The 72,089-nt window shown below is 44.5% G+C and overlaps 4 protein-coding genes across 4 annotated transcripts; 2 read left to right on the forward strand and 2 right to left on the reverse strand.

Moving 5' to 3' along the window:
• Positions 1–25,151: 25,151 nt before the first annotated feature.
• Positions 25,152–31,131, reverse strand: LOC127332126 (SAC3 family protein C). Its single transcript, XM_051358379.2, has 8 exons — positions 30,863–31,131; positions 30,566–30,666; positions 29,221–29,442; positions 28,411–28,632; positions 28,217–28,302; positions 27,883–27,979; positions 25,627–25,719; positions 25,152–25,490 (listed from the first exon to the last, which is right to left on the reverse strand). Exons 1-8 carry the CDS (start codon positions 31,077–31,079, stop codon positions 25,335–25,337), a joined length of 1,194 nt encoding a protein of 397 aa, XP_051214339.1. The 5' UTR covers positions 31,080–31,131; the 3' UTR covers positions 25,152–25,334.
• Positions 31,132–31,598: 467 nt separating this feature from the next.
• On the forward strand, positions 31,599–33,844 carry LOC127332125 (probable E3 ubiquitin-protein ligase RHC1A). The gene is made up of 2 exons (XM_051358378.1): positions 31,599–31,715; positions 32,785–33,844. The coding sequence occupies exon 2, from the start codon at positions 32,821–32,823 to the stop codon at positions 33,685–33,687; it is 867 nt and encodes a 288-aa protein (XP_051214338.1). The 5' UTR covers positions 31,599–31,715; positions 32,785–32,820; the 3' UTR covers positions 33,688–33,844.
• A 7,333-nt stretch (positions 33,845–41,177) lies between these two features.
• Positions 41,178–41,968, forward strand: LOC127332124 (mediator of RNA polymerase II transcription subunit 32). Its single transcript, XM_051358377.2, has one exon. It carries the CDS (start codon positions 41,273–41,275, stop codon positions 41,771–41,773), a length of 501 nt encoding a protein of 166 aa, XP_051214337.1. The 5' UTR covers positions 41,178–41,272; the 3' UTR covers positions 41,774–41,968.
• A 3,247-nt stretch (positions 41,969–45,215) lies between these two features.
• LOC127332123 (nascent polypeptide-associated complex subunit alpha-like protein 1) lies at positions 45,216–47,387 on the reverse strand. Its single transcript, XM_051358376.2, has 4 exons — positions 47,219–47,387; positions 46,745–46,823; positions 45,772–45,896; positions 45,216–45,698 (listed from the first exon to the last, which is right to left on the reverse strand). The coding sequence occupies exons 1-4, from the start codon at positions 47,288–47,290 to the stop codon at positions 45,363–45,365; spliced, it is 612 nt and encodes a 203-aa protein (XP_051214336.1). The 5' UTR covers positions 47,291–47,387; the 3' UTR covers positions 45,216–45,362.
• Positions 47,388–72,089: the final 24,702 nt, after the last annotated feature.

Consider the following 72,089-nt stretch of genomic DNA (forward strand, 5'->3'; position numbering starts at 1 on the left):
GAATGAAGTACCCTTTTGATTCTATTATGAGAACAAATTATGATGTTGACACTTCGTCTCTTGATAATACTTGATACACACTTTCTGCGCCTAGCTGAAAGGCGTTAAAGAAAAGCGCTTATGGGAGACAACCCATGTTTTTACCTACAGTACTTTGTTTTTATTTTGTGTCTTGGAAGTTGTTTACTACTGTAGCAACCTCTCCTTATCTTAGTTTTGTGTTTTGTTGTGCCAAGTTAAGCCGTTGATAGAAAAGTAAGTACTAGATTTGGATTACTGCGCAGTTCCAGATTTCTTTGCTGTCACGAATCTGGGTCCACCTCCCTGTAGGTAGCTCAGAAAATTAAGCCAATTTACGTGCATGATCCTCAGATATGTACGCAACTTTCATTCAATTTGAGTATTTTCATCTGAGCAAGTCTGGTGCCATTTTAAAATTCGTCAATACGAACTGTTCTGTTTTGACAGATTCTGCCTTTTATTTCGCATTGTCTCTTTTGCTATGTTGGATGAATTTCTTTGATCCACCAATATCCAGTAGCATTATGAAATGTCCAGAAGTGTTAAGAATGATTGTGTCACCTCTGAATATGTTAATTTTTATTGTGCACTAACCCTCTAATGAGTTGTTTCAAGTTTGGTGTGGAGGAAGTTTTCAAGGATCAAGAGAGGAGTATGATGCAACATGATCAAGGAGAGTGAAAGCTCTAAGCTTGGGGATGCCCCGGTGGTTCACCCCTGCATATTCTAAGAAGACTCAAGCGTCTAAGCTTGGGGATGCCCAAGGCATCCCCTTCTTCATCGACAACATTATCAGGTTCCTCCCCTGAAACTATATTTTTATTCCATCACATCTTATGTGCTTTTTCTTGGAGCGTCGGTTTGTTTTTGTTTTTGTTTTGTTTGAATAAAATGGATCCTAGCATTCACTTTATGGGAGAGAGACACGCTCCGCTGTAGCATATGGACAAGTATGTCCTTGGTTTCTACTCATAGTATTCATGGCGAAGTTTCTCCTTCGTTAAACTGTTATATGGTTGGAATTGGAAAATGATACATGTAGTAATTGCTATTAATGTCTTGGGTAATGTGATACTTGGCAATTGTTGTGCTCATGATTAAGCTCTTGCATCATATGCTTTGCACCCATTAATGAAGAAATACATAGAGCATGCTAAAATTTGGTTTGCATATTTGGTTTCTCTAAGGTCTAGATAATTTCTAGTATTGAGTTTGAACAACAAGGAAGACGGTGTAGAGTCTTATAATGTTTTCAATATGTCTTTTATGTGAGTTTTGCTGCACCGGTTCATCCTTGTGTTTGTTTCAAATAAGCCTTGCTAGCCTAAACCTTGTATCGAGAGGGAATACTTCTCATGCATCCAAAATACTTGAGCCAACCACTATGCCATTTGTGTCCACCATACCTACCTATTACATGGTATTTTCCACCATTCCAAAGTAAATTGCTTGAGTGCTACCTTTAAAATTCCATCATTCACCTTTGCAATATATAGCTCATGGGACAAATAGCTTAAAAACTATTGTGGTATTGAATATGTAATTATGCACTTTATCTCTTATTAAGTTGCTTGTTGTGCGATAACCATGTTTATCGGGACGCCATCAACTTTTCATTGTTGAATTTCATGTGAGTTGCTATGCATGTTCATCTTGTCTGAAGTAAGGGCGATCTACACTGAGTTGAATGGTTTGAGCATGCATATTGTTAGAGAAGAACATTGGGCCGCTAACTAAAGCCATGATCCATGGTGGAAGTTTCAGTTTTGGACAAATATCCTCAAATCTCTAATGAGAAAAGAATTAATTGTTGTTGAATGCTTAAAGCATTAAAAGAGGAGTCCATTATCTGTTGTCTATGTTGTCCCGGTATGGATGTCTAAGTTGAGAATAATCAAAAGCGAGAAATCCAAATGCGAGCTTTCTCCTTAGACCTTTGTACAAAGTGCATAGAGGTACCCCTTTGTGATACTTGGTTAAAGCATATGTATTGCGGTGATAATCCAGGTAGTCCAAGCTAATTAGGACAAGGTGCGGGCACTATTAGTACACTATGCATGAGGCTTGCAACTTATAGGATATAATTTACATGATGCATATGCTTTATTACTACCGTTGACAAAATTGTTTCATGTTTTCAAAATCAAAGCTCTAGCACAAATATAGCAATCGATGCTTTTCCTCTATGGAGGACAATTCTTTTACTTTCAATGTTGAGTCAGTTCACCTATTTCTCTCCACCTCAAGAAGCAAACACTTGTGTGAACCGTGCATTGATTCCTACATACTTGCTTATTGCACTTATTATATTACTCTATGTTGACAATATCCATGAGATATACATGTTACAAGTTGAAAGCAACCGCTGAAACTTAATCTTCTTTTGTGTTGCTTCAATGCCTTTACTTTGAATTATTGCTTTATGAGTTAACTCTTATGCAAGACTTATTGATGCTTGTCTTGAAGTGCTATTCATGAAAAGTCTTTGCTTTATGATTCACTTGTTTACTCATGTCATATACATTGTTTTGATCGCTGCATTCACTACATATGCTTTACAAATAGTATGATCAAGATTATGATGGCATGTCACTCCGTAAATTATCTCGTGTTATCGCTTTTACCTGCTTCGGGACGAGCAGAACTAAGCTTGGGGATGCTGATACGTCTCCAACGTATCGATAATTTCTTATGTTCCATGCCACATTATTGATGTTATCTACATGTTTTATGCACACTTTATGTCATATTCGTGCATTTTCTGGAACTAACCTATTAACAAGATGCCGAAGTGCCGCTTGTCAAGTTTTTGCTGTTTTTGGTTTCGTAAATCCTAGTAAGGAAATATTCTCGGAATTGGACGAAATCAAAGCCTGTGGGCCTATTTTTCCACGAAGCTTCCGTAAGTCCGAAGACGAAACGAAGTGGGGCCACAGTGGTGCCCAAACCCTAGGCGGCGGCCCCCCCCTTGGCCGCGCCGACCTGTGGTGTGGGGCCCCGTGCCCTCCCCGACTTGCCCTTCCGCCTACTTAAAGCCTCCGTGACGAAACCCCCGCACCGAGAGCCACGATACGGAAAACCTTCCAGAGACGCCGCCAACGCCGATCCCATCTCGGGGATCCAGAGATCGCTCCGCACCCTCGCCGGAGAGGGGAATCATCTCCCGGAGGACTCTACGCCGCCATGGTCGCCTCCGGTGTGATGTGTGAGTAGTCTACCCCTGGACTATGGGTCCATAGCAGTAGCTAGATGGTTGTCTTCTCCCCATTGTGCTATCATTGTCGGATCTTGTGAGCTGCCTAACATGATCAAGATCATCTATCTGTAATTCTATATGTTGCGTTTGTTGGGATCCGATGAATAGAGAATACTTGTTATGTTGATTATCAAAGTTATATCTACGTGTTGTTTATGATCTTGCATGCTTTCCGTTACTAGTAGATGCTCTGCCAAGTAGATGCTTGTAACTCCAAGAGGGAGTACTTATGCTCGATAGTGGGTTCATGCCCGCATTGACACTGGGACAAAGGATGAAAGTTCTAAGGTTGTGTTGTGCTGTTGCCACTAGGGATAAAACATTGATGCTATGTCTAAGGATGTAGTTGTTGATTACATTACGCACCATACTTAATGCAATTGTCTGTTGCTTTGCAACTTAATACTGGAAGGGGTTCGGATGATAACCTGAAGGTGGACTTTTTAGGCATAGATGCAGTTGGATGGCGGTCTATGTACTGTGTCGTAATGCCCAATTAAATCTCACTATACTCATCATGATATGTATGTGCATTGTCATGCTCTCTTTATTTGTCAATTGCCCAACTGTAATTTGTTCACCCAACATGCTGTTTGTCTTATGGGAGAGACACCTCTAGTGAACTGTGGACCCCGGTCCAATTCTCTTTACTGAAATACAATCTACTGCAATACTTGTTTTACTGTTTTCTGCAAACAATCATCTTCCACACAATACGGGTAATCCTTTGTTACAGCAAGCCGGTGAGATTGACAACCTCACTGTTTCGTTGGGGCAAAGTACTTTGGTTGTGTTGTGCAGGTTCCACGTTGGCGCCGGAATCCCTGGTGTTGCGCCGCACTACATCCCGCCGCCATCAACCTTCAACGTGCTTCTTGGCTCCTCCTGGTTCGATAAACCTTGGTTTCTTTCTGAGGGAAAACTTGCTGCTGTGCGCATCATACCTTCCTCTTGGGGTTCCCAACGAACGTGTGAGTTACACGCCATCAGTCGTTTGCTTGGCCTTGAGGGGTGCACTTGTTGAACTTGACTTTTTCTCGGCTGCACTTCTAGCTGATGATTTGCTCGTGCCAGCAATGTCCTTCTCCTTAGCCTTTTCATCCTTCTTTTGGTCAATTACCTTCGCAAGAGTGCGTGTATAGTCATCCTTCTTCTCGTGTAACTCATACTACGATGGTGTGTTCAGAAAACTAGTAGCATATTCTATTTGCTTCTCTGTGTATGGCTCTGGCGCTGGAGGTTTTGGCTTATGAAAAAAATCATAATTGTATTTCTTAACAATGGCACCATTTTCCTCCTCAGTACGATCGTAAGGACGGGGGGGAGGAACCTTTGGTACTTTTGGGAGGGGCGACATCTTGCGGACAAGACTCTTGAAACGCTTCCGGCTGGGTGCATTCCGAGTCTTAGTGGGCAGAGGCGGCGGCGCTGGAGATGGAGATGGACTACCGATGTCGTGGTCGACGTCGTACCCACGGGGTGATGGTGGCGACATGTGATCAGTAGGAGGAGGTGATGGTGGCATGCGATCACCTGGAGGAGGTGATGGTGACCTGCTGGGACGACTGGTACTAGGGGCTACCCAGCCTGGCATCCTGATGTTCTTCTTTTCCCAGAGTATGATTTCTCCCAGCACCTCTCTGAGTGTAAGCCCCCCATCACCTCCAGGGATTTCAAGCTCCAATGTCTCCCACGACGGGACAACTGAATCCACCCCGACACGAGCATAGCCAGTTGGAATCGGATTGCCATGCCATGTTGCCGGCTCACCTTCAGGTCCAAATGCCGGTAAGACATAGCCGACCGCCACCTTAACAGACACCTTCCTGAACACCTCATGGAGATCACAAGGTGTTTTCTCCTTGATTCCATCCAAGGGGTCGCCAGGACCGGCATCTATCATCATCCGTGTAGGAGGGGCCTCCGAGTCGGCCACGCTGCTGTCTCGTCGCTGAGATATGCCAGCGGTATTATCTGGCGGGCGCTGTCCTTTTAGTTCATTTATCTCCCGCTGCTGCTGCTGAAGCTCCCGCTGCTGCTGGTCAAGTCGGCGTTGGAACTCGGCCATCCGGTCATTCTGCACCTCCAGCTGGCGTTGTTTAGCTCTCGCTCGGCTTCTATAAGTCTCCGCGTCGGCCGGAAACCCAAGCGACCACGGAACACTAGGGCCGAAGCCTCTTGTTCGTCCTCCCTTCTCAGGATTACCGAGGACAAGCGTCAGCAAGTCTTTCTCTCTATCGGGAGCAAACTTTAGTTTTCCCGCCTTTATATCTGTCGTCACTTCAATCCATTTTTTCCTGGGTACCCTAACCCTGCTGTCACTTTCAACAATGTTCCCTGTCTTCATGTCATACTCACAACCATGCGCGAGGAACCAATTTCGAGCCCTAATGTCCCATCCTTCTCGCGTGGTTTCTGGAGTGATCCCATTCAGCTCCATCTCAGCCTCTTGTGCATCCCACTTAGGCATGGCTACTCCGTAGCCCCCTCGCCCCGTATGATGGTGATATTTCTTTTCGCTTGCATTCTTCTTGTTTTTCTTGGACAGGCTCACAGCCTCCTCTGATTCTTTGTACTCCACAAATTCTTCCCAATGATGCTCCTGCTTCGCTAGATAGTTCTCGAATAATGGAGGCTTCTTGTCTTTCTTATAATTTTTCCATAACCGGTTCTTATACGCCCGGAAAAGTTCCCCCATCTTCTTAAGAGCCCATTTCTTCACTAGCGCCTCTCGCTTAGCATTCTCGTACTCCGATCCCAAATCCGGCAAAGTGAAATGTGCCATGAGGTCGCTGAAAAGTGTGTCTTTGTACCTATCGGCAACCTGATTTTCGGACACATTCTTGGTCTTGTTCCATTCTCTCGATAGTGATCGGAGACGATCTCTAACCACAACTCCGCACTGATTTTTAAATGTCACTCCGACATTCGCGGGTACCACCGGTTGGCCTTCCGGTGATATAGCTTCAATTGTGAAGTGGTCTTTTTTGCCCAACTTCTTTGCCGGGCCTCGTTTCTCTATCTTATCTTCGGAGGCCTTAGAGAATACATATAGAATTGCATTAATGCCTCTATACTAATGCCTCTATACATATGTACATATAGAATTCCATTAATACCTCGTCATGACCGGAGCCGTCGGCTTCTCCGTCACCGGAGCCGTCGGCTTCTCCATCACCGGAGCCGTCGGCTTCTCCATGACCGGAGCCGCGGGCTTCTCCATCACCGGAGTCGCGGGCTTCTCGGTCGGCTTCTGTACCATCGCGGATTATGTCCGCGAACATGTCTTCCTGTTCCAAGTCCCGTTCGAATGGATCCATTGTTTCTGCAAAAGAATTAAATCGATAAGTACATGTTCTAACCCTAACCCTAATCAAACACAAACCAAACCCTAACCCTAATCAAACACAAACCAAACCCTAACCCTAATCGGCGACACGTGTTTGCGAGAGGGAGAGGGTGTCGGCGACGCGTGTTTGCGAGAGGGAGAGGGTGTCAGCGACGCTTGTTTGCGAGAGGGAGAGGGTGTCGGCGACGCGTGTTTGCGAGAGGCTCGGATGTTCGCGAGAGGTAGAGGAGAGGGAGAGAGAGGGGAGTTGCGGCGTCGAGTGATCGCGAGAGGGAGAGGGAGCACGGGACGAGGGCGATTGCGCGAGAGGGAGAGGAGAGGGCCGGTGTCGGCATCGGGGGTGTTTGCGAGAGGTAGAGGAGAGGGAGAGAGAGGGGAGTTGCGGCGTCGAGTGATCGCGAGAGGGAGAGGGAGCACGGGACGAGGGCGATTGCGCGAGAGGGAGAGGAGAGGGCCGGTGTCGGCGTCGGGGGTGTTCGCGAGAGGGAGTCGTCCGCTAGGGCTATGTACTAATTAATTTTAAACTAACTATAACTAAATACACTAAATAACTAAGTAAATACATATACTAAAAAACTAAACTAAATACATATACTAACTAACTAACTATAAACTAACTACTAAATACATGAACTAAAAAACTGTATTAAATACATTAACTAAAAAACTAACTAACTAATTAACTATTAAACTAACTACTAATTACATAAAACAAATGAAATAAAAACTAAAAAATTAAAACTATAACTATACTAACTAAACCTAAAACTATACTAACTAAACCTAAAAACTATACTAACTAAAACTATACTAACCTAAAACAATTACAGAAACTATACTAACTATACTAACTATACTAATTAAACTATACTAACCATACTAATTACTAAACTATACTAATTAACTATACAAAAAAACTAAAAAAAAAACCGAGCTCGATCAGCTCGGCAGAGATGCAGCGGTGCCGGCGCGCTACCTGACCGAGGCGGCGGCCCGAGGCGCGGCGGTGCGTATAGGCGGCGGCGGCCGAGGCGGTGGCCCGAGGCAGCTTATGGCGCTGGAGTCGAGGCAGAGGGGAGGAGGCGGCGGCGAAGCCCGAGGCAGAGAGCGCACAAAGCGCCGGCGGCGGCGTGAGGAGCGCGCGAACGGCTGAGGGCGGCGCGGCGGCGGCGGCGCAATCCGGCAGCTCGGCGGCGCGCACCCAGGGTTTGGCCTCCCGGTCGCCGTGGGTTCTCCGCTTGGCCCGCGACGCGCGGGAGCTTTATATTAGGAGCCTTTTGTCGCGGGTGGTGGCTCAACCCGCGACAAAGGGGGGTCTTTTGTCGCGGGTTGTGCCACCGCCCGCGACACAACGTCCTTTTGGCCGATCCGGGGCCCTGCGCAACCAACCGCTCCCGCCGGTTGAATCCAACGGCCAGGAGCCGGTGGACACGGCTCAGCTTCCGTTCTTTTCTTTTTTCTTTTTTCTTTTTTCTTTTTTCTTATTTCAATAACTTTTAAATGGTAAATCAAATAGAAAAGTGTTATATATGAAAATTTGTCAGAAAAATACAATGAACATGAATATGACATCCATATAACTATTTGCATCTCACAATGAACATAGTCGTGTATGTTTCACCCCTAATGATATGCGGAGTGACACCGAGTAAGGTTTCACCTCGCCACGTGTCGCCGCCGCTTCCACGTGCCTCGCCCCGTCGCTGCCGGCGTGCGACGTTTGTAGCCGTGGCTTACACGTGCCTCGCCACGTGTCGCCGCCTCTTCCACGCGCCTCGCCCCGTCGCTGCCGGCGTGCGACGTGTGTAGCCGTGGCTTACACGTGCCTCGCCACGTGTCGCCGCCTCTTCCACGCGCCTCGCCCCGTCGCTGCCGGCGTGTGACGTGTGTAGCCGTATTAAGATACATGGCCAGATTCGAATTTTGGAGCCATTCAATCATAGTCGTGCCTAGCCCTATAATAGTCGCCACTGTAGTCATCATAGTCGCCGACGTCATCGTCGCTAGCATCGGGGTCGCGGTTGTCCAACCTCAGCGGGTGAGCACGCGTGGGCTTGGATTGAGGGTAGCGCAGGCGGGGGCCACGATAGGCCATGACGCTCTGGAGAGTCCGGCCGCGCCACCACATCCGACGGCCGGCCTCGTTGAAGTTCGAAGGAGGCGGGCCGTCCTCCTCGTACCTGGCAACCGCCCTCTCACGCCGATTGATGAAGAAGCTGTCCCAAGTCGGGCTGTAGTCGGGATGCCACTGGGGATTCCTCTGCTGCTCAGGAGTGAGCTCGAAATAGTAGTGGTTCGTGATGGCCATCTCGCGTGGCACACCAAGAGGGATAGGAGGGACCGGTACGCCTCCGACGCTCAGCAACCAGCCGGTCGGGACGCGGTAGCCGGGCGGGCAGGGGTAGTTCGAGGCGCAAAGTGCCTCCGCCTCCCGGGGTGTTAGACATACGATGGAAGCCATGGGAGAGAGTGATGAGGTTTGCAGATATGAGTTCAAGCCTACATATATATATAGTGGAAAAATGGCGGGAATGCGGGAAGAAAATAGGCGGGAATTAACGAAGTGGCGCGCGAAACTTTCATCCAGGGTGGAGGCTCAAACCGGGACAAAAGACTAGGGGAGGCTTATCTAGGAGGGCCTTTTGTCACGGTTGGTGGCTGCAACCGCGACTAAAGCTGTCGGCGGGATAAGGATGTGTCGGTAACCTTTTGTCACGGTTGGTGGCTGCAACCACGACTAAAGCTGTCGGCAGGATAAGGACGCGTGGGTGGACGCACTGCTCGATGAGATAAAGCATGTAGCGCACGACGCCCTGTCGAAGGAATAAGACAAAGTAGAAGCGGTGCCGTGCCTATAAAAGGAGCATCGATACGCCTTGCCAAGAAAATCAGCAAGCCAAGCACAGTTTCATTCCCATGGATGAAGGAAAGGGTTCTCATTATTACATAAATGTAGAGATTGTCTTGGGAACTATATATGAAGAATACATTATTACATCGCCATCTAGTGTTGTGATCTTCTACGCCGTAGCCATGGAGAATCTTCATCATTTAGCAAGATGCTTGGGTCAATTTTCACCGTGAAGGGCGGAATTTCTTTAAACTTATTATAATCTTCTGACATGTCTGTCTTGTCATCCACTCCCACGATGTTTCTTTTCCCCGAAAGAACTATGTGGCGCTTTGGCTCCTCGGTTGATGTATTCTTTTGTTGATTTCTTTTTCTTGATTTGCTAGACATGTCCTTCACGTAGAAAACTTGAGCCACCTCGCTTGCTAGGACAAAAGGCTCGTCCAGGTACGCAAGATTGCTGGGATCCACTGTTATCATACCGTACTTATCGTCAATATGTATAGCGTTGAGCTTCACCCATTTGCACCGAAACAAAGGGACCTTAAAAGTGGGACCATAGTCAAGTTCCCATATCTCCTCTATGTATCCATAATATGTGGTGGTCTGCCCATTCTCGTCTTTTGCATCGAAGCGGACACCGCTGTTTTGGTTGGTGCTCTTTTTATCTTGGTCGATCGTGTAAAATGTATTCCCATTTATCTCGTACCCTTGGAATGTACATATGTTTGAAGATGGTAACCTGGCCAACAAGTACAGCTGCTCTCACAACATATGGGTCATTAATGAGATGTCTTTGCAACCAACTGCTGAAGGTATTCATGTGTTGACGTGTAATCAAGGACTCGGGCTGGCCCGGGTTTATTTCTCGTAAAACATTCTTATGTTTCTCGATGTACGGAGCCACCAAGTTGGAATTGTATAGAACTGTGTAGTGTGCTTGATTGAAAGAAATCTTGTCCCTGCACACCGTTGCTTTCCTTCCTAGTGTGCCTTTTCCAGTCAGCCTCCCCTCATACCGAGATTCAGGAACACCAATCGTCTTAAGGTCAGGAAGAAAGTCAACACAAAACTCAATGCCCGCCGCATGTCCGTAGCCCTTTGAGATACTTCCTTCCGGCCTAGCTCGGTTATGAACATATTTCTTTAAGACTCCCATGAACCTCTCGAAGGGGAACATATTGTGTAGAAATACAGGACCGAGAATTCTAATCTCTTCAACTAGGTGAACGAGGAGGTGCGTCATAATATTGAAGAAGGATGGTGGGAACAACAACTCGAAGCTGACAAGACATTCGACCACATCTTCCTGTAATCCTGACAAAGTTTCTGGATCCATTACCTTCTGAGAAATTGCGTTGAGGAATGCACATATCTTCACAATGGATAGTCGAACATTTTCTGGTAGAAGTCCCCTCAATGCAACCGGAAGCAATTGTGTCATAAGCACGTGATAGTCATGGGACTTCAGGTTCTGGAATTTTTTTCTCCTTCATATTTACTATCCCCTTTATATTCGACGAGAAACCAGACGGAACCTTGATACTGAATAGGGCTTCAAAAAAGATCTCCTTCTCTTGTTTGGTAAGAGCGTAGCTGGCAGGCCCTACAAACTGCCCTGGATGATTGCCGTTTCGTCCTTTATGAAGTTCCTGGTCCTCCCGTGCTTCTGGTGTATCTTTTGTCTTTCCATACACGCCCAGAAAACCTAGAATATTCACACAAAGATTCTTGGTTAGGTGCATCACGTCGATTTTGCAGAGCGGACTTCCAGGACTTTCCAATATTCTAGCTCCCAAAAAATAGATTTCTTCTTCCACATGGGCGCGTGTCCGTCATCGTCTTTCGGAACAGGTCGACTGCCTGGACCCTTTCCAAAGATAACATTTAAATTCTTGACCATGTCAAATATATCAGCACCACTACGGGGACAGGCTTCGGACGGCGGTCTGCCTCGCCATCGAAATGCTTGCCTTTTTTCCTTAAGGGATGCTTGCGCGGAAGGAAACGACGATTGAACGGGTACACAACTTTTCTGCTTTTTCCCAAATATTTACTTTCAGTCTCATCTAAACAGTGTGTGCATGCATTGTATCCTTTGTTCGTCTGTCCTGAAATGTTACTGAGAGCAGGCCAATCATTGATGGTTACGAATAGCAACGCTCGTAGGTCAAATTCTTGCTCCGTGTGCTCATCCCACACACGTACACCTGGTTTGGCCCACAACTCCAAAAGTTCATCGACTAATGGCCTTAGGTACACATCAATGTCGTTGCCCGGTTGCTTTGGGCCTTGGATAAGCACTGGCATCATAATGAACTTCCGCTTCATGCACAACCAAGGAGGAAGGTTGTAGATACATAGAGTCACGGGCCAGTGCCGTGGATCGGCAGCTCTGCTCCCAAAAGGATTCATGCCATCTCGTACTTAGACCAAAGTATAAGTTCCTTGCCTCACCTGCAAAATCCGGGAACTCTCTCCCGATGTTTCTCCACTGCCGACCATCAGCGGGGTGCCTCAACATCGCGTCTTTCTTACGTTCTTCCATGTGCCATCGCAACAACTTGGCATGCTCTTTGTTTCTGAACAAACGTTTCAACCGTGGTATTATTGGAGCATACCACATCACCTTCGCAGGAACCCTCTTCCTGGGTGTCTCGCCCTCAACATCACCAGGGTCATCTTTTCTGATCTTATACCGCAATGCACCACATATCGGACCGCGGTAGAGGATACAGTCATTAATGCATGCATGTATCTTCTGCACATCTAATCCTAGAGGGCAGACAAGCTTCTTTGCTTCATATGTACTGACGGGCAATTCATTATTTCTTGGAAACATCTTCTTTAATATTATCATCAATTTCTCAAATCCCGAGTCAGTCACACCGACCTCTGCCTTCCATTTCAGCAATTCCAATATGCTACCCAGCTTTCTATGCCCATCTTCACAACCTGGGTACAACAATTTGTGGTGGTCCTCTAACATCTTGTCGAACTGCAACCTCTCCTTATCCGTGCCACAGTCTCTTCTTGCATCAGAAATGGCCCGACGAAGATCATCATCAACAGGATCATCTGATGCCTGTTCTTCACCTCCTTCTTCTTCATTGCCGTCCATTGCGGTATCATCGCATTCAGAGAACATAGATCGGTACTGCTCATCATTATCTTCTTCTTCATCACCGTCTTCCATTATAACCCCTTCTTCTTCGTGCTTGGTCCAAACATTATAGCTGGACATGAATCCAAACCGAAGCAGGTGGCTCTTAATGTCTCTTGAGCAAGAGTAATCCTTCTCGTTCTTACATTTTAGACATGGACAGCACATAAAACCTTGCTTCGACTTGTTGGCCTCGGCCACAAGCAGGAAAGAATTCATGCCCTCTCTGAAAGCGGGAGCACATCGGTTACCGTACATCCATAGATGACTCATCTGCATCATAAGTACAATTATATATGTATCAGATGCAATCACCTTGCTAAAATTAGTATTGTACGGACTATGCATATATATAGTCGAGAAAATAGTTGCTAACCTTTTAGGATCAAAAAGAGGAGAAATCTTATCAAATAAAACCAAGTGGCATCCCTCTCACAAGCATTCCATCAAACAGCTCTTGTGCACATGTAGAAAAAATGAGCTAGCATACACCTCCACCTTCACCACCAAGGAAAAAATGAGGTGGGGGGTGGCTGGCTGCTTCTATATATATAGGCATGGACATTTTGTCGCGGGCCGTATTACGACAAAAGCCTCTGCCGTATTCGGAGCGACGTGGCCACCCCATTTGTCGCGGGTGCAGGCGCGCCCGCGACAAATGGCTCTCACGGAAGCCCTATTTTCCACTAGTGAATTATGCGACGGATTGCGCCGTAGGTTCAGATTAACCACGCCAAGCTGCTGAACGGATCATTATAAGGAAAAGAAACAGGTTAAAGTCGATTGATCAAACCCAGTTTGGCTTGCCTGATACTTATTCATCTGCATTAGCAGGTAATTAATCTTAATATTCTACATGGATGGTTCTGCAGCTTAGTTTAGTAGCTACTTATACCTGTTTTAGGGGATAAGGTTGGTCAAGGTGAACATTACCTCGAGCGGCAATAGCAGGAGTGTTCAGCTGGGTTGACCAATATGTTCTTTGTTTAACTAACTTTGTACATATAAGTTTATAATAATATGTGTATGATGTACAGAAATGGGAGATGGGGCTGATTGTGCTCAAGCATCAGGTGACATGTCTATTTCAAGCGATGGCGATGACGATGGCATCGAGCAACAGAAGAAAATCAGCGTATCATTATCCATTATCAGATCATACAGTATATCACACTGTATAGCAAACAAGCTCTGTCGGGCCTGTACCATCAAATCCTGGACACAAGCACATTATTTTTCCTTGGACATGCCAACACAGGAGAAAGAGTAATGCACAACTGAACTCGTACTTTTTTCGAACAAAGTTCATATAATTTACATTAAACTCATTTCCTGGCAGGTAATATGTTGTTGAACTTATTAAAAGTTAATTCTTAGAAGAGCCATTCTCTGGCATGCGTCTGAGTTCAGAATGTTGTGAGCTTTGAAAACTATCCAAACAATCTCATTGTAAACCCTAGAGCCACAAATAAGAATAAGAACCAGGCAATTGAGAAATTGGAAGCCACACCATGAGCTAGCAGCAGTACAACACCACAAGGACAGAAACCAAATTGCAAGTACATCTGAACAATTTGTATTCATGTAAATATTGACCTGAAGCTTACAAAGTAGGATGGTACAAAGATAATACAATAGAAGTGCACAACTAAGCCGGGCAACACAACTTTTACCCTCATAAGAAATCATACAATCCAGCCTTGTTTCTAAGTTCTAACTCTACTATTGGCTGCAATTCAGCCCATCGTCCCCAGGACTATCCACTACAAAAATTTGTATGCTCCTGCAGGAAAGAACTCTGTAGCAATCCTCTAGCAATCAGCAGCAATCCTCTCGCCATCATCTCAGTCCAGACCACATTAGCCTCATCCATCCTCCCGTTTCATACCCACTAACTGAAATTGAAAGAGAGCTGCATTAAGAGAGAAGACAAATTCTTCAGCAAGATGCCACACTTGCACTGTTTGTTCTGAAAATTACAGTTTTAACACCAAACTCTGATGATATCTGTTGTACGGTACGGATCGTTGGCACCGCCTATATATATACATCTTGTAAGCTGCCGGCTAGGGTTTATCAGATTATAAGATAACCCACGGCGTTTGTAAACACTCCCCGATATAGTGAAGTTTTGCTGGCTGACGCTCGTGGTTTTTTCCCCTTCTGTGTTGGAAGGGGTTTTCCACGTTAAATCTTGTGTCTCCGCTGCATTTCCCTTTATTGTTCTTCATTATTTGCTTGTCACTTTTATAACAATATCCGTGTCTGCAAGAGAGCGGAATCGTCGCACTGCTTCCGACGAGGGCAAGCTCGCCGCCTACCACCAAGCGCTTGCCACTCAGTTGGAGGTCGTCGTCCATCTGCAAAGCAGGGGAGGTCGCCGCGCCGCCGCCAACGAGGGCTAGGTCGCTGCTTTCTCTGGTTATTAATTTTTTATGCGTATTACGGTTGAAGTCCATAAGAAATCAGAGGAGGCAAGACGAAATAAATGTTCCCCTTAAGTTCATGGTCTACACTGAGAGAGTAAATTACAAACCACCACCACAATTGCGCATGAATTTTGAAACCACATTACTTTTTCAAAATTTATGAAAAATTCACCAACGATGCGATAATTGTTTGCAATGTGCACTGATGCTCGAATTTAACCGTGTTAACGGCCATTGGGGGTCTAAGGAGATAGATGTTAGATAGACAGAAATATTGGTTTTTTTTTGTAATTTTTTGGTTCACCATAGCTGTCAGCTTGATGTTCTTTTCTTCTTTTGTTCTTTTCTCCCCCTGCCGCTGGTGGAGAAGAATAGTGGTGGTCTCCAAACGCACCGGCTAGACCCTGACGCGTGGAGATAGAGGTTGCGACATGTGCGCGATGTGCGGCGCCGGCGGCTACGCGCGATGAATGAGCACCTACTGCTCACGCTCACCAAGATGATCGCCGCGTCCTCAAATATACTCAAGGTCCACCTGATGATGATGCCGACGGTACAAAGCTCGCCTCGGTGCAAGGCTCCCCACGCCGACGATGACCGTGTCCCTCTGGCTTCCCATGGCGCAACTCCCTATAGCGTATCCGTGACTATGATGACGCCCATGGCACAACTAGGAGAGGCACCCCATGGGCCAAGGCCCGGGCAAGATGAGGAGTGAAGGGAGTCGCTGGCAGCGCAAGTGTCCCCATGCTCCCAAATATTTTAGTGGGTAAGTCGGTCTTGAGGGAAACCCATATCTAGGTCCGCCAAAACCCAAGTGTGGATTGTATGGCGTCGTATTACACCACGTCACCTGACAGCGGCACAACCAATTCTATGTCAATCTCGGTACCCTCACGGCCCCACCTCCGTTTCCAAGTCGACTAATGTTGGGGTTTTGTGTCTCGAGAGGACACATGTACCTCGGCAGAGCCATTAAGGTTATAGAATCATAGGGCGCTAAGTGCAACGCTTCTAGATTCCACCGAACCACGAAGGCGCTAACGGAGCGGCAAGCGAGCGCGGCAGAAAAGGACACCGGACTTACCTAGATTCGGGACCCTTGTGAGGAGGTAACACCCCTGCTCCTTCCTTTGGTTGTATTGCGCAACGTCCCACGAAGCACAAAGAGGGATCACACGGTTGGAGCTTGAAGAAGATGTAGCCAGATCTAGCCTGATCTAGGAGCGAGATGGGATCGAAAAGGGGATGATCGAATCCCCTCTACGGAGCAGCTAGCACTGGTCCTCTCCTCTCAACGTAAACTTGGGAGAGGGTTGCCACAGATGTGCGGAAGGAGAACTCCAGCTGTTCCCTACTATACTATTGGACTTGGTCCATACCCTAGAAATGGGTGTTGGTCTACCAGAGTGGTTGTGGACTGTTGATGCCACCCCCTGCAGCACTGCACCATCCACAACAATCTTTTTGGAAAGGAGCAACGGCCACACCTCTTTATGCAGGTGGTGTTAGGGCTTCCCTTATCTTCCAGAGCGAAGGGTATGATCACCTCTAGCCACGACATGCGTCATGGATCCCATCATCATCTTCGTCTTCTTCTTCACATGGTACGTCTTGCATTGTGGTCCTGCGCGGAGCCTCCTAATGGCCTTGCCGGACTCCTCGCGAGGGGCTTCTGTCTTCCCCTGGAAACGCCAAATGTTGACCTCCTCGCGAGGGGGTCCTCACGAGGGTCTCCTCCTCGTGAAGCGAAAGGCTTCGTAAAGGGGAGAGTTCTTCGTGGTTGTAAATGGGCCGTCACTTGGGCCCGGCAGCAGGTGGACCGTGGTACCCCCGGTGCCACTACACCGATAACTATGTTGCCGCTAATGAGGCCGGTAGTATCGCATGTCGCCGTTGCTCTGCCCGGTTGTTGCTTTTAGATCCCGAGCTCAGCAAGTAGACGGATCCGAGCAGTAGGCTCGATACACGGGATTGGGCCGCATACCGCACGTGTGCCTCCACCACCATGTCGTCTTCTTCCACCACCACCATCGTCTCCACTTGCACGATCTCCTTTGACCTAGAGGCGGTTCTATATCGGAGACGAGAGGATCTGATCCGTGTGGTGTGGCTAGGTCAATCCTTTCTACGGCTTCAGTCGTCCGTGATCGACCATACCCTCTGACCTTCCTCCTCTACGGGCTAGGCTAGATCCACCTCTTCCCGCGGTTTTGGGCCATTATTTTGCAACGGCTATCGTAGCGGACATATATCCTCGTGCTGGAGGAGCGGAAAATATCACCATGTATGTGGTACGGAGATGGATAACGACTGGAGAGTTCGGTAAAGGATGACACTGCGTCCGTGATGCATTTAGATGCCTAATTCCTACATCAAATGTCAATGGTATAATTTTTACGATTATTCATAGTTGTACATTGTCAAACTATAGTCTCTACTCTCACAAAAGGACCTGCATCGGGTCCGAACGCTGCCCAGATGTACCCCTGGCGCCCTAGCGGCTGATGCAAAAGTTTCAAGGAATTTTTTTTTTTTTTTTTGAAACGGGTGTGTATTACTCATATAACCAAATGTTTGTTACAAACGCCAACACAATCTACTTGAACCGATTCAGCCACACAAGGAGGAACTGCATTCTTTAACACACCCTCACTTCCCTCTCTTCTACCAAAGCTAGCTAGATTATGCGCTACACAATTGGCAGACCTGTTGATCTTACAAACATTTTGATCGATGAAGAAAGACATCAAGTTCTTTATGTCGCCAATGATCCCTGATATAGCAGATTTGCTGCTCCTCTCGTCCTTCAGTTCTTGGACCACCATAGCATTGTCACACTCCATGATGAGCGGGCTAGCAACATAATACTCCCTCCGATCCGAAAAAAGAGTCGAGCAGTTAGCACAGTTGCGTTTTACATTTACACCCTTCAAAGATCGTGAAACTGGCCCATCAGTTTGACTGGATCTTGCCAATTCCACCACAGCCATGCGCGGAGCATCCTTCCACGCACCGGCGCCGCGCTCCTCCGCCTCCAACTCGCATCCCCCTCCGTCGCCGTCACCTTGCTAAGCAGATCCGCGTGCACGCTCTCCAAGCGGCTGGTCCTCTTCCACCTCGGCCTCCATTAGCGCCGGCGCTGCCGCGCTCCGCTGCTCCGTCGCCAAGCAGGTCCTCTTCCACCTCGGCCTCCATTCGCGCCGGCGCTGCCGCGCTCCGCTGCTCCGTCGCTGTCCTCCCGCCTTTCTCCCCGGCCCGGATTTTTTAGAGTTGGCCGGACTGGTAGATCGAGCCACGCACGGTGGAGCTTCTCTGCTTTGCGGGTGGGGAAAAAATCGCAGACGGAATCGACTGTGGGCGTGCGGTTGCTGGTTTGGTAGGACACGGAGTGCGGGGCTTGGAAAAGGCAAATGCAAGGTTGTTTTCGTAAAATCACCCGCCGGACACTTTTTCCGGATCGGAGGGAGTACATGCTTGCTTTTAATCCTTCCAAGCAAGCAATAGCCTCAGCTATGACTGCCGATTTACAGTAGGGGATAACACCCCAGGCACTGAGGATGACCACACCCTCCTTATCACGGAGAACAGCTCCCCAAGCTCCCAGATTCTTCTCTTCAATAAAGCTTGCATCAACATTTAATTTTACCCAACCAGTTTCTGGTTTTCTCCATATTTCTTTGGCTTCTTTCTTTTGTTTGGTCTCACCATCATCAAGTAGTGCCACAGGTTTCTTTCCTTTAACATCTGGTTCATTGTTGTTTGAGGAAATCTGCAAAAAGGAGGCTAAATACGATTGGATAAAGTTAGCTGATTGTTCAATAGTATATTTACCATCTCTAAAAATTATGTTGTTCCGCAGATGCCAGATCCTCCACCACATAAAAAGGAGTTTTGAGCGCATCTCTGGATTACTATTGTTAAGTAAGATTAGGACCCAATCCTGTCCTGAATACCGAAACATGTTTTCATTTGGCAGCTCCCAAACTTCCTTGAGTTTTTTCCGCAAAGCTACTGCCTTTGTGCACACAATCATCGCGTGGTGAGCAGATTCGGGCTCCATACCACAAACGCTACAGGTGGGAAGGACATCCATGTTCCTCCTGTGCCGGTGCCTCTGGACCCCCAAAGAATTAGTTGCTAGTTTCCATCCAAACACTCTTATTTTGGGAGGGACATTAGTGTTCCAGATTAACTTCCATAATTTTCTGTCTCCATCAGGATAGCTACTATTTGATGTTTCACTTGTGGGGCTAGCAATTTTGTCATGTGACAATTTTCCTTTTAACAAATGGCCATCCACCGTATGACATAAATAAAATTCGACAAGTCATTATGCGCTCCCGCCACAGGATTAAAATTCTAACGTTCGCTCAATAAAATTTCCCCATAAGTGATGAAGTGACTTTCTTTGAAAGGAAAAATAGAGCAGCTCCCATCCGTCTACATATCTGCATCCAATGCGAAGCTGCAAAATAAACTGGTATTAGATACAACAGTTAAGCCTGTTGCTGACCCACGCTGGTGAGGGCATCACTTGCGCGAGCCTTTGCTAGCCATCAGATCGTCACAACGAGAATCTTGGTCCGTGCGATTTTGGACGCTGGAAGGAACTTTTGTTACCGCTGCGTCCATTCCTTTCAAGCTAACGCTGGGCCAGGCTTGTTTACTGCCCCACGGTACAGTGGTTACTTTCCATAAATGAACAGTGTCGTGAGAAATAAACAGTTTCCGTAGACTTGGTCAGCTCCTCTTCTTCCGCAAATATATCGTGTGCCCTTTCTCGGGACTTTTCTCACCCGATCCACGAACCCCGTTCTTCTAAGGACGGAGCGACGGTCGCCGGAGATGTTGCTGGCGGCGAACAACGCGGTGGCGACAACCGTGGTATGGTGGTGGATTAGGGAGCGTCGCGTTGACTGGGTCCGTCGAGCAATGGGTAAGGGAACCGGGATCCGCCGGATTCAGTTGGGGGAGGAGGAGATGGGGATAGCTCCATGTTCCCTTTCGTGCCCCGTCCACGAACCCCGTTCTTCCTCAAGGGCGGAGCGACGGCCGCCGGAGATATCGCTGGCGGCGGACGGCGCGGCGGCGTCAAACAATGAAACCCTAGCCCGCGCATGGAATGGCGGCGGATGAGGGAACACCGCGTTGACCGGGTTTGCCGAGCGATGGGGAAGGACACAATCCGCTAGATTCAGTTGGGGGAGGAGGAGACGGAGCCGATAGCGTGGTGCGCAATGGCGGTACTGCTCGGCACCGTTGTGGTGCTGGCGGCGCTATTCTGGTTGCGGTTGCCGCTGTTCGCCCGAAATTGCAGGCAAATCCTATGAGCATGAAGCAACACGAGGAGCACGTAGACCTGCATCACGGGCAAAGGTACGTGCGGATGCCGCCGGAGCCCAGGGAGCCGTCGGCGTAGTTCTGGCTGCCGGAGTTGGTGTGGGTGTTCTACGACCTGTCGCACACGGCACACCAAGATACTTGGCAGTCTCACGCCCCAACTCCATGACCTGACTCCCATGCTGCTTTCCTACACCGTCACGGTCAAGTACTAGCAGGTCTATGTGCTCCTTTTTCTCTCCCTGTTTTTCTGTTTGGGTGCAGGACACATGTTGCTTAACATAGTGTTTCATATTTAATTGGGGGCTTCTAATGTTTCTGATTGTAGTGGTGGTTCAACCGGTTTGAGCTTTGGATAGGATGGAGTTGTGGTAGAGTGTCCATTGGGTTGCAACTCTCCATAATTTGGCGGCCTGCATAGGTTTTCCAGTAATTCTTATGTTTTCATCGAGCCAATTGACATTTTTTTTATCCTAGAAGGTGTTTGATAGGACTTTGGTTTGAGTGGATTACCGGATTGCAGCTACTTACATGGTCTTTTCTTAAACATTCAAACTCAGAAATTTGATGTGGTTATATCTGTTTATAAATATTTAGAAAAAATGGTTGTTTGAGTGGAAAGTGTTTGACGGACTTGATGAATTGAGATTAGAGCACTCTTTGATGGCTGGCTGTGTTGAGTATTGAATTAACAGTCAATTTGTTTCCACTACAATTCTGGTTTGCTCACCGGGAATTGCTAGGCACATGGCTTAGGCGCTTAGCTATGACTTGAGCTAGATTGTGAACTGGTGATTAATATTCAAACGGATTTCGGCAAGTCCTAACGAGCATCTGGATTAAAGCGAGAAGAAAAAAAGTAAATATAATGTATATGTTGCAGTAAGTATTTCTTGCATAGTGAAACAAGAATTGTGATATTCTCTGAACTGACCACATCATGTGCTAAACATATTACCGAGGAGCATCCTCTTCAACTATGGCTCTACCTTTTAGAGTTGTCGGCCGCCACACACGCCCAGCTCTGGTAAGTTAGTATATGTTTGCTGCAATAATCATTCAGTATACTGCTGGTCATCCATAATGATAGAATTAGACTATTAGCTGAGCGAGGATACCCCCGATAATTTAGAAAGGGAGTTCAGAGCCTACAAAATGTGTGCTACTATCTACTTGGAATGTATCTGATACTCTATTTACTAGAAGCCTTTGATACCCTGGTACCTGGCTATGTTGCATTTTTTATTGTTCGGTTCAGCAATCACGATTCACCCTTTATTTCTTGCTATGTTGCATTTTTCAGTGTTCGGTTCAGCAAACATGTTTCACCCTTTGTTTTCTCTTTGTAGAGGCTTCCACCCTGTATTCCTATATCTGTAATACATTCTGCATGTTGAGTTTGCGAGTATGTATTGGATAGGTCCAAATTATCTTTTACTTCATTCGTACAAATGTTAAACTCATGTCAGTTTGTAGGCCACTGGTTATCTACTTGAGCATACGTTCAAATATGTAGATGTGCTTTCGTCGATTTTTTATCAGGTGTATTATACACAGATATTGTTTACCTTTCTAATATGATTACGTGGTATGTATGATTCAAGATGGAGGTGTAACAAAACAGAGTGTTGTCAATGCTTGTGCAACAATTGGCGTCATTCATGCAGTAGGGAGTGCTGCATTCAATATCAAGTTGGGTAATTATTGTGATTTTTGATTACCTTAAATGATGGGCTGCAGTCTGATCTCTATGGTAGAGAAGGAAAGTTGTCACTTAGCAGTAGGATGGCAAGCGGCGTCCCTCTTACATCCCGCAAAAGTAGTTTCAAGGCAACACATGATGAGCTGATATGACAGAATTAATGAAGGATTAGGAGGAAGTACTGTCCACAGCCTGCGCCGCTTGACAGCCTACTTAGCAATAGTTTAACAAACATGAAAACTGGAGAGCGTCGACTGGGTTTGCTTGCTGGGCAGTGCCGCTACTGGTCGGAGGCAGGTCTGGAGTGTGGCGGCCTGGGTGCCACCCTTGCTGGTATGATTATCTATTGGAGTGTCGCTGTTGTAAATGGCCAGGTCCCTGTCTTGACATGGTTATGTGTTGGTATCAGTTTGAGAGAAAATCTGTGAAATTTGATGATGATTTGTGGAGTATTGTTGTAGTCATTTTTATCTATCATACCGAGTTGAAGAAAAATCAGTGATACAGAATTATTAGAATTTTGAAAATATCCTCTTGCAAGCTGCAGTGTCAAATTTAAAGTTGGATGGATTAGGTAGTTTTAGCTGAATCCTTATTAGAAGGTTGCCACCAGATCATGTACCTCTCATGTTTCATGAACAAAGGTCCCAAAAGGTTTATTGTATTTTCTTCAATTCAGGTGTTGCTTGGTTAATAAGTATCATTATGTTCTTAGCAGATACTTTAGGATGATTTATCTGGCATATGAATATCCAGCTGCATACTGATTTCTTACTTCTCTTTTGAAGTTCAATTTTGCCTTCAATGAAATATCAGAGAATTTCTTTACAGCATACCAGATGCTATTCATTTATGGGTAATCATGCAACGGAACTTTTTGTCAGCCAGCGGAATCTATTCTCACTGTTGTATGTGCTAATTTTATTCTTCTTCTTCAGATGGTAATTTTGGAGAATTTTGAGCAAATTCTCCCACATCATTTGCAGGTTTTAATCGCACAGGTGGTGACATGATAATTGGCTTAGGTTTTCTATTTTCGCCACTAGCCTCTCAACTGTGCTTTACCTTTGTTCACTCAAATTGAAACTGGGCACTGAAAAGTACTTACAATATTTGTTCTTATGAAATTCAATTGGTTTTTTTTAATGTGCTTCAGGTATTATTAATGACACATTAATATTTGATGCTACCTGCTACGAAATTCTAACGTCTGTATGCTTATGAAGTATTGCTAGGAATATAAACTTGGCAAATTAGTGAAAATTAGATTGATTTCCTACAACTAGGGACCACTTTCATTGGTTTGTGTCAACAATTGTAGCAAATTAGTCAAAGCTCAAATCTTATTCCAGTTTGGCACTGGACTGATATATCTATTAGTATTTAGAAGGGGTTGTTTTTCAATTCAAAGAAACTAATATGGTCTCTGAGATTGGCTTAATTTTATGGTTATTTTTGTAGTGATTCCCTATGTCTACTAATACACCTCATGTATATTTCAGGTGCTTGAAAATACTTGAAAATTAATGTGAGCCAATGGAGTCGCCCCCTTGGCGACATCTTGATCTTCAACTGCGTCTGCGACTTGGCAATGATAGCGTCTACCGTCAACCGCCATGAATGCAATAAGACACCAGAGTGCATCGAGTAAGCTTTTGTGCCTTTGTTCTGTTTGTCAACAAAAAGGACCACTTCTGTTTCCTGAACCGCACCGCTGTTGTGCACTCCTACCTGATGCACGTTCGTCTGTTGTGAATTCAGTGAACTATGAATCTATTCCGTGTAATGGATGTTTCTGCCTACTTAACACCGCTTGCTATAGTTATAAGGGACCATATGCTTTTCAAAGTACCTCTTCCGAGGAGGCTGCGTTTCTCCGTGTCACCTTTAATCTCCAACAACATGCACAAAAACGCATGAATGCAGCTGCTGAACTGCCAAGTCCATACTACTCGCAGGCTACTGCCACTTACTACACTAGGAATTATAAGACCCACTCGAAATTTAAGATCAACTTTAATTATGAATTTAACATATTAAACACAAATAATATGTTACATAAATTATACCAATGGATTCATATTTGAAAAAAAAAATCAGCAGTATAACTTTATGATAAACAAATTTATGGTCAAAGTTGGGCTTAAATTTCGAGGAGGCCTTACAATCTATAATGGATGTAGTAGGTAACATGCCACATATCGGAACGAGTGGCCCACCCATGTCGTCTTCTTCACATCGCGCTCGATCTAGGGTTGAAAACGGAGTGGAAATGAATGAAAACATGCTTTATTGTTTCGGATTCGTGCAAGATAGGCAGAAACCCCGGAAACCTTGAAAACGAATATGGAAATGGAAATCACTAGAGATGAATATTGAATAGATAGGGGACGGTTACGTTACAGAAACGGTCAGACATGATGGCGATATTATACATTGGTATGTAGATCGAACGACAGACATAAATAAGTAGACAATAAGACAAGGAATATCACTTAACTTCAACACACGACAATTGAACATAAAATAGCACACACATAGTTTAACATTTTGAAAAAGCACCCTAAATTCACATAAATAGTTCCATGTAGGCACTAAGGCTCACAATTATTTAATGGAGTAATTAGGGTTAGTATTCAGTGAACTTAATACGTGGCCTGAGGTGGTTTCATGTGTAAATGTAGGCATGTCTAGAGAACAGGCCTTTCATATATTCCAAAACTTTCCGTATTTATTTTTCTAGAATTTCCTTGCCGTTTCAGTTGGAAATGGCTCCATGTTTCCTTTTATGAATTTTCCGTTTTTGTTTCTTTTTTGCAAAATACTGCTTCCTTTTTTGCTCTACATTTCTTTTTCTTTTCTTCGAAACAGGGAAAATTATACTGGGCAATCACAGCGTCCACTGATGCTAAAATGACATGTTAGCATTGCATTACAACCAAACAAGATGTTGACAATGCAATGCACCAGCTGTGTGGCAGCGTCAGGCAGGCGGCGCGGCGAAGCGCGCATATCCATCTAGTATAAATAATGCCTGTAGCGCTAGAGCTCTCAAGATGAGATTCATCATTCGGTGCCTCTCCTTTTTCTTGTATCAATGGATTTTCGTGTTGGATACATACAAACTTTTACACACAGCAGAAGTGCAGAAGAACAAGTGTTCAGCGCATTGTTCGTGTACACTTTAGTACATTGCTACATATACATAACACTGTTCTTTTCATCTTTCGATCTCCCTCGAGATGTGAAGGCCACTACTGTGAGATATGGCTGATGGTAGGCTGAAGCTTGTTTGTTTAGGAGCGAATGATTTAGTGTCCCCGCTTCCGCTAATTTCAAGCCCACATATGCTACAAAGATTCTCCAGCTCCAACTCCTAAAGAAATGGCAAAAAGCTTCAACGGTCAGTTCATACGTTTTAGTGTTTTACAGAATGTTAAGTCGCACGGTTTCAGGAAAAAAGATGTTCAGCTCCAGTAAAATTTAGATATTCTAGCTTCAAATAAGAGTACCTCAATCATTAGGATTTCTGACAGATGTGTCAAAGGATGGTGTTGAGGTTTGTATCCACTGTGATTGAAGTACATTAATGCTCTAGCACGGACCTTCAGCAGTAAAGCAGGAGAAACAGAAGTTGATGTCAGAACCAGGATTGTATAAATACTCCGGCTTGTAAACAAGTCAATATGCAGCACTCATTGCCCGCGAAATATGCAGCACTCATTTTGGCTTTATACAGAAGGAATACCATATAAATACAGACCAGTAAACAAAGGCAATATGGAGCACGTGCGTACATTTGCCTTTCCCTGGTTAGGAACATCTCATTACTGGAAAACATATCTATCATGTTCTAACATGAGCACCTATAAAAATCATGCAACGGTACGAAGTAGCTGTAAAAAAAAGTATACCCTGCACATTCTTTTACAGGTGCAAAAGTTTTAACATGACAGCCATGAAGTTTCTGAGAATTTTTGGAAATGCACAAGTTAAATCATAAACTCAAGTACCCACCCTTGCATGTTCATTTGCTTTTACCAATAACATAACACCAATTTTCAGGCATTTTTTTATTAGTAAAGATAAACTTCATATTTAAGTATTTCCAAAGGCTGAAGAGAAGGTGATGGATCACCGCCAGCAATTGCCTTCTTTACAGAAAAGATATAGACACTAAAACGACACCAATATCCGTATTTTTTAAAAAGTAACTATCTTTACTATTAAGGTGAAACTTGCAATGTCCCACTTCTTGTGATGTCACACTTCCATCTATTTACCTATCAAATGCCACCACCAACGGCCAAGTCACACACCCCCTCTTCTCGCGTAACTCCAGAAAGAATTGCGGGCGGATAACTCTATCTTGGTTTTCATCGCTTTGATAGCTCACACGCAGAAAGAATATTACTGGGCTAGGTTGTTACTATCTTGTAGGTTTCTCTGTTAGTTTATTCCTAAACACATGGATTGAGCTAGGCTTCTAGATTCTATGTACCAACCACTCCGGTACAAGAAACGAAAAGGAATTTCAATGCTCTCCGCCCCATGCACACGGTGATGCCACTCTGGCCTATCGACGTACGTAACTCAAGTAATACAGATCAAGATGACTACAGAAGAGATACTAACATGCCGGTGGACAAGTACGGGGAGAAGATCGTGTACTTCGACGGCGCAGTGGGACCTGTACTGCTCCGATGCGCCGCCAGTCTGCAGAGCAAGCTATTATAGACCTTGGCGATACTGTTCACCAAGCGGGACCTGTTGATGCATACGACTAGACCATTTACAGGCCGTCGCCAGGCACAACTCGGCGTCGCCTCCCCTGGCTGGTCACCGGTTCTGGGCATCAGATGGATATGGTACACTATCACACGACTTTATTCAAATATGTTTGTTTATGTTACATGTACCATTGGTTGTTCACTTCCCGGAAAACAACTATAGATTGTGGAAAGAGATGCAGTCGGATGGAAGTAGTTGGTTGCGTTCAATACTTTGATCACTTGCTCTGTAGTTCAGGCATGGGCGTTAGTCATTTAGTTCACTAATTCTTGGTAAATTTGCATGTCCAAGCTCTGACTTCATGCCCTTCTGGGTCATTTAGATATTTGTTGCAAAAGGAAAAAAATAGCCAATGGAGACATCCCAAAGTTGTCTTTTGAACTTCCTGTCAGGACTGATAATCTTTGTCATCCGCTCTATCTTTTATTAGGAATATCATTTATTCTATTAATGCACATGACTTTGGCTTTTCGCTCTAATTTTTTTCATTTCAAAGGATAAGAATATACAAACATTTCCGAATGTTTGTCGCATTTCTATCTCATCTCCTCAAAGGATCAAAATACACAAAACAATGAGCAGCAGGAATTTGAAAATGCAAGAGATTGCAAAGCATAACTTTTACAAGAGATTGCAAAGCATAAATTTCTTTGTAAATGCATGTATCTAGACACGTTTTATTGTGTGGTCTGTATCTAGTCCATTTTAAAATATCTAAAAGGTCTTACATTAGTGAACATAGGGAGCATATGACCAAAACTACACCAAAGCATATCCATATTTTAATAAGTAATATGCTTGTAAAAGTTATGCTTTGCAATCTCTGGACTTACCTCATTGAGAAAAGGTTCTAAAAGGTCTTACATTAGTGAATATAGGGAGCATATGACCAAAACTATACCAATGCATATACATATATTAATAAGTAATATGCTTGTAAAACAGTAAAAGTTATGCTTTGCAATCTCTGGACTTACCTCATTGAGAAAAGGTTCTACCAGACACAGCTGAAGGTCGCTTGCATCAGCTGCAATCATGCAAAAGAAACGCTTGAAGTTTCCTAGGTGGTAGCATCTGCAGAAAGGAATAAAGGATATATGTATCATTCAGTAATTTAACAAAAAAGACATGAAATGATTTCATTATGAATGTGCAATTGGCACAATCAGAAGATGTCCTGAATTATATAATGGAGACTACACCCGTTAAAAAGGAAAAGCCATGAAGATTCTAAACTCACTTATATGCACATATATGAGAGGGTGTACAAAAATAGTCATACGCAATGACACAAACACATGTATAATTTACCTCAATATAGTTCTAGCAAATATCATTTCCTTTGATCGTACCACTGAAGCTGGCAACTGGCTGTACCACAAAGAGAGAGAGTCCGCCTGGAGATAGATAAAACATTAGGCTGGGGCAAAGGAAAGCGTAAAGCATCATCCCATAGGCGAACCACACAAATTAGATTATTTGGAGTACAAAAATAAAAAACATACCATTCTGGGTATCTTGCAGCCCAAATGTAGAAGCACAAAGAAGGAATAATACTCAGCCTTTCTAGTGTTGTGGGAATCATTTTTATGAACTATATGATACATATCAAACAGAGAAAGAAGACATTTCATCAGTTGTTCCGTGTTCAGGTAACACAGGGAAGATGCATCAGAATCCTTGCAAGACCTAGCAAGTCTTTGATGGGATAGAATATGGAACTTTATCTGCAAAAGAAGGCAAGAATTAGGTAAGTAGTGAACAACAACACTCTTAAAATTGTTCACAGTTCAGGCAACCATATTCCACAAGCTGAAAACAGAAATGATGCCAGGAAACATAACTATGAAAGTAGCAGCATCTGAAGTACTAAAAAGAACACCTAACTGCTAACACAGGTCCAAGAAGAAAATGCATGCAAACTAATCTAAGGATGGTCTGAGAAGGAACGTATCCTTTCCAAAATAAATTTAGAAAAGAAAGAGAACCTGAATAATTATTTGATTGTATCACGTACTCTATCTGATATCACTTGCATACGGGACTTTTGCTAGAAAAAGCTAACATTTGTTCATGGATAAAAAGAAGGTTTCCCTGCAAGCATGTAATATCTAGCTTAAAAGCATCACGATAAACAAAAACAAGTTCCGCCTTACCACACCAAAGTTAGCTTCTAGGAATATCAATCTACACTAATAAAATCATGTGCTACATAGCTGAACTTTTGAGCCAAACTACCAACAATATTGATCATCATAAAACTGAATGTGCATACAAGATGAAGACGTAAAAAAGGAATCAATTTTGGACTGTACCACATCCTCATATATGTGAATTGCTTGCTCGTTCACCAAGTTCTGTATACTAAGGTCTTGTCTTACCGACCTTGTTCTATCAAATATGAAATCATGAACTACATCAAATGGGTACTCTGAAGAATTCAGTAAATCCAAAAGATAATCCATCGTTTCTCGTAAGACTGAAAGAGGGCGTATGTCTGATGCCTGTACACTGGTAGAGGAGATAGTTCTGCAAAACTAGCAGGAAACCAAGTGTTAGGAAAGCATTTGAAATTTAATACTTCTATTAGTTATTTGATTAATAAATTTTGTTAAAATATACTCCCTCCATTCATAATTACTTCGCATTCTGGGTTTGGTCAAAGTCAAACTTTGTAAACTTTGACCAAATATTTACGAAAAAATATCAACATCTACAACATAAAATCTTAGAATAGCCATAAAGTACATTTTAAATATCATATATTTAGTAGTATGGATATCGATATTATTTCTCATATTCGTGGTCATAATTTGCAAAGTTTGACTTTGACTAAATCCAGAACGCAAACTAAATAAAGACGGAGGGAGTACATATAATTAACAAAGCCATTCAAACAACAGAATAAAATGTAGACGACGGGGTGCTAAAGTATATGCGGATTGCCCATCTTGTCTCTATCAGTTTGGGCTTTTGGTCCTACTGGTTGGTGCATTAAAAATTAACAAGCATCACACGAAATTCCACCAAGTTACCAACTTATCACCATTCTAGTGGATGAAAGCTCTTTTTTCTCTAATGATGGCAAAGTTCTCTAGCAATCTCCCCCCAATCAACCTACACACACTTTATCCATTTTTTGTCTGGAAATATGGCCACAATTTGAACTGCAGATAACCAGTGGAAATATTACTAACCCTATCCTTCTGGCAAGCTTTAATCTTACCGAAACAGTATTGCCTCCTGCTCTTCCATCTAATAGATTACTAAAAAGGAAAAAAAGGCAAGAAAAACAAAACAAAAGGTACATGTCTAACTGCATTACAGGCACTACAAGATTGCAAAATCAGCCGCTGCATGTTCAGCAGCGATTGGACGGAAAGAATGTGGGTCGGATCAATGCTATCATTGGTGACACGTGGCACTGTTCACCTGTTACAGCGCATCACTAGCAACACTGACCTTCAAGCAAGCGAAGATCCATGACAGACCAACTAACACATGGATGGAACCAAGCTAATGTGGCAACTTGCACGCAAGGAACAATCCAAGCACACAGGGACCAGGTAGAGCAGCCGTAAAGCATCGCGGTTAACCAACAGCATGCACTGTATCAGGAGTAAGTTGTGCAGATGTATGTGGAGATGATGGACGGCTTACCTTCTTGACCGCGAGGGAAGGGGCCGTGCTGCGGGGGTCGCTCCCCACCCGCTCGAACGCCGCCAGGTCCCGCAGCCGCTCCCTCTGCGCCCTCTCCGCCGCTGGAACGTAGACAGTAGTAACAGGCCGTGAGCTTAGACAGTAGCGAGTTGAGTTGGCCAAGGTAGACTGCTGGTCGCGTAATTCCGTCGAGCAGGTGGCTCGCGTCGCCGGTTTAAGCGTGTAGTAGTGGGGAGCTTCGCCGAACAGGTCGCCAGCGTCGGCGCAAGTTGCAGGGATTTTGGAAGGAGGCGTTACCTGGGCACATGTCCGGGCAGGTGCCCACGATCGGCGGCGCGTCGCTGGCTGTGACGCTGGGGGTGATTCCGGCGGCGGAGGCGGTGGAGGGAGGAGGTTGTGTTGAGGGGCGGCCGCCGTGGCCGCGGCGTTCGTCCCCAGGTCGCCATCCTCGGCCTCGGCCGTTGCCGCGCGCGAAGCTCCGGCCCCGATTGCTCGCCCCGTCGCGGCGGTCCATGCTCGGTGCGTCCGGCCGCGACTAGAAACCTCGGGGGCTAGTTCCGTAAATTGCCACGGATAGGAAGGCGATGCGCAGTGGAGTGTATAATTTACCGCTAATAATCAGTTGGCCCCACATGGAAGCGAGACCAGGCCCTCCGCACCGCGGTGCACGTAGCATTTACGACGGCCGAAAAAGAAACTTATCATAACAACCCACCAAATCCCCGACACCCTGACGCGGCACCACGTGCCGCGCATCTGCGCATCCCACCGTCCGTTCCGCCCACCGACGGCCGATCCGGCCTCGTACGCCGTACAAAAATGCCCGGGGCTCACACTGACAGCGGGGCCCCGCGGACCCACGTGTCGGCCACCATCGCGCGCTCGGGCCACGGGGGAAGCATCTCGCGGAAAGCGGGACCTCACTCACGCCGAGGATCGATGCCCACCGCGCGCGGTGCCGCTGCCAGGTGGGCCCGCGCTCAGGAGGCATCCCGGCGGGCCCCGCGGGGTCAAGCGGGTATAACCCCGGCCGGGTCTCTCTGGAAGTCTGGATCCATCGCCCCGTCCCATTATTCCCTCGCTGCTCGCGGCGGTGCTGCTGGAGCTCGCTGCTTCCTTCCGACCTTCCTCCTCGCCTTCGCCGCCGCCGGTAATCACAGTTTATTAGTCGCGGATAATTCAATCAGCGTGGTAATATTTTCCTTAGATTTTTGTGCGTGTGTGTGTGTGATGATGCGTGGCGTAATTGTGGGGGTTCTCCGTCCGGGATCAGTTTTTCATTTCTGCTTCGCCTGTTTTAGACAGAGGAAGAAAATTCCCCACCGTCGCTCTTCTTCCTCCTCCTCCCTCCCTCCTGCTCGTCTTCTTATCGTGGCGCGATTTCTCTCCTAAATTCCTCCGTTGCCAGCGTCGTTTGTTTCTCTTTTCTTTCTCGCGATTTGTAACGCCTGCCGCCTGCGACCTCGCCGCCGCCGGCGGTCAGTCCGTCCGTCCACCCCGAATCTTCTGACGCAGGCGCCGCCCTTCTCCCCCAAGGACTGTCTTCAAGCGGAGATCCATCCCATCTTGGATTCCCTTCTTCACTTATTGGTAAGGAACGCTAGTTTGAGACGATGGATTAATTCAACTCGTTACCAACTGTCGCCTGAAAATCCACAGTTTTGCACATCTTCGTTTAAGCAACGCGAAACGATCAACTGAATCTTTGAGTAGTATTGTCAGCTGTCGCAGAATCTACAGAGATCTTAGAGAATCCAGTTCGGCTGTTTCGGCTGATCTTGGAGTTGTGGACGTCCCTGTCGCTTTTGTTTTAAATTGGCATATCTACCTTTTCCTTCCTTGACAGAGAATTTGACCAATCTATGCTGGAACACCTGTTTAAGCGAGGTAAAACGGTATACGCGTAGTGTAGTATTCTGAGCTGGTGCGCAACCTAGAAATCCTCGGGTATGCGGTCACCTATTGGACCGATCTTGGAACTGTGGATGTCTTCATCAGTATCGTCTTTCTTCGACTTAGCTATGTTGGAACAATCTTTAAGCAAGGAATTTTATAAATCCTCGGATACGCAGTTCAACTATTTGGGCTGGTCTTGGGCTGTGGAGGTCCATAGTTTTCGTCTTTTGAAGTCTACTGCCGTATCATTGTGCGTGTGGAATGTTGCCTCAGTCACATTTGGCATTTGATATGAGTTCTTGGAAATTATGTCTATTTTGCAGAGCCGGGGGGAGGTTCCTGCTGGCACAGCTGAAAAGATGTCGGGAGGTAGGCAATCGTACTGGTGCTTCCAGTGTAGACAGCGGGTCAGGCCCCGTGGCCGGGAAATGGAGTGTCCGCACTGCGATTCCGGGTTCGTGGCTGAAATGGATGACGTCGATACTCTCATGAGCCAGTTTGTTGGGATGGATAGCGATTTTCACCGTGACCCGAGGTTCGGGATCATGGAGGCCATGTCTGCCGTGATGCGGCATGGAATGGGGGGCATGAGTCGAGAGGTTGATGTTAGAAGAAGGCCAAGCATACTGTCTGACCTGGAGATGGAGTTTGGTGCAGGGCCATGGTTGCTCTTCCGTGGCCAGCTCCCTGGTCATGTCTCGGAGGACAATGGTTTCGACGTGTTCGTCAATGGACGCCGTGGTGTTGGCATGCGGAGGGCAAACATTGCAGACTACTTTGTTGGGCCTGGATTAGAGGATCTGATCGAGCAGTTGACTCATAGTGACCGCAGAGGGCCACCACCTGCATCTCAGTCCTCGATTGATGCTATGCCTACTGTTAGGATCACTTCGAGGCATCTCACTGGCGACTCGCATTGCCCGGTCTGCAAGGAAAAGTTCGAGCTGGGATCAGAAGCAAGAGAGATGCCGTGCAAACATCTATACCACTCCGATTGCATACTTCCTTGGCTGGAACAACACAATTCCTGCCCTGTTTGCCGGTATGAGCTGCCAACACAGGGCTCTACCGGTGCTAGCTGCTCACGGTCAAGATCAACAAACCAAAATCACAGCTCAAGCAGTTCAAGTAGCAGTACGAGAGCCAGTGGGCGCCAGAGGAGAAGGAACCCGTTCTCGTTCCTATGGCCTTTCCGCTCATCAAGTTCTAGCTCTAGTTCTCGTTAGATTAGTTCGGTTACTGGGTTGGAGTTCACAGTACTGTTTTACTAAAGATGCTGATCAAATGGGTTTTATGGGTGGCATCTTATGCCTGATGTGTAATGTATGGCTAGCTATGGTCGCCACAAAATAGATTTCCTTGCAACTATAGTATATTTGTCTATCTTGCTACAGTTTCATAGCAGCTGATTTTGTTTGCTTTTGTGTGAGTCCATATAAAGTTTATCTAGTAAGAAGTCAGCTTATCTGTTTCGTGTCAAGTTATTTGCTTTTCTTGTTGCTGCATAGCAAATGCATGCATCTGTTGCTATGTTTTATGTTGCACACTATGGTTCTATAGCATTGAAGACAAACACTTGTCCACATGCATAAAAGTAGTTTATGATGGTACAAAATAAAATTTAACCGTTTGCTTGTGTGAGGATGTATAATTTTTTGCAGTTTATTTGCTGGGAGTTTGAGCTGGTGTGGTTGCATTTCATCCTCTTCCCAGTATACTAGGTTCACAAGAATGGATGGTTATTGTTACTTTACTTCAGAATAACTAATCGTTTTTTTCTGTTATAGCAAAACAATGATTTTCTTTTGTGAAAACCTGAGTGTGTGAATTCATTTGTAATGTTAATCTGCTAATCTCCAGCGCATATGATTAGTGTTAGCAATTTAAGAAAGAAAAAAATCCTAGACATTGATTTAATTTCAGGTGAACTATCTTATGCTAACCTCTTCTCCATTATGATGATCTCTTCGCATGATTACATCATTATCTGCTGGTTACCGTCTGTTTGTTATATATTGGTACAAACTTCTTTTCCTCTCCCATCGATTGATTCTTCTTTCATGCACCAACACCCTCACATCACATGTTACACATTGTCTGGTCAATGCTATATAATTGGTTATTGTACTGTAACTGTATCCGATTCGCTGCTGGCGACTGCCTTTCTTTTCTTTGTTTCCATGCATGTATATCTCGGTAACTTTTTCCTCTCACATTGACTGATTCTTCTTTCATGCACTGACATCCTCACATGTTATACATTGTTCGGTCAATGGTTCATAATTGGTTGATGTATTGTACTCCTACTGTATTCGATTGGCTGCCCGGTGGCCTGGTGCCAACGGATTTGCCAAACTACTTTACATGTAGCGTGGTCCGCGGGGTGTTCATGTGATGGTCCTTGCTCCCCAGATGAGCAGCTGAGATAGCTGCAAAACTTTGTTCGGTGAAGCTTGTTCATCTTCTCCGTACGACCGTACCTGTTATCTTACTCCATAAGAATGCTGCTTTGTTAGTTCTTTTTTGGTGGAGCTTATCACTAGTGGACTATTGGAACAAGTTGGAACCATGTGCCGGTGGGTGGAGGACTGGTGGATTGGGCACATTATTTGTTCGTGATGTAAACCCAAGCTCTGAACCCACGGCAAGACTATGGTCAGTCACGGTCTCGGTGGCGGTCTTTACCGTTCAGTCGGGTAGGTCATGACATATGCGATGCTGCGAAACTTCGCCTTTTGTGGCCACTTGTACAAGTTGGTGAATTAGTGAAGTGGACGAAAGCTACGCCAAACCGCATATGGGAGACGTACTTGCAAGGGAATTTCTTGGCGTAAGATGAAATCCTGTCGGACATTGGTACGACGAGCCATTGAGCCGTAAGGATGCTTTCTTTCTTAGGTGATCAGTCAAAGATTCCTACTCTACGTCAGACGAATTCTATTCATCACCCGCGGATGATGGGTACAAACCATCACCCGCATGTTTTCACCTAACGGGGAGTTTTGGATCACGGCCCATCAACAGACAGGGAGCTAGTAGACCTCGGGTTTTTCCAGTTTTTGTCGAGTTTTTTCTGGTTTTTCTTGGGTTTCGGTTTTCTTTTGATTTTTCTTCAATTTTTTCAATTTTTTTTTCTGTTTTATTCGTTTTTAACAAATTTTAAAGTTGAGCAAACTTTAAAGTTAAGCAAATTTCAAATTCGAACAAATTTCAAAGTAAGCAAATTTCAAATTCGAACAAATTTCAAAGCAAGCAAATTTTTAATCTGAGCTGAGCAAATTTCGAATCTAGATAATTTTTAAATCTAAGCAAAGTTTGAATCTGGGCAAATTTGAAATCTAAGCAATTTTCGAATATGAGAAAATTTCAATTCTAAGCAAATTAATCTAAAAAAATCAAATTTAGTAAATTTTGAAACAACCGAACTAATGGGTAAACCATCGCTAACGGATGATGGTTAGCTCCCTTCTACGACATACAGAGATCGGGCAATTCTATCAGTACCTGAAGCAACGCTCATACAGTATAGTCAGACCTGGGCATTTGTCGGGCTGGGCCAGGCCTAGAAAAGCCCAACGCTGAATACCTAGGCCTGAGCCCGGCCCGAGCAAGGAAAAGCTCGACACGGCTCAATCTCAGCATAAACCCCTTCTTTGCAAGCTTGAGCCTGACCCAACTTGATATTGGGCTCCAAACTCAGGCCTGATCCCGGCCCGAGCCCTGGATTTACGGTCCAGGCCTAGTCGGGATGCGCATGCCCAGGTGTAAGTCACATGCACTTCATTTACCAACTTGAGCTGTTTCCAAATTCCGATCTCAAATTGTGATAAGATGAAGTCTACAATCGCCACGCAATGGTGGGGAGTTGAGGATGGAAAAAGGAAACTCCATTGAAGGTCCTGGGAGTGGCTATCAGCTCCTAAACCCCTTGGAGGTATGGGATTCCGAGACTTGGTGCTTTTCAATCAGGCCATGTTGGGGAAACAAGGTTGGAGGCTGATTACTGAGCCTACATCGCTGTGTGCAAGGGTCCTGAAGGGGCGGTACTATCCTCATACGGATTTCTGGAATGCTCCTAAGCCTAGGTCGGCCTCCTATACATGGCGGAGTATCCTGTTCGGTCGTGAGCTCCTGAAACGGGGCGTCCAGTGGGGCATTGGAGACAGTAGGACGGTGAAGATCACTTCGGACTACTGGATACCAGATCGGCCACCTTACTTGGTACGTCCAATGAAGGAGATTCCTGAGGTTGCTATTGTACATTGCCTGGTTGATGATCAATCAAGGTCCTGGGTCGCTGAAACTGTCTATGCTTTCTTTGATCAAGAAACAGCTGACCAGATCATGCAATTACAGATTAGCAAGGAGGGAGAAGATTTTGTTCGCTGGCCTCACACAAAGAATGGTGTATATTCAGTTAAGTCAGCTTATGTTGGCTGTCACTTGCTGGTATATTTGGGAAGCGAGAAATGATGCTCGTAATGATAAGCAGACTCCCAATCCGAAGTGTTCGAGCCTGAGGATAATATTGTATGTCCATATGATCGTTGAACATTGTTACAAGACCAACCCAGTTTTCAGGTGTGAGTCCAATAGAGTACAGAAATGGACACCGCCGCCGGTTGGGGAGGTCCTGGTGAATGTTGACGCTGCTCTGTTTCCTAGGCAGCAGCGGATGGCTGTGGGTGCAGTGTTCAGAGATCATGCGGGCGAGTGTGTCCTGGTTATTAGTGAACCTCTTCGAGGTTTCACTTGTCCGGAGATGGCTGAGGCCCTAGCACTCCAGCGAGCGGTGATCGTCGTTGTTGAGAGGGGATACGGCAAGGTGATTTTCCCCTCCGACTGTCTATCTCTCATACAACGGATCTTATCGTCCAAACCTGATCGCTCGCTGGTGGGAGCGATGGTTGCTGATATCAAGCTGAAGAGCAGGAGCTTTTCTTCGGTCTCCTTCCGTCATGTTAAACGTTCGTTGAATGAAGCGGCACATATTTTGGTTAGGTCCGTTGATGTAACTAGCCTAGGTTTTATTTCAATTTCTGCGCCGGAATCTATCCGGAAAACTCTTTGTATTGATATTATGTGATCAATAAAGTGGCGTTTCTCTCAAAAAAAAAAAACTTGAACAAGTGGACACAAATGGCTCGTGGCATCTCATACGCCACGATCTACTCGGCTGAACGGTGAAGACCGTCACCATCATCTTCCCGTGAGATCATTACTTAGGCTGGTGCCAACGCGGGCGGCAGCGCGGGTGGTACCGCCCGCCGGGAGGCGATAGGGAGGCAGTAGGAAGGCGAGACGGCAGCGCGGGGCGGTGGATCCACCGCCCGGCTGCCGCCCGCGCTGGCGCCGAGAGGGGGGCGAGAGCGAGGCGGTGGCGCTGGCGGGTCGGGGCGAGAGCGGGGGCGAGAGGGAGGGGGTAATTTTCTTGCATTATTTTGAATGTCTTAATCTGAAAAAAAATGGTGATGTGGAGGAGAGAAGTGAGAGCTGGCACTATAGCCCGTGCACTGGCACCATGGGGTGAGAGTGGGATGAGAGTAGGGTGAGAGTGAGGATAAAAGCTGACGTGGCGAGGCTATAACAGGTGATGCACTGGCACCAGCCTTAGGTTTACAACTTTGCACCGTGTACAAGCGCACGATTCAATGCCCCCACCGGCACAACATGGTCCCAAGAGTTCACTAGTAATAGCAAAACGACACTTGTAACTTTTTCTTTACAGGAAGTACTCTAACCTATTCAAGCAGTTTATAAGCGGCATACTACATCGGAGTTCATCAGCGGTGGCATTCTCCAACTGGCGCAACCTTTGGCCACAGGGAAGGCCACTCCGCACTCTCGTGTTTTATGCGACTGAGCATCTTCTTCCTCTGGCTAGTGTGCCTTTTTGGTGGATCTTTCACGACTTCGATGTGCCGCCCACACCTACTCTATCGTGGCGTAGTCCTCGGTGGCGAGGTGGGTAGTCATGTGTTGAAGTCCCAGATCGATAGCTGTGGAGATGGACTGGGATCGCCATTTATTTCTAAGGTCCTTTTTTTGCAAGAGTGAGGACCCTGATGTAATCTTTTCATCCTTTACGGTCTTGTTTGTATTTGTACACATATTATTTTTATGAATCAATTTCAAGGGCCTTCCCTGTTAAAAATAAAAATAATCTAGAGTATAATATACTCATGGTCATAGAATTTGTTTATCGTGCTCACATTTGTCATTGTGATTCAAAAAGTTAAAAATGTGATATATAGATGCCAGGACCAAACCGGTACATAAGGAGGAGAGAGAAGGTGACCGTGAAATAAAACTCATCTAGGATTCGCCGGGCCTTGGAAGCGTAGCGGACCATTGTCCCTCGTCGGCGGGAGGGTTCTTGTTCTTGTTTAGGTTTCCAATGTCTTCTTTGAGATGGTGAAGCGGTGACTACATCCTAAGGTCACAATAAGATCTTTTATGCCCTATTCTCGCTTCGGTGGTGCGTCTACTTGCTGGTAGTGTTCCCTTGTTTGGTAGACGGTGGATCACATTTTCACTTGGAAAGTGCTTTTATTTCTCCTGCTCAAAGTAGCTCGTTAAAAATAAACATATATTTAAAATTTTCAAACTAAACCTTAGTATACAATTATAGATGTATTTATAATATGAAATAATATTTATTTTAAAATATAAATTCATTCATAATCCACACACAAAGGAGACAAATAGGGAGCAAAATAACGGTTTTTTTCCTTTACCATCACACAATTGTGTTTTTTGTCTAGCTGAAAATATAATGTAAGTTTTCATATATGCATAACTTTTTTTATGTATCCATAATAAGGGAATCATATTTACTTTGAAACTTATGAGTATCACTTTTGCATTTTTCCAGCCTAGCTAGAGAATCCATGTTATTAGCTTTGCGTGAGACGATGAAACCCTACACTGTACACTAGAGCTATCAAAACTTGTGATCGGGTCGAGATAGATTCATTTTCTGCTCTACTCATAAATCAAGAAATGTAAGTTGGGTACTAAGGGGGCTGTGAGGTTTTTAATAAGGCGGCATGTCTGCTTAATATATACTGTAATTACCTTTAAAAAAACAAGAAATGTAAGTTGGATATGGTGTCTTGTAATTTCACTGGAAATACAAGCCGGTCTTGGGCGAAAGGTAGCTTACCCCCGCCGCCGCATCGCCTTGCTGCTAATGGGCTGGCCCACCACACGCGGAGCATGTGAGCGCCGCTCCCGTATTTGACCCTATTTTAGCATCCTCAAATTGTTCAAGAAAAAAAAGAGCGTCCTCAAATTGGGGGATTTGGGTTGGTATTCTTGAGTTGGCGCTACCTTTGGTCACAGGGAAGGCCACTCCGCGCTCTCATGTTTTATGCCCCTGAGCATCTTCTTCCTCGGTGTGCCTCTTTGGAGGATCTTTCACAACTTTGGCGTGGGGCCCACACCTACTCTACCGTGGTGAGGTGGGTAGCTGTGTCTTGAAGTATAGATCGATAGCGGTAGAGATGGACTGGGATCGCCATTTATTTGTAAGGTCTTTTTTTTTGCAAGAGTGAGGATCGTGATGTAATCTTTTTATCCTTCATGGTCCTGTTTGTATTTGTACACCTATTGTTTTTATGAATCAGTTTCCAGGAAATTTGGGGCCTTCCTTGTTAAAAGTAAAAATAATCTAGAGTATAATAGACTCATGGTCATTGAATTTGGTCGTCATGCTCACATTTGTCATTGTAATTCAAAAAGTAAAAATGTCATATATAGATGACAGGACCGAACCGGTACGCAGAAGGCAACCGTGAAATAAAACTCATCTAGGATGCATTCTACCTCGCCGGTCCTTGGAGGCGTGGCTGACCATTGCCCCTCGTTGGCGGGAGAGTTCTTGTTCTTGTTTAGGTTTTCAATGTCTTCTTCGAGATGGTGAAGCGGCGGCAACATCATGAGGTCACAATAAGATCTTTCCTGCCCTATTCTTGCTTCGGTGGTGCGTCTACTTGCTGGTAGTGTTCCTTGTTTGGTAGACGGTGGATTGCATTTTCACTTGGAAAGTGTTTTTGGCTGTCCAGCTCAAAGTAGCTCGTAAAAAAATAAACATGTTTTTAAATTTTTAAAAATAAACCTTAATAATACAATTATGGATGTATTTATTATATGAGATAATACTATTATTTTAAAATGTACATTCATCCATGATCCACACACAAACGAAATAAATAGGGAGCAAAATAACGGTTTTTTCCCCTTTACCATCACAAATTTGTGTTTTTTTTGTCTAGCTCAAAATATAATGTAATTTTTTATATATGCATTTTTTTGTGTATCCATGATAAGAGAATCATATTTATTGTGAAACCTATGAATATCACTTTTGCAATTTTCCAACAGACCCGGAACCCAAAATGACTCGCCTAGCTAGAGCATCCATGTTATTAGCTTTGTGTGAGAAGACGATGAAACCCTACACTGTACATTAGGGCTATAAGAATATATATCAAAACTTGTGAGCGGGTCGAGATCAATTCATTTTTCTGCTCTACTCTCATAAATCAAGAAATATAAGTTGAATATAGTGTCTTATTATTTCATTGGAAATACGAGCCGGTTTTGGGCCAAAGGTAGCTTACCCCACCGCATCGCCTTGCTGCTGATGGGCCGGCCCACCACGCGCGGAGCATGTGAGCGCCGCTCCCGTATTTGACGCTATTTTAGCGTCCTCAAATTGTTCAAGAAAAAAAAAGCGTCCTCAAATTGGGGGATTTGGGTCAGCGTCAGCGGAGCGTGTCGGAGGCTGCGCACGCTCGGGGCGGCGCAATGGACTCGACGGTGGACGAGCTGAGCGCGGCGTACAAGGAGTTCGTGGCGGCGGCGGTGGCCGTGATGGAAGCGCGCGAGCTGTCGGGCGGCCAGAAGACGGCGTCCACGGACGCGGCGCTCGAGTCCTTCAAGCAGCGCTGGGAGCTCTTCCGCGTCGCCTGCGACCACGCCGAGGAGCTCGTCGAGTCCATCCGCCAGCGCATCGGCTCCGAGTGCCTCGTGGACGAGGCCACTGGATCTTCCGCTTCCCCCTCCGCGCCTGCAACTGCAAGCGCGGCTCTGGCCGCCCCCGGCATCAAGCCCATCAGCGCCGTCCGCCTCGAGCAGATGAGCAAGGCCGTCCGCTGGCTCGTCATCGAGCTCCAGCACGGCGCCGGAGGGCCCTCCGCCGCGGGGCCTGGCGGCGGCGGCGGCCTCGCGACCCCGGCTGCAGGCGCAGGCGGGCAGCATGTCAACGGCGGGATCGACTCGCGATTCCCCGAGGATGGCACCCAGTAGGTACAGTGTTTGCTTAATACAAGTAGTACTATCTTCCTTCAGAAAAGGAAATAAGGAACTTGTGTAATCTACTGTATGTGTTAACTTCTGAGATTGACGGCAGTAGTCCTTGTGATCCTAGCATATTAGCTGGTTCGTGAAGGTGTGAAATTTGGAGCGGGAATCATCAGATTCTTGGCATTGTTGTGGCTGCTAGTGCTACTAGTGTTCCCTTGGCTGGCCGGATTTTGTCTCTGCACTTGTGTGTTTGATGCTTCATATAGTTTGTTCTACATTGTTAGTGAGATAGTTATCCTATTTTTGGAGCCTAACTGTGCTAATTACTGCCTTGCCTTAAGTCACACTAAAATAATGTCCTGATAGGATAGCAAATTATATATAATGCCCCAGAAATAATACACGATGTCACAGCCTACAAGATTGTCAGCCTATATAAATGCTGCGCTACTAACATCAGTCTGTGGTTCTTCTATGATTTTGCCCAATTGTGGACTTTTTTGTTCCTACTGCTCTTGCATATGACATGTCCTAGTGCTTTCCAAGATTTCCAATTTTCTAGTGAGCCTTCTATGTCTGTTCCATTGCGAAACAATAAGAGCCACTGGCAGCAACACACACGATAATTGACTCCTGCCCGACATTTGGCAAATATACTAGACAGATTGGTTGGGGGTTATCAGCTGTTTGACTCACATGTGTGTTACACATGCACTTTTATATAGCAATTATTTACTGGATATGTGTGTCATTATTTTGTCTAACCAGTTGAATTTTTGTACATATCGGTCATATTCACTGTTGACGCTATTTTAGTTGTTCGGGTGTAAAGCAAGGTCACTCTGAGTAAACTGTCATGTAAACATTAACAACAAACCTATAAACAGCGGCTAGTTAGTACTCGGCCTTAATGTAGTGGCTTTCTGTTTGCAGTTTGGTTATTAAAATAAACTAGACATATTAATATTCATCTAGTTTTTATTGGATATATGCCAAATATTGGCAGTATTAGTTATACGGAAGCAAAATAATGAGGCTAACAAGTAGTAAAATTGATGTAGCAGCATAGGATTGATGTTATTTTAGGAAATGAAGCTGTTATCCCAGCATGATCAATACCTTCTATATGTGGCTTTGCTATTGTAGAAACTATACTACATAATAAGTTAATATGGCTCCAATTTTAAAAGTTGATATTGCTCTATTTTCTATAGGTATCTGATAAAATATGTGTGGTGTCATTCTGTATAGGTAATAGGTGCAACAATTATAAAGATTTATCAATTACAATATTACCTGTACATGCAACAATTATAAAATTGATCTAGTAGCATGTCTCTTTCGAGGGAATGTAACCATTATCCTAAGTTCCCAACATAACCAGTTTGATTTTTGTTTTGTTTCAGAAATCTTACAAAGCATGCCCTGTAGTTCTGCAAAATGTTCTGTTTGGCTATTGGCGCGATTTTCAAAACAAAACTTCACCACTAGCTTCTCTGAATATTTATAAAACCCCAAAAGAAAAATATATATTATGAAGTTACTTTTTGATACAGATTTATGCATAATGGATTTTGAAGCATCTAATGATAATATTTGCGAAGATAATAAATAGTCAAAGTTTTGAAATGTTGAACTTTTCTATGTCCAAAACAGCCGCTTTTATGTATGTAGAGAGAGCAATTAAACTAGACGATAACTTTTTTCAACTCAATGGGTCTTCTGCACGATGGCTGAAACCTGGATCTCATTGGAATTTAGAGTTGGCTATTCCTTTTTTTGAGCCGAAGAGTTGGCTATACCTTACTTGTTAACCGTAGTCTCCTATTGCTATGATTAAATAGCTGGCTGCGCTTGTGCCTATTTTTGGGGCTATACTAGTCAGTGTTAGCATATTAACTGGAGGATGTTCTCATACTATTTGCGCCGCTCATTCTCAATGTTGCGTTTTTTTTTAGAATTTGCCTGGTCAGCTAGCATCTGCAAATTGTAGTAGCTGTATGGTTATTTTCTTATTTGAATTATCTCTTGTTTCAGCTTTATATGCTTGCAATGGACTGTGTAAGTCTAATGGCATTAGAGCCTGTTGACAGTAGACTGTGTTATTGTACTAGTTTCAGAATGTTGATGGAAACTCTGCCATAAAAAGCCTACTGTCAAGAAGTCATTGACCTTGCAACCCAAAACACAGTCATAGTTCCCGTGCCTTAAGTGGAAACACATGGACTTCATTATAAGCCCCATCAATTGCTAATTGTGATTAATTAGTAGAATAAATTCTTGGGACTTAAAACTTCGGTTCAGCAATGTATTAGTTGCATACATACTTTGACATTGAGAAATCATAGCCACGAGGAAGTATACATCCGAGGGTGCAGCAATTACCCATGTTTCATACTACCTGCTTGCTCAAAAAGTTGTTTATTCGGTTAATATGGGTGCGAGTAGACGAAAAAAGGGGAGAACTCCCCGTTTAATTGGTTATGTTTCGTTCCTCATGCTTGCTGAATAATTTGGTTGTTCACTTGTTCAGTTACTTTTGTGGTCATAACTCGTGAGCTATTCATGTGAATGAGCAACCGTGTACTATTTTATTTCTTTTGCGATGTGTTGTGTTTCTGTAATTCTGTTGTGTTGATTGTTTACTATCCTGAACACGTGAAAGAATTCCGATCTAATTTGTTCGGATTCCTCATTTGCTGCAACAGATGATCACTTTACATGATTGCTTGTGGGAGTGTCGGAGTGACCGTACGGGCGAACGTCGGTGCTCCTTATCCATATTGTCCGACAAGCTTTCTCCGTCAGTTCTGAACAATGTCACACGGTACTTCTTTTTTAAGCGTCGCATCTTCTGGACGACGACGATCCTCGATTGTTCTGCAACCGAAGTCCTATCCATAGTCTCTCCTCACACCGTAAGACCAGATAACCGTCAACTAGCACGAATGTTTCGGAATGGACTGTCCAGCGTGATCGAATTCTTCCAATCTTATCTATTCATGGTAGATCTGCTTGCACGCACTTCCAATCAGATACTCCCTAACTACAAGAAAAAGATGAACTTTGATTAACCTCAACACAATGAATTCTTATGTGCCAATCCAACAAAACAGCGATTCTGTTTGCGATTCAGTTTTCTTTTCATTGCCAACGTGCCTTTGGTTAAATGGAACAACTTTCAATCAGACCAGAGAGGCTGCCTTGGTTAAATCGATCAACTTTCGATCAGACCAGAGGGTCGTGGCCAGAATCCTTTGCCAGACACAATTTAGGTGCTGATCGCCAGCATCTCAAAAGAAAAATGTACATTGCCCAAGGGCACCTTATTTCACGAAGTTATGCTATTGAAATTCGTTCATCGACCAGAACCAAAATTTCTGACGGAAGTGGAAACATGCACAACTGTGACAACAGTGCTATAAAACATGGTACGAACTTAGCATGAAGCAGAAAAACGCTGAAATGAACTTATCAGACTGGCAAACATGACAAACTTATCCAAGCATATGGTTCGCAGACAACGCTCAAGCTGCAAATGGCTTATAAAGAGAAAATGTCCAAACTACGGCCAAAAAGAACTTGCTAGGATCTAAGTTGTCACCTCCATAATGGCAGTGACAATGTCTCCATTGGCAGCCTTGAGAGCCTTGACGGCCTTGGCCCTCGAGACAGCCGCCTGCGTCATAACCAAATCGATGTCCTTTGGCTCGACACCATCCTCGTCGACATCCTCGTTGTCGTCATGCTCCGCGCCCGATGCCTCAGGAATTGAGGTCATTTGGCTCAGGTCAGGAGCCTTGAACTGTTCAGCAGCCTGGCTCTGCAGCTGGGAGCTGAGATCCTCAATCTTGGCCTCTCCGAAAATAACATATGTCTCTGAATTTGGGCTCTTGAAGACATCTGGCTTTGAGATGACAAACAGTATCTGGAAAGAGTCGTGTCAGTTTGACCAACGCATGTAAATAGACCAAGCTACGGAAGCATTTGTAATAACTCACATTCTTGCTTTTCTTCACAGTGACACGGCTTACACCAGTGATGGATTTCATGCCCAGCTTGAGCATTGCTTTGCGGCTCTTTTTTTCACTTCTGCTTTGCTTTTTGCCACTGGCATCAACTTCTCCTGGAAAATATGATCAATAAAACCAATACTGAACACATGTTGTAGGAGTTTTACAGAAAGTGAACGAAGAACAATACAATCCGCAGCTTAAAAACAAGAGAAACAAATACCAGCAAGTCAAGAAAAGAACCATCAGTTTCTCTAACAGATTCCTAGCACATATTATGGTCTCCCTAAGAAGAGGCTGAGGCAGTAATTCCATTTTCTTGCATATGCAAGCCATGTTTAAATAAATTGTAAATTATTTCCAGTAAAAAGCAAGTGCAATACCCAACATAACCTAAAGCTGTAACAACAATATACCAACAGGAATTATTTATTGCCAGCAATGCATCTGTCAAATTCTACAAACGTATATCCCAGCATTGCTGCAGAAAGCTGTAGATTTCAATAGCGTAATTAAAACTTAAAACTAAACATAAGCTTATGCACGTGCAAACTTTGCCAATAAATAAATGCAACAGAAGAGGCTAAACCAGCATAGAATATCTTTTGATATCTTTCAAGCACAGCACAGAGATTATGTTCCATCTCAATCAAATTGACCATGATAATTGTATAATTTGACAATATCTATAAACACATAGGCGCAAAGAGAATATTCCAATGGTGTTCAGTGGACAGAGAGCCTTCATATGTTAAGATTAGGCAGCCAGTAAACATACTCTACAAAAAGGAAAACATGCCAAGGGAAAGGGCCGAAACAAACATCTAATGATGTAAATAGAGAACAGACTGCCTTACTGAATCTCATCTAGTAATTATTTTCACATCTTTGAATCAGGTTTCTTAATTGATACATGAATAAGAAAGTGTATACAGGAGATCAATCAGAGCAGCTTAGTTACCCTCAGCATCATCGTTGTCATCATCCTCATCGTCGTCGTCATCGTCGTCCTCATCATCCTCAACTACGACCTCCTCTGACTGCTTCCAAGATTAGCAAAAGAAACTGTTCAGATGTTTAGTGAACACAGATGTCTCGAACCGCACTATCGAATTATACTTTATTGATATTAAACAGTGAATCTCGCCGCCCCGTGTAAGTAAAGACAACATGGAACATTACGCGATAGGATCACGATTACCATCACCAACCATTTCCAAATCTCTACCTACCGATAACAAGCTGAGAGGTGAAAGTCATAATCCTCCATGATCGGAGTAGAATCGTCGCAATCTGATTCATCGGATGGATCTAGAACTAGCGGAGAAGGAAAATTAGCGGAATGATGTATCCATCAACAACCCGATCACCTACTCTGAAGATAATTCGCACCGTCAGGAAGGGGGGTGGGGCAAGGATTCCATCTAAATCTCACCTCTGCCTTCTTTGCCTCGAGCTGCTCTTGCTCGATCTGGGCGGCGAGCTCCTCGGCAGTTTGGGCAGTCATCGTGGTGCTTCGGTGGCGGCTGAGGGAGAGCGCAGGAGAGAAGGGAAGAGGTGGCGGCGGCTGGCAAAAACCCTAGGGCTGATTATCGTGGGAGGCTCGGTGTAGACTCCAACTTATTTATTCTGGTGGCATCGCAGTTACCCCCTCAATAATTTTGTAAATTACAAAGATATATACTCTGAAGTAAATTTAAAAACCAGAAACTAACGAAAATCGCGACAGTGTTTCATAGGGTAAGAGCAAATCTATTTGATCCTAAGTGAAAAAAAAAACTCCATCAAAACCTCTCCCTAAGAAAGAACTCCTGAAATTTTGGATTTTTTCCTATCCCGCTTGTTTATTTTGTAGGATTGACTCTCATAGTTTTTATTACAAAGAAATCATTTGTATTTAATTTCATAAAATTCCACTGTAATATCCACTCTAACATCTGTCTACTCTGGTAAGAACCAAATTGATACAAATAAAATCGTGCTGAACTAGAATGGACGTGACTTTGCAATTCTATGTTTTTCTTATTCATGTTTTTTTAATATTGCAAATCAAAGAGACACTAAACGTGTCAAGCTCTAAAAAAAAGGTTGGTTTAGAGGATGAAAGGCAAAAAAAAAAGGCACTCTACCATATACTCTATCTCTAAGGGCTTCTTTGACCTACAAGATTTTTATAGAAAACTTTTTTTTGTTGGTTGTTGTTGCTTATTTAGCACGCCACTCAATATTTATGTAGAACCTAGGTGAATTAGAATAGTTGGGATTTTTCTTACACCGCCCATTGGATTCATATGATTGAGTCGCATAATTGTTTTGCCCCAAAAGTTGCTTGGGACTACATTCCATATGAAACTTAACATCCACCAAACCTCTTGGAAATAAATGTTGGATTTTCCATTAATGTAGTAAAAGACAACAAGATCTTCTAGGATTGAAATAGAAATTGATAGTGCAGTGTCACTTTATTCCATTTATGCGCTTTCAGGATCATGTGAACTAAATACTCACTTTGAATGTCATTCAAAACTACACTTATATGTCCTAAATTTAGAAAGTTTCAACTTGCTTGGCTTTCTCCCCGTCCCCTCATTATGTTCTCACTAGTGCACCTCCTTTCGCGAGACAATCTGATTCCACCTATATGTCAAAATCATACGCTCCCTTTCCCTTCCTCCTTATCTTAATCGCCGATTTGGTCAAACGAGTCAAAGCTCGAGCTCGGGGGTGGCCTCAATTCGGGCTCTATGTTGAGATCATTGGGGGGCATTAGGAAGCTAGGAAGGGGGGCGCAAGGGGTTGGCCGGCGGGAGGAGGGTGTTCCGAGCCGGCAGGAAATTTGCATTGGGAAAGAAGAACAGACCGAGAAGAAAAATTGAGAGGAATAAAGGCACGTATTGACAAGTGGGTTTCCCGTGTAAGATGGAATATAGTCGTTTAGAGGATATGATCTTCAAGGGTACACCTCTGGACTAGTCCCGGAATTCGAGCCGAGTCAAGCCAGCTTGGCTTGACTCGCAATAGCTCATTAACTAACGAGTTAGCTCGTCTCGACTTGTTCAACAACCAAGTCTAGAAATGAAACTCGGCTTGATTCATAAAACTCGTGAGTAGCTCACTAAAAACTAACAACAACCTACTTGAAGAACTCTCATCCCTACCATCAACATGTACTCAAAGACCCCTCAATCATTTTTTTTACCGAGTTAAACAAGCTAGTTGAACTCGACTCCTTGAGCTTGAACTCACTTAATGAAAAATGTTGAAACTGAGCTCAACTCCTTATACATCGAGTTCAGGTTGCTTCGAGTCGAGTCACGAGCTACTCGTTTAACTCACGAGTTTTGAATTTTAATTACAATCCTACTCTCTATACCCCCTTCTCTCGTAGGTAGGCGTAATGGAGCGACTAATTTCTCTCTCCCAATTGCTAGATAGGTCATGAGCTAACTCTTGTCTCATCCATATATCGGTAGGAGGGGAGTGCCAATTTTGGCGTGTAGAAATGTGTATGGCTAGGGTTCCTTGGGGAGTCTTGATGGTGTTGGAGGCAGCAACATGTAGGGTTATGTATACCCCGGCAAAACTTTTATGGTGGTGCGACACACTCGTTATTTTTTCTTCTCTATCAACATTGAATGACGAGATCCTTATAGGATACTAAGGCTGTGTTTGGTTGGTGCCCAACCCACACTAGCCATACCAAATATTTGGCATGCTATTTTTTTTGTCAAGGCATCCTTCATCTATATTTGGGCAACTACTTGGCAAGAATTTGCATGTGAGAAGGGTGTGCATCCATTGACAGCAAAAAAAAAGCTACAAACTAAACAATGAAAAAACTTGATGGCAACAATTTTTTGGCGGAGCCCTGGGGGAACCAAACCAAACACAGCCTAGGTGAGTGTGTAGGGATTCGTAGCATAGAAAACAAAAAACTTCCTACCGCGAGAACGCAATCCAAGCCAAGATGCAATCTAGAAGACGGGAGCAACGAGGGGATGAACGAGACTAACCCTTGAAGATTTCTAAAGCCTACAAGAGGAGGCTCTCGTTGCTGCGGTAGACGATCATTTGCCGCTTTCAAAAGCGCGTAGAAGATCTTGACGGTGCCACAACCGGGCAGCACCTCCGTACTCGGTCACACGTTCGGTGTTGATGAAGACGACGTCCTTCTCCCCGTTCCAGCGGGCAGCGGAAGTAGTAGCTCCTCCTTGAATCCCGGCAGCACGACGACGTGGTGGCGGTGTCGATGGAGATCTCCGACGGAGCTTCGCTAAGCGTTTGCAGGAGAGGTGGAGGAGGTGGGGCGGCTAGGGTTTAGGAGAGGGGTGGCCGGCCACTTAGGGGGTGCGGCCAAGCTATGGCTTGAGGTGGCCGGCCCCCTCTCCTTGTCCGTCATTATATAGGTGGAACACCCAAGAGTTGGCCTACAAGTCTTCGAATAAGACCCCAAACCAAAACCTTCCATATGACATGAAACCTACCAAAGGTGGGATTCCCACTTGAGGTGGGATTCCCACCTTTCCTTGGGAGGGGGTGGCCAGCCACCTTGGTGGAGTCCACCTGGGACTCCACCCCTCTAGGGTTGGCCGGCCAAGCTTGGTGGAGTCCCTCCGGGACTCCACCTTCCATAGTGATTTATTCCGGACTTTTCTAGAAACCTTCTAGAACCTTCCATAAATGCACCGGATCATTTTCAAACTTATAAAATGACTTCCTATATATGAATCTTATTCTCTGGACCATTCCGGAACTCCTCGTGATGTCCTGGATCCCATCCGAGACTCCGAACAAAACTTCGAACTCCATTCCATATATTCAATATCTACTAATACGACATCAAACCTTAAGTGTGTCACCCTACGGTTCGCGAACTATGTAGACATGGTTGAAACCTCTCTCCGACCAATAACCAATAGCGGGATCTGGAGATCCATAATGGCTCCCACATATTCAACGATGACTTAGTGATCGAATGAACCATTCACATACGATACCGATTCCCTTTGTCACACGATATTTTACTTGTCCGAGGTTTGATCATCGGTATCTCTATACCTTGTTCAACCTCGTCTCCTGACAAGTACTCTTTACTCGTACCGTGGTATGTGGTCTCTTATGAACCATTCATATGATTGCAAGCTATTTAGACGACATTCCACCGAGAGGGCCCAGAGTATATCTATCCGTTATCGGGATGGACAAATCCCACTGTTGATCCATATGCCTCAACTCATACTTTCCGGATACTTAATCCCACCTTTATAACCACCCATTTACGGAGTGGCATTTGATGTAATCAAAGTACCTTTCCGGTATAAGTGATTTACATGATCTCATGGTCGAAAGGACTAGGTAACTATGTATCGAAAGCTTATAGCAAATAACTTAATGACGTGATCTTATGCTACGCTTAATTGGGTGTGTCCATTACATCATTTATATAATGACATAACCTTGTTATTAATAACATCCAATGTTCATGATCATGAAACTATGATCATCTATTAATCAACAAGCTAGTTAAGAGGCTTACTAGGGACTCATTGTTGTTTACATAACACACATGTATCAATGTTTCGGTTAATACAATTATAGCATGGTATATAAACATTTATCATAAACACAAAGATATATAATAACCACTTTTATTATTGCCTCTTGGGCATATCTCCAACAGAGTGCCTTTGTCCTCTTGGTCCGCCTCCTTCTTGGCGCGTTTAGCTCCAACACCTGGTGGCTTAGGAGGTTCTACATGGATGAATTAGTCATTGTTTGCTTCCTCTTTGTACGGTCATTGTTGTGGGTATACTTCATGGGTGTACCATCGATAGTGCCTAGATCCGGCAAGCCCGGGTGGCTCATAGATGGTGGTGTGTGATGCGTGTGGTTGGCACGTCCGTTGGGAACCCCAAGAGGAAGGTGTGATGCGCACAGCGGCAAGTTTCCCTCAGTAAGAAACCAAGGTTTAATCGGACCAGTAGGAGTCAAGAAGCACGTTGAAGGTTGATGGCGGCGAGATGTAGTGCGGCGCAACACCAGGGATTCCAGCGCCAACGTGGAACCTGCACAACACAACCAAAGTACTTTGCCCCAACGAAACAGTGAGGTTGTCAATCTCACCGGCTTGCTGTAACAAAGAGTTAACCGTATTGTGTGGAAGATGATTGTTTGCAGAAAACAGTAGAACAAGTATTGCAGTAGATTGTATTTCAGTAAAGAGAATTGGACCGGGGTCCACAGTTCACTAGAGGTGTCTCTCCCATAAGACGAACAGCATGTTGGGTGAACAAATTACAGTTGGGCAATTGACAAATAAAGAGAGCATGACCATGCACATACATATCATGATGAGTATAGTGAGATTTAATTGGGCATTACGACAAAGTACATAGACCGCCATCCAACTGCATCTATGCCTAAAAAGTCCACCTTCGAGTTATCATCCGAACCCCTCCAGTATTAAGTTGCTAACAACGAGACAATTGCATTAAGTATTGCGCGTAATGTAACTAGTGACTACATCCTTGAACATAGCACTAATGTTTTATCCCTAGTGGCAACAGCACATCCATAACCTTAGAGGTTCTTGTCACCCCTCCAGATTCACGGAGACATGAACCCACTATCGAGCATAAATACTCCCTCTTGGAGTTACTAGCATCAACTTGGCCAGAGCATCTACTAATAACGGAGAGCATGCAAGATCATAAACAACACATAGACATAGCTTTGATAATCAACATAACAAGTATTCTCTATTCATCGGATCCCAACAAACGCAACATATAGAATTACAGATAGACGATCTTGATCATGTTAGGCAGCTCACAAGATCCGACAATGATAGCACAATGGGGAGAAGACAACCATCTAGCTACTGCTATGGACCCATAGTCCAGGGGTAGACTACTCACACATCACACCGGAGGCGACCATGGCGGCGTAGAGTCCTCCGGGAGATGATTCCCCTCTCCGGCAGGGTGCCGGAGGCGATCTCTGGATCCCCCGAGATGGGATCGGCGGCGGCGGCGTCTGGAAGGTTTTCCGTATCGTGGCTCTCGGCATGCGGGGGTTTCGTCACGGAGGCTTTTTATAGGCGGAAGGGCAGGTCTAGAGGCGGCACGGGGGCCCCACACCACAGGGCCGCGCGGCCAAGGGGGGGGGCCGCGCCGCCCTAGGGTGTGGCCCCCTCGTCGCCCCTCTTCGTCTCTCCTTCGGACTTCTGGAAGCTTCGTGGAAAAATAGGCCCCTGGGCTTTGATTTCGTCCAATTCCGAGAATATTTCCTTACTAGGATTTACTGAAACCAAAAACAGCAAAAAAAAGAATCGGCACTTCGGCATCTTGTTAATAGGTTAGTTCCGGAAAATGCACGAATATGACATAAAGTGTGCATAAAACATGTAGATAACATCAATAATGTGGCATGGAACATAAGAAATTATCGATACGTCGGAGACGTATCAGCATCCCCAAGCTTAGTTCTGCTCGTCCCAGCGAGGTAAAACGATAAATACGTATAATTTACGGAGTGACATGCCATCATAATCTTGATCATACTATTTGTAAAGCATATGTAGTGAATGCAGCGATCAAAACAATGTATATGACATGAGTAAACAAGTGAATCATAAAGCAAAGACTTTTCATGAATAGCACTTCAAGACAAGCATCAATAAGTCTTGCATAAGAGTTAACTCATAAAGCAATAATTCAAAGTAAAGGCATTGAAGCAACACAAAAGAAGATTAAGTTTCAGCGGTTGCTTTCAACTTGTAACATGTATATCTCATGGATATTGTCAACATAGAGTAATATAATAAGTGCAATAAGCAAGTATGTAGGAATCAATGCACAGTTCACACAAGTGTTTGCTTCTTGAGGTGGAGAGAAATAGGTGAACTGACTCAACATTGAAAGTAAAAGAATGGTCCTCCATAGAGGAAAAGCATCGATTGCTATATTTGTGCTAGAGCTTTGATTTTGAAAACATGAAACAATTTTGTCAACGGTAGTAATAAAGCATATCCATCATGTAAATTATATCTTATAAGTTGCAAGCCTCATGCATAGTGTACTAATAGTGCCCGCACCTTGTCCTAATTAGCTTGGACTACCGGATCATCACAATGCATTGTTTTTACCAAGTGTCACAAAGGGGTACCTCTATGCCGCCTGTACAAAGGTCTAAGGAGAAAGCTCGCATTGGATTTCTCGCTATTGATTATTCTTCAACTTAGACATCCATACCGGGACAACATAGACAACAGATAATGGACTCCTCTTTTATGCATAAGCATATAACAACAATTAATAATTTTCTCATTTGAGATTTGAGGATTGTTGTCCAAAACTGAAACTTCCACCATGGAGCATGGCTTTAGTTAGCGGCCCAATGTTCTTCTCTAACATATGCATGCTTAACCATAAGGTGGTAGATCTCTCTTACTTCAAACAAGACGGACATGCATAGCAACTCACATGAAATTCAACAATGAATAGTTGATGGCGTCCCCAGTGAACATGGTTATCGCACAACAAGCAACTTAATAAGAGATAAAGTGCATAATTACATATTCAACACCACAATAGTTTTTAAGCTATTTGTCCCATGAGCTATATATTTCAAAGGTGATGATGGAATTTTAAAGGTAGCACTCAAGGAATTTACTTTGGAATGGCGGAAAATACCATGTAGTATAGGTAGGTATGGTGGACACAAATGGCATAGTGGTTGGCTCAAGTATTTTGGATGCATGAGAAGTATTCCCTCTCGATACAAGGTTTAGGCTAGCAAGGCTTATATGAAACAAACACAAGGATGAACCGGTGCAGCAAAACTCACATAAAAGACATATTGAAAACATTATAAGACTCTACACCGTCTTCCTTGTTGTTCAAACTCAACACTAGAAATTATCTAGACCTTAGAGAAACCAAATATGCAAACCAAATTTTAGCATGCTCTATGTATTTCTTCATTAATGGGTGCAAAGCATATGATGCAAGAGCTTAAACATGAGCACAACAATTGCCAAGTATCACATTACCCAAGACATTTATAGCAATTACTACATGTATCATTTTCCAATTCCAACCATATAACAATTTAACGAAGGAGAAACTTCGCCATGAATACTATGAGTAGAAACCAAGGACATACTTGTCCATATGCTACAGCGGAGCGTGTCTCTCTCCCATAAAGTGAATGCTAGGATCCATTTTATTCAAACAAAACAAAAACAAACCGACGCTCCAAGAAAAAGCACATAAGATGTGATGGAATAAAAATATAGTTTCAGGGAGGAACACGATAATGTTGTCGATGAAGAAGGGGATGCCTTGGGCATCCCCAAGCTTAGACGCTTGAGTCTTCTTGATATATGCAGGGGTGAACCACCGGGGCATCCCCAAGCTTAGAGCTTTCACTCTCCTTGATCATGTTGCATCATACTCCTCTCTTGATCCTTGAAAACTTCCTCCACACCAAACTCGAAACAACTCATTAGAGGGTTAGTGCACAATATAAATTGACATATTCAGAGGTGACACAATCATTCTTAACACTTCTGGACATTGCATAATGCTACTGGACATTAGTGGATCAAATAAATTCATCCAACATAGCAAAAGAGGCAACGCGAAATAAAAGGCAGAATCTGTCAAAACAGAACAGTTCGTATTGACGAATTTTAAAATGGCACCATACTTGCTCAAATGAAAATGCTCAAATTGAATGAAAGTTGCGTACATATCTGAGGATCATGCACGTAAATTGGCTTAATTTTCTGAGCTACCTACAGGGAGGTGGACCCAGATTCGTGACAGCAAAGAAATCTGGAACTGTGCAGTAATCCAAATCTAGTACTTACTTTTCTATCAACGGCTTAACTTGGCACAACAAAACACAAAACTAAGATAAGGAGAGGTTGCTACAGTAGTAAACAACTTCCAAGACACAAAATAAAAACAAAGTACTGTAGGTAAAAACATGGGTTGTCTCCCATAAGCGCTTTTCTTTAACGCCTTTCAGCTAGGCGCAGAAAGTGTGTATCAAGTATTATCGAAGGGTGGTGCATCGTTATCATGAGCTCCCCCATCCATAGTGGTACTAAGGGCTTTGTCAATTTTAGGTCTATAATAATACTTCTTTGGTCTAGGCACTTTAGAGACATACATAAACTTTTGCTCCTTACCCACATAAGCTTTCTCCTTATATTTAAGAGAAGAAAATGTTGAACCCAAGGTTCCCATAGCTTTTTCAAGTTCGTCAATCCTATTGATTTGATCATCATGGACAGCATTAGTTCCTAGGACACTAATTCTTTCATCAATTCCTCCTAAGGATTTATCAAGTTCATCAGTTTTATCAAGTAATATTTCCAATTTAGCTTCAATACTTGGAAAATTTTTCTCTATGGTTTCCAATTTTTTCATAACATCTTCAAGAGAGATTTCAGTTTTAACTTTATCAACAGGGGGTATTCCAAATAAACTCTCAATAATGCAACTAGCTTCTAATGCAGGAGTACTTAAGAAGTCATCTTTTGCGAGACTATCAAGAACATATCTATTCCAGCTAGAGATACCAACATAAAAATTCCTGAGTAAAATAATGGTGGAGTGTTTCTTAGTGCATCTATTATGAGCATCGCTAATTCTATACCAAGCATCTCTCAAACATTCTCCCCCTCGTTGTTTAAATGTACGAACTTCAACTTCAGGGTTACTCATTTTAGTAGTGGTAAATAAAGCAAACTAGATAAAGTAAATGCAAGTAAACTAATTTTTTTGTGTTTTTGATATAGCAAACAAGATAGCAAGTAAAGTAAAACTAGCAACTAATTTTTTTGTATTTTGATTTAGTGCAGCAAACAAAGTAGTAAATAAAACTAAGCAAGACAAAAACAAAGTAAAGAGATTGAGAAGTGGAGACTCCCCTTGCAGCGTGTCTTGATCTCCCCGGCAACGGCGCCAGAAATTTGCTTGATGCGTGTGGTTGGCACGTCCGTTGGGAACCCCAAGAGGAAGGTGTGATGCGCACAGCGGCAAGTTTCCCTCAGTAAGAAACCAAGGTTTAATCGGACCAGTAGGAGTCAAGAAGCACGTTGAAGGTTGATGGCGGCGAGATGTAGTGCGGCGCAACACCAGGGATTCCGGCGCCAACGTGGAACCTGCACAACACAACCAAAGTACTTTGCCCCAACGAAACAGTGAGGTTGTCAATCTCACCGGCTTGCTGTAACAAAGAGTTAACCGTATTGTGTGGAAGATGATTGTTTGCAGAAAACAGTAGAACAAGTATTGCAGTAGATTGTATTTCAGTAAAGAGAATTGGACCGGGGTCCACAGTTCACTAGAGGTGTCTCTCCCATAAGACGAACAGCATGTTGGGTGAACAAATTACAGTTGGGCAATTGACAAATAAAGAGAGCATGACCATGCACATACATATCATGATGAGTATAGTGAGATTTAATTGGGCATTACGACAAAGTACATAGACCGCCATCCAACTGCATCTATGCCTAAAAAGTCCACCTTCAGGTTATCATCCGAAACCCCTCCAGTATTAAGTTGCTAACAACAGACAATTGCATTAAGTATTGCGCGTAATGTAACTAGTGACTACATCCTTGAACATAGCACTAATGTTTTATCCCTAGTGGCAACAGCACATCCATAACCTTAGAGGTTCTTGTCACCCCTCCAGATTCACGGAGACATGAACCCACTATCGAGCATAAATACTCCCTCTTGGAGTTACTAGCATCAACTTGGCCAGAGCATCTACTAATAACGGAGAGCATGTAAGATCATAAACAACACATAGACATAGCTTTGATAATCAACATAACAAGTATTCTCTATTCATCGGATCCCAACAAACGCAACATATAGAATTACAGATAGACGATCTTGATCATGTTAGGTAGCTCACAAGATCCGACAATGATAGCACAATGGGGAGAAGACAACCATCTAGCTACTGCTATGGACCCATAGTCCAGGGGTAGACTACTCACACATCACACCGGAGGCGACCATGGCGGCGTAGAGTCCTCCGGGAGATGATTCCCCTCTCCGGCAGGGTGTCGGAGGCGATCTCCTGGATCCCCCGAGATGGGATCGGCGGCGGTGGCGTCTCTGGAAGGTTTTCCGTATCGTGGCTCTCGGTACTGGGGGTTTCGTCACGGAGGCTTTTTATAGGCGGAAGGGCAGGTCTAGAGGCGGCACGGGGGCCCCACACCACAGGGCCGCGCGGCCAAGGGGGTGGCCGCGCCGCCCTAGGATGTGGCCCCCTCGTCGCCCCTCTTCGTCTCTCCTTCGGACTTCTGGAAGCTTCGTGGAAAAATAGACCCCTGGGCTTTGATTTCGTCCAATTCCGAGAATATTTCCTTACTAGGATTTCTGAAACCAAAAACAGCAAAAAACAGCAACTGGCACTTCGGCATCTTGTTAATAGGTTAGTTCCAGAAAATGCACGAATATGACATAAAGTGTGCATAAAACATGTAGATAACATCAATAATGTGGCATGGAACATAAGAAATTATCGATACGTCGGAGACGTATCAGTGTGGCATGTGGCCCATCGGGCGGCCTAGCTGCTGTTGATCCTGAAGGATGAAGTCCAGCCCAGGATAGGGAAGCCGGATCCCAACCGACCTTCGGAGGAAGATGGATCCGTGGAGGCCCATATGGAACCCGGATCCAGTTCGACGTAGATAGGAAGGTGGATCCTTGACGTGCACGGCAAGACATTGTACCGTAGTTAGGCAACCTGTAATCCGGCTAGGACTCTCCATGTAAACCCTAGATCCGCGCGCCTTTATAAGCTGGATCCCGGGAGCCCTAGAGGCACAACCACAACTCATTGTAACAACGCGAAAGCGCCCAGATAATTCCAGACAAGCAGCAGTAGGCCCTGTCATCGTGCAGGTGTTCCGAAGCTAGGTAAATCGCGTACCACCGTCCCGTGTGCACTCCGCCCTATGGCCCCTACTTCTTCTCCCCCTCGTGAGGATCCCTCCTCTGAGGCACCGTCGAATAGGCAACGACAGTTGGCGCCCACCGTGGGGCCAGCGGCGTCTGGAGGCCGGAACCGGGAGGATTCCGCCATGGGAAGCTACGACGACACCATCGCTGTGGGGCGCGTCCTCTACGCCGGAAACCTTCCGATCGTCCCTCCGGATGAGTGCTGGATTCCGGCTAAGACAAACCCCGTCAAGCTCTCCATCATCCCAGTCGGCGGCATACACATCTTCATCGGGGAAACCATCGATTCCGACGGAAACCCACTGGTAGGTAACGCTGACGCGACCGCCGTTGAGCAGGACGCAGTCGCGAAGATCCGAACTGAGACGCGGGAGCTTCCCAAAGAAGATTCCGCCTTGGATCTGGAAAAATCAAAACCCACCCAATCCGCCCCTGAGCAGGAAATAAAGGTGGAAGACCAATGCAGATCCGCCTGGGTCTCCCAGGTGTTAGAGAAGCAAAGGTGTCACTGAAAGTGCATGGAGCCCCCATGTGTGGTTTTGGTAATTAATGACAATCCCTATGGACTAATGTTTGCATTGAGTTATACTTGTAGGAGTTGTCCATAGGCAATGCTTGAACCATATGTTGGCTTCAAGGTTGCAATAAGAAGAAATTGATGAAGGATATCAAGTGTCAAGTATGTCTTGGAGATGAAGATGAAGTGAGCCCTCAAGTTATCTCAAGACATCAACATGACGAAGAATGAAGAAATGAAGTGCAAGTTCAAGATGAGCCAACTCGAAGAGATCATATGCTTGAAGCTTGCCATCCATATGGTGTTCATGGATTTGTGAAGATGTGCCAAAGAAGAAGATCTCCCATGGTGGATTATGGGGGAGCAATCCACAAGACTTCATCAAGCAAGCACAATCAAGAAAGGCGTTCCATCTTGTTGAGGTCAAGATCGTCATCATCGAGCTCAAGTGGAATGCGCAAGTATAAGGTTTGCTCTTGATAGGGTTTCTTTCTCACCGGTCTCATAGTGTAGTTGGAGACCAGTTTATATTTTAGTTGCCGTACTATCAAGAGGGCTCTCGAGTGAGTAACTCGATCGTATCGTTTGGAGAGAGCTCAAACCTTTGCATCCTTGCATCACCTTTCTTGGTTGTTATTTGGACCTTATCGATGTGATGTTTTAGAGCTTGTGCTTATTCTCTTGACAAGCTCTAGTTCTTCGAAAACGGATTTCACATAGATCACTTGTTGCGTTTTCGAGTTTGGTGATTTTCTCGGTTTCTCATGTTGAGATGTTGCACCTCTAAAAATGATAGAAAATCATCCCCCACTAGTTTCCATATTTTCACTTTTTGTAGGGATAGCTCTTGTCGATCTCTTTCCAACAAAATTGATTTCATCTCGTTTGGATTCTCCAATCTCAAGATATTTGCATTTCATATTTGGGTCTAAAAGAAAGAAAAGTAAAAGAAAGGAAAAAGGGAAGGAGGGGGAGTCGCCGGAGGCACGGGCGGTACCACCGGCCTCACCATGGCCGGAGCCTCCGGGCTCGGTACCGCCCGTGGTACCGGAGAGCCTTTTGTGGCTCAGGTTTTGTGCCAGGGAGGTTGGAGCCCCGTCGGTACCTTGGCCGGTACCCCGGCCGGAGGCTCCGGCCTCCCCTCCCAGCCCGCAGCTCGCCACCTCCGCCGCCTCCTGCCAACACTGGCCGGTAGTACCGGCCCAACCTGGCCGGTACTACCGGTCCCCTTCTTCCCCGCGCGCAGCAAGTCTCCAACGGGCAGAAATTGGGGCATCCTTTTTAAGCCCCCCCCTCTCTCTCTTGGTTTCATCATCTTTGCTCCTTCTTCTTCCTCCTCTCTCTCAAGCTCACCACCATTGTTGTTGACTTTTTGTGAGCTTGATCTCTCTTTCCCCAACCAATGATTCTTGCATCTTTTTGAGAGATAGATTGAGGGGATCTAGATCCACACTTTGACCAAACCAAATCACCTCTTTGTGAGTGAATCTTTGGGATCTAGATCTTGGAGAATTTTGTGTTCTCCTCTTTGTTCTTCCTCTCTTATTTCCCCAATAGCTTTTGTAGCTTTGTTGGAATTTGAGAGAGAAGGACTTGAGCATCTTTGTGGTGTTCTTGCCATTGCATTTGGTGCATCGGTTTGAGTTCTCCACGGTGATTCGTGGTGGTGAAAGCAAGAAGGTTGTTACTCTTGGGTTCTTGGAACCCTAGACGGATTCTAGACCTTTGTGGTGATTTGTTGGGAGCCTCCGATTAAGTTGTTGATGTGTGCCCCAACCTTTGTGTAAGGCCCGGTTTCCGCCTCGAAGGAAATCCCTTAGTGGAACCGTGACCTAGGCCTTTGTGGCGAGGGTCACCGGAGATTTAGGTGAGGCGCCTTCGTGGCGTTCGGTGTGTGGTGTGAGTACCGCATCTTGGGTGAGGCCTTTGTGGCGTTGGTGTGCATCGAGCAACCACACCTCAAGGTGAGCCTCTTGTGGCGTTCGGGAGCACTAAGCCACCGCACCTCTCCAACGGAGATTAGCACTCGCAAGAGTGTGAACTTCGGGATAAATCTTCGTCTCCCGCGTGCCTTGGTTATCTCTATACCCGAACTCTTTACTTATGCACTTTACCTTGTGATAGCCATCGTGCTTGAAGCTATATATATCTTGCTATCACATACTTGCTTGTGTTGCTTAGCATAAGTTGTTGGTGCACATTGGTGAACCTTTGCTTAGAATAAGTTGTTGGTGCACATAGGTGAACCATAGTATATAGGCTTTGGGCTTGACAAAGTAAACGCTAGTTTTATTCCGCATTTGTTAAGCCCATCTCGTAAAAGTTTTTAAACCGCCTATTCACCCCCCCTCTAGGCGACATCCGTGTCCTTTCAGTCACTTCGTACACTTCTTGGCCCATACCGCCGGAACCGCCCCTGAAGAAGCCGGAGCTGGTCCCGAGCAGGTTGAGGCACCGGAAAACAGTGCTGCTCCGGATCAGCAGGAGGCTTGATACGCGTACAGCACGCGTCCGTTGGGAACCCCAAGAGGAAGGTGTGATGCGTACAGCGGCAAGTTTTCCCTCAGTATGAAACCAAGGTTTATCGAAGCAGTAGGAGCCAAGAGGCACGTTGAAGGTTGATGGCGGCGAGATGTAGTGCGGCGCAACACCAGGGATTCCGGCGCCAACGTGGAACCTGCACAACACAACCAAATTACTTTGCCCCAACGTGACAGTGAGGTTGTCAATCTCACCAGCTTGCTGTAACAAAGGATTAGATGTATAGTGTGGCTGATGATTGTTTGCAGAAAACAGTAGAACAAGTATTGCAGTAGATTGTATTCGATTAAAAGAATGGACCGGGGTTCACAGTTCACTAGTGGTGTCTCTCCCATAAGATAAATAGCATGTTGGGTGAACAAATTACAGTTGGGCAATTGACAAATAGAGAGGACATGACCATGCACATACATGATATGATGAGTATTGTGAGATTTAATTGGGCATTACGACAAAGTACATAGACCGCTATCCAGCATGCATCTATGTCTAAAAAGTCCACCTTCAGGTTATCATCCGAACCCCTTCCAGTATTAAGTTGCAAACAACAGACAATTGCATTAAGTATGGTGCGTAATGTAATCAATAACTACATCCTCGGACATAGCATCAATGTTTTATCCCTAGTGGCAACAGCACATCCATAACCTTAGAGGTTTCTCTCACTCCCCGCATTCACGGAGACATGAACCCACTATCGAGCATAAATACTCCCTCTTGGAGTTACAAGCATCAACTTGGCCAAAGCATCTACTAGTAACGGAGAGCATGCAAGATCATAAACAACACATAGATTGATAATCAACATAACATAGTATTCTCTATCCATCGGATCCCAACAAACACAACATATAGCATTACAGATAGATGATCTTGATCATGTTAGGCAGCTCACAAGATCCGACAATGAAGCATAATGAGGAGAAGACAACCATCTAGCTACTGCTATGGACCCATAGTCCAGGGGTGAACTACTCACTCATCACACCGGAGGCGACCATGGCGGTGAAGAGTCCTCCGGGAGATGATTCCCCTCTCCGGCAGGGTGCCGGAGGCGATCTCCTGAATCCCCCGAGATGGGATTGGCGGCGACGGCGTCTCTTGAAGGTTTTCCGTATCGTGGCTCTCGGTACTGGGGGTTTCGCGACGAAGACTATTTGTAGGCGGAAGGGCAGGTCAGGGGGCACACGAGGGGCCCAGACGACAGGCCGGCCCGGCCAGGGCTTGGGCCGCGCCGCCCTGGTGTCTGGCCACCTCGTGGCCCCACTTCGTCTCCTCTTCGGTCTTCTGGAAGCTTCGTGTGAAAATAGGCCCCTGGGCGTTGATTTCGTCCAATTCCGAGAATACTTCCTTACTAGGATTTCTGAAACCAAAAACAGCAGAAACAAAGAATCGGCTCTTCGGCATCTCGTTAATAGGTTAGTGCCAGAAAATGCATAAATATGACATAAAGTATGCATAAAACATGTAGATATCATCAATAATGTGGCATGGAACATAAGAAATTATCGATACGTCGGAGACGTATCAGCATCCCCAAGCTTAGTTTCTGCTCGTCCCGAGCAGGTAAACGATAACAAAGATAATTTCTGGAGTGACATGCCATCATAACGTTGATCATACTATTGTAAGCATATGTAATGAATGCAGCGATCAAAACAATGTAAATGACATGAGTAAACAAATGAATCATATAGCAAAGACTTTTCATGAATAGTACTTCAAGACAAGCATCAATAAGTCTTGCATAAGAGTTAACTCATAAAGCAATAATTCATAGTAGAGGTATTGAAGCAACACAAAGGAAGATTAAGTTTCAGCGGTTGCTTTCAACTTGTAACATGTGTATCTCATGGATATTGTCAACATAGAGTAATATGACAAGTGCAATATGCAAGTATGTAGGAATCAATGCACAGTTCACACAAGTGTTTGCTTCTTGAGGTGGAGAGAAATAGGTGAACTGACTCAACATAAAAGTAAAAGAAAGGTCCTTCAAAGAGGAAAGCATCCATTGCTATATTTGTGCTAGAGCTTTGATTTTGAAAACAAGAAACAATTTTGTCAATGGTAATAATAAAGCATATGTGTCATGTAAATTATATCTTACAAGTTGCAAGCCTCATGCATAGTATACTAATAGTGCCCGCACGTTGTCCTAATTAGCTCGGATTACCTGGATTATCATCACAATGCACATGTTTTAACCAAGTGTCACAAAGGGGTACCTCTATGCCGCCTGTACAAAGGTCTAAGGAGAAAGCTCGCATCGGATTTCTCGCTATTGATTATTCTCAACTTAGACATCCATACCGGGACAACATAGACAACAGATAATGGACTCCTCTTATATGCATAAGCATGTAGCAACAATTAATTTTCTCATATGAGATTGAGGATATTTGTCCAAAACTGAAACTTCCACCATGGATCATGGCTTTAGTTAGCGGCCCAATGTTCTTCTCTAACATTATGCAATGCTGTAACCATTCTAGCGGTAAATCTCCCTTACTTCAGACAAGACGAACATGCATAGCAACTCACATGATATTCAACAAAGAGTAGTTGATGGCGTCCCCAGGAACATGGTTATCGCACAACACGCAACTTAATAAGAGATAAAGTGCATAAGTACATATTCAATACCACAATAGTTTTTAGGCTATTTGTCCCATGAGCTATATATTGTAAAGGTGAAGAATGGAAATTTTAAAGGTAGCACTCAAGCAATTTACTTTGGAATGGCGGAGAAATACCATGTAGTAGGTAGGTATGGTGGACACAAATGGCATAGTGGTTGGCTCAAGTATTTTGGATGCATGAGAAGTATTCCCTCTCGATACAAGGTTTAGGCTAGCAAGGTTATTTGAAACAAACACAAGGATGAAGCGGTGCAGCAAAACTCACATAAAAGACATATTGTAAACATTATAAGACTCTACACCGTCTTCCTTGTTGTTCAAACTCAATACTAGAAATTATCTAGACCTTAGAGAGACCAAATATGCAAACCAAATTTTAGCATGCTCTATGTATTTCTTCATTAATAGGTGCAAAGTATATGATGCAAGAGCTTAAACATGAGCACAACAATTGCCAAGTATCACATTATCCAAGACATTATAGCAATTACTACATGTATCATTTTCCAATTCCAACCATATAACAATTTAACGAAGAAGAAACTTTCGCCATGAATATTATGAGTAAAGCCTAAGGACATACTTGTCCATATGCAACAGCGGAGCGTGTCTCTCTCCCACACAATGAATGCTAGGATCCATTTTATTCAAACAAAACAAGAACAAAAACAAACCGACGCTCCAAGCAAAGCACATAAGATGTGATGGAATAAAAATATAGTTTCAGGGGAGGAACCTGATAATGTTGTCGATGAAGAAGGGGATGCCTTGGGCATCCCCAAGCTTAGACGCTTGAGTCTTCTTGATATATGCAGGGGTGAACCACCGGGGCATCCCCAAGCTTAGAGCTTTCACTCTCCTTGATCATGTTGTATCATCTCCCTCTCTTGATCCTTGAAAACTTCCTCCACACCAAACTCAAAACAACTCATTAGAGGGTTAGTGCACAATTAAAATTTACATGTTCAGAGGTGACATGATCATTCTTAACACTTCTGGACATTGCACAAAGCTACTGAAAGTCAATGGAATCGAAAAATCCATCAAGCATAGCAAAACAGGCAATGCGAAATAAAAGGCAGAATCTGTCAAAACAGAACAGTTCGTAATAACGAATTTTATTGAGGCACCAGACTTGCTCAAATGAAAATGCTCAAATTGAATGAAAGTTGCGTACATATCTGAGGATCACTCACGTAAATTGGCATAATTTTCTGAGTTACCTACAGAGAATTAGGCCCAGATTCGTGACAGCAAAGAAATCTGTTTCTGTGCAGTAATCCAAATCTAGTATGAACCTTACTATCAATGACTTTACTTGGCACAACAATGCACAAAACTAAGATAAGGAGAGGTTGCTACAGTAGTAACAACTTCCAAGACTCAAATATAAAATAAAGGTACTGTAGTAAAAACATGGGTTGTCTCCCATAAGCGCTTTTCTTTAACGCCTTTCAGCTAGGCGCAGAAAGTGTATATCAAGTGTTATCAAGAGACGAAGTGTCAACATCATAATTTGTTCTAATAATAGAATCAAAAGGTAACTTCATTCTCTTTCTAGGGAAGTGTTCCATACCTTTCTTGAGAGGAAACTGATATTTAATATTACCTTCCTTCATATCAATGATAGCACCAACAGTTCGAAGAAAAGGTCTTCCCAATATAATAGGACAAGATGCATTGCATTCAATATCCAAGACAACAAAATCAACGGGGACAAGGTTATTGTTAACGGTAATGCGAACATTATCAACTCTCCCCAAAGGTTTCTTTGTAGAATTATCAGCAAGATTAACATCCAAATAACATTTTTTCAATGGTGGCAAGTCAAGCATATTATAGATTTTCTCAGGCATAACGGAAATACTTGCACCAAGATCACATAAAGCATTACAATCAAAGTCATTGACCTTCATCTTAATGATGGGCTCCCAACCATCCTCTAGCTTCCTAGGAATAGAAGCTTCGCGTTCTAGTTTCTCTTCTCTAGCTTTTATGAGAGCATTTGTAATATGTTTCGTGAAAGTCAAGTTTATAGCACTGGCATTAGGACTCTTAGCAAGTTTTTGTAAGAACTTTATAACTTCAGAGATATGACAATCATCAAAATCCAAACCATTATAATCTAAAGTAATGGGATCATCATCCCCAATGTTGGAAAAAATTTCAGCAGTTTTATCACAGGCAGTTTCAGCAGTTTTAGCAGTTTCAGGCAGTTTTTCGCGCTTTGCATTTGAAGTGGAGACATTGCTAACACCAATTCTTTTACCATTATTAGTAGGAGGTGCAGCAACATGTGTAGCGTTAGCATTGCTAGTGGTGGTAATAGTCCAGACTTTAGCTATATTATCTTCTTTTTCATTTTCTTCTTTCTCCCACCTAGCACGCAATTCGGCCATCAATCTTATATTCTCATTAATTCTAACTTGGATGGCATTTGCTGTAGTAACAATTTTATTATTATGATTCTCATGAGGCATAACTTTCGATTTCAAAAGATCAACATCAGCAGCAAGACTATCGACTTTAGAAGCAAATATATCAATTTTCCCAAGCTTTTCTTCAACAGATTTGTTAAAAGCAGTTTGTGTACTAATAAATTCTTTAAGCATGGCTTCAAGTCCAGGGGGTGAATTCCTATTATTTTTGTAAGAATTCCCATAAGAATTACCATAGCCGTTGCCATTATTATAATGATATGGCCTATAGTTGTTACTAGAATTGTTCCGGTAAGCATTGTTGCTGAAATTATTATTTTTAATGTAGTTTACATCAACATGTTCTTCTTGAGCAACCAATGAAGCTAATGGAACATTATTAGGATCAATAGTTGTCCTATCATTCACAAGCATAGACATAATAGCATCAATCTTATCATTCAAGGAAGAGGTTTCTTCGACAGAATTTACCTTCTTACCTTGTGGAGCTCTTTCCGTGTGCCATTCAGAGTAATTAATCATCATATTATCAAGAAGCTTTGTTGCTTCACCAAAAGTGATGGTCATAAAGGTACCTCCAGCAGCTGAATCCAATAGGTTCCGCGAAGAAAAATTCAGTCCTGCATAAAAGGTTTGGATGATCATCCAAGTAGTCAGTCCATGGGTTGGGCAATTTTTAACCAAAGATTTCATTCTTTCCCATGCTTGTGCAACATGCTCAGTATCCAATTGTTTAAAATTCATTATGCTACTCCTCAAAGATATAATTTTAGCAGGGGAATAATATCTACCAATAAAAGCATCCTTGCATTTAGTCCATGAATCAATACTATTCTTAGGCAGAGATAGCAACCAATCTTTAGCTCTTCCTCTTAATGAGAAAGGGAACAATTTTAATTTTATTATGTCACCATCTACATCTTTATACTTTTGCATTTCACATAGTTCAACTAAGTTATTGAGATGGGCAGCAGCATCATCAGAACTAACACCAGAAAATTGCTATCGCATAACAAGATTTAGTAAAGCAGGTTTAATTTCAAAGAATTCTGCTGTAGTAGCAGGTGGAGCAATAGGTGTGCATAAGAAATCATTATTATTTGTGGTTGTGAAGTCACACAACTTAGTATTTTCAGGAGTACCCATTTTAGCAATAGTAAATAAAGCAAACTAGATAAAGTAAATGCAAGTAACTAATTTTTTTGTGTTTTTGATATAGCAAACAAGATAGCAAATAAAGCAAAACTAGCAACTATTTTTTTTTGTATTTTGATTTAGTGCAGCAAACAAAGTAGTAAATAAAATAAAGCAAGACAAAAACAAAGTAAAGAGATTGGGATGTGGAGACTCCCCTTGCAGCGTGTCTTGATCTCCCCGGCAACGGCGCCAGAAAATCTGCTTGATACGCGTACAACACGCGTCCGTTGGGAACCCCAAGAGGAAGGTGTGATGCGTACAGCGGCAAGTTTTCCCTCAGTATGAAACCAAGGTTTATCGAACCAGTAGGAGCCAAGAAGCACGTTGAAGGTTGATGGCGGCGAGATGTAGTGCGGCGCAACACCAGGGATTCCGGCGCCAACGTGGAACCTGCACAACACAACCAAATTACTTTGCCCCAATGTGACAGTGAGGTTATCAATCTCACCGGCTTGCTGTAACAAAGGATTAGATGTATAGCGTGGATGATGATTGTTTGCAGAAAACAGTAGAACAAGTATTGCAGTAGATTGTATTCGATTAAAAGAATGGACCGGGGTCCACAGTTCACTAGTGGTGTCTCTCCCATAAGATAAATAGCATGTTGGGTGAACAAATTACAGTTGGGCAATTGACAAATAGAGAGGGCATGACCATGCACATACATGATATGATGAGTATTGTGAGATTTAATTGGGCATTACGACAAAGTACATAGACCGCTATCCAGCATGCATCTATGCCTAAAAAGTCCACCTTCAGGTTATCATCTGAACCCCTTCCAGTATTAAGTTGCAAACAACAGACAATTGCATTAAGTATGGTGCGTAATGTAATCAATAACTACATCCTCGGACATAGCATCAATGTTTTATCCCTAGTGGCAACAGCACATCCATAACCTTAGAGGTTTCTCTCACTCCCCCAGATTCACGGAGACATGAACCCACTATCGAGCATAAATACTCCCTCTTGGAGTTACAAGCATCAACTTGGCCAAAGCATCTACTAGTAACAGAGAGCATGCAAGATCATAAACAACACATAGATTGATAATAAACATAACATAATATTCTCTATCCATCGGATCCCAACAAACACAACATATAGCATTACAGATAGATGATCTTGATCATGTTAGGCAGCTCACAAGATCCGACAATGAAGCATAATGAGGAGAAGACAACCATCTAGCTACTGCTATGGACCCATAGTCCAGGGGTGAACTACTCACTCATCACTCCAGAGGCGACCATGGCGGTGAAGAGTCCTCCGGGAGATGATTCCCCTCTCCGGCAGGGTGCCGGAGGCGATCTCCTGAATCCCCCGAGATGGGATTGGCGGCGGCGGCGTCTCTGGAAGGTTTTCCGTATCGTGGCTCTCGGTACTGGGGGTTTCGCGACGAAGACTATTTGTAGGCGGAAGGGCAGGTCAGGGGGCCACACGAGGGGCCCAGACGACAGGCCGGCGCGGCCAGGGCTTGGGCCGTGCCGCCCTGGTGTCTGGCCACCTCGTGGCCCCACTTCGTCTCCTCTTCGGTCTTCTGGAAGCTTCGTGTGAAAATAGGCCCCTGGGCGTTGATTTCGTCCAATTCCGAGAATATTTCCTTACTAGGATTTCTGAAACCAAAAACAGCAGAAAAACAAAGAATCGGCTCTTCGGCATATCGTTAATAGGTTAGTGCCGGAAAATGCATAAATATGACATAAAGTATGCATAAAACATGTAGATATCATCAATAATGTGGCATGGAACATAAGAAATTATCGATACGTCGGAGACGTATCAAGGCTGTCGGAGAAAGCAGTGCTCCAGCTGAAGAATCGATCCTGGGAAACCTAAGCCCAATTTCCGGGGATACCCCCTCCATGGATACCAAAGAGTTCGATCACAAGGTGAAGGAGTATGGATACGGTGATCAGCCTGAAGTTGAATCCGCCCAGCCTAAACAGGTTCTTGCAACCTTGGCGGCGCTGGATCAACAGGAATCAGAGGATGAAAACACCCAATCCGACACACAGCCATCCCATGCAGGATCTCCGCTTTCGCGGGAACGACCGCGTAAGGAAGTCTTGTCCCCAGAAGAACTGGTAGAGCAAGCAGGCATGGATGCAATCGCACACTCGGACATTCTCAACAAATCCATCACTCCCGAAGACGCATTAAATGCAGAAGCGCTAGAAGCTAAGAGACTGGAGATGCTGGTCACAGCCCAAAAGTTTGCCCAAACCGCAGCCGCAATGGTTGACGAGAGGAAGGAGGCCGCGAATTTCGTGGACAACTTTCTCAAGCACGAGCGTGAGGTGGACGAATCACTGGTGAAAGTCAAGCAACTTCGGAAGCATTGGGAAGACAAGATCACTGAGGCTCAACAGGGGGTTGATAAGATCCGGCGAGAAACTATAGCTCCCCGTAAGATCACATTCGCAACTCCGACCGAGCAGCAGCCATACGCCACTCCGAAGGATAACATGAAGAAGGCTACGGAGATCTTGAAGAAAAAAGACGAGGAGATCGACATCGACTATGTCCGTATGCTCGTTGCTTCAGCAATGAAGCAGCAGAGCAAGGCAGATACTTCGCGCAAGTTGGAATCCAACCCTGAACATTGCATCTCTACCGCGTAGAAGGACGCCTACGACAATCGCCATCGTGATGATGAATCACGAACCGGATCCTCGGAACACAGAAGGAAAACCAGAGAACACCCAAATCCAATCCCGGTACCATCAAAGACGCCTCCGTCAGATCCTAGAAAGGGAAAGGATGCAATGTACACTGGTAAGGACAAGTACCGCAATCCCTCACCTCCGCCTAACGGATACCCGCGTCCTCCACCTCCTCACCGCCGTAGTCCAGCCGGAAACACCAGACCCCATGGGCCTGGCGGAATCAATATCCGCGACAACGTGCTGCCCTCAAGGAACAGGAACAGGGAGCGAACGCTGGAACCTCGCCGGAGCTAGATCAATGATCACGAGCCTGAGCCCAGGAGGAGTCGGAACGACGAACGCGACCCGGAGCCTCGCAGAAGCCGGAACGGGCAGCCAGCACCAAGGTGAAGGCAGCCATCGAAGCCGGAGCCAGCATCGCGAAGGGCGGGGAGAATCAGAAGGCAGAAGCAAAAGGTCGCATCGGCCCCCTCACAGGTTGATACGTCTCAAACGTATCTATAATTTCTTATGTTCCATGCTAGTTTTATGACAATACTCACATGTTTTATATACACTTTATATCATTTATACGCATTTTCCGGCACTAACCTATTAACAAGAAGCCGAAGCGCCAGTTCCTGTTTTCTGCTGTTTTTGGTTTCAGAAATCCTACACAGGAAATATTCTCAGAATTGGACGAAACGAAAGCCCAGGGTCTTATTTTTCCACGGAGCTTCCAGAAGACCGAAGGAGATACGAAGTGGGGCCACGAGGCGCCGACACCATAGGGCGGCACGGCCAAGGAGGGGCCCGCTGATAACCCACAAGTATAGGGGATCGCAACAGTCTTCGCGGGAAGTAAAACCCAATTTATTGATTCGACACAAGGGGAGACAAAGAATACTTGAAAGCCTTAACAACGGAGTTGTCAATTCAGCTGCACCTGGAAACAGACTTGCTCGCAAGAGTTTATCAGTAGTAACAGTTTTATAGCAGTAGCAGTGGTGAAATATCAGCAGCAGGGTAACAAAGACAGCAGTAGTGATTATAGTAAACAACAGGATTAAAATACTGTAGGCACAGGGATGGATGACGGGCGTTGCATGGATGAGAGAAACTCATATAACAATCAAAGCAGGGCATTTGCAGATAATAATAAAAAGTATCCAAGTACTAAGCAATCCATAGGCATGTGTTCCATATTTAGTCGTACGTGCTCGCAATGAGAAACTTGCACAACATCTTTTGTCCTACCAGCCGGTGGCAGCCGGTGGCAGCCGGGCCTCTAGGGAATCTACTGGAAATTAAGGTACTCC

This window comes from Lolium perenne, chromosome 4, assembly GCF_019359855.2.
Source record: "Lolium perenne isolate Kyuss_39 chromosome 4, Kyuss_2.0, whole genome shotgun sequence".
In the NCBI taxonomy this organism is placed as follows: domain Eukaryota; kingdom Viridiplantae; phylum Streptophyta; class Magnoliopsida; order Poales; family Poaceae; genus Lolium; species Lolium perenne.

What these genes read in the sequence shown, in the direction of transcription:
- LOC127332126 (XM_051358379.2), bottom strand. Translation starts at nt 31,079, where the DNA reads ATGGACCGCCGCGACGGGGCGAGCAATCGGGGCCGGAGCTTCGCGCGC. An exon ending in TAGAACCTTTTCTCAATGAG is followed by an intron (nt 25,720 to 27,882) that starts GTAAGTCCAGAG and finishes TTACTGCTGAAG; the next exon opens with GTCCGTGCTAGAGCATTAAT. An exon ending in CAGAAATCCTAATGATTGAG is followed by an intron (nt 25,491 to 25,626) that starts GTACTCTTATTT and finishes CCATTTCTTTAG; the next exon opens with GAGTTGGAGCTGGAGAATCT.
- LOC127332125 (XM_051358378.1), top strand. Translation starts at nt 32,821, where the DNA reads ATGTCGGGAGGTAGGCAATCGTACTGGTGCTTCCAGTGTAGACAGCGG.
- LOC127332124 (XM_051358377.2), top strand. Translation starts at nt 41,273, where the DNA reads ATGGACTCGACGGTGGACGAGCTGAGCGCGGCGTACAAGGAGTTCGTG.
- LOC127332123 (XM_051358376.2), bottom strand. Translation starts at nt 47,290, where the DNA reads ATGACTGCCCAAACTGCCGAGGAGCTCGCCGCCCAGATCGAGCAAGAG. An exon ending in TCGAGGCAAAGAAGGCAGAG is followed by an intron (nt 46,824 to 47,218) that starts GTGAGATTTAGA and finishes TCTTGGAAGCAG; the next exon opens with TCAGAGGAGGTCGTAGTTGA. An exon ending in CTGTGAAGAAAAGCAAGAAT is followed by an intron (nt 45,699 to 45,771) that starts GTGAGTTATTAC and finishes GACTCTTTCCAG; the next exon opens with ATACTGTTTGTCATCTCAAA.